Source organism: Choloepus didactylus, chromosome 15 (genome assembly GCF_015220235.1).
Source record: "Choloepus didactylus isolate mChoDid1 chromosome 15, mChoDid1.pri, whole genome shotgun sequence".
Classification (NCBI taxonomy): Eukaryota; Metazoa; Chordata; class Mammalia; order Pilosa; family Megalonychidae; genus Choloepus; species Choloepus didactylus.
The window spans coordinates 15,934,288-16,006,376 of NC_051321.1; the positions used below are offsets into that span (position 1 = coordinate 15,934,288).

At 45.8% G+C, this 72,089-nt stretch overlaps 1 long non-coding RNA gene across 3 annotated transcripts; it reads right to left on the minus strand.

The window, feature by feature from the left end:
* Positions 1-23,672: 23,672 nt before the first annotated feature.
* LOC119510352 lies at positions 23,673-48,460 on the minus strand. 3 transcript variants are annotated; one of them, XR_005211887.1, is made up of 4 exons: positions 48,214-48,460; positions 40,992-41,066; positions 40,289-40,437; positions 23,673-24,429 (listed from the first exon to the last, which is right to left on the minus strand). It is a non-coding gene; the product is annotated as an uncharacterized LOC119510352 (long non-coding RNA). The 3 variants fall into 3 exon arrangements; XR_005211888.1 differs by lacking the exon at positions 23,673-24,429 and adding an exon at positions 30,407-33,084; XR_005211886.1 differs by lacking the exon at positions 23,673-24,429 and having other exon boundaries at positions 38,652-40,437; positions 48,214-48,453.
* Between the last annotated feature and the right edge of the window lie 23,629 nt (positions 48,461-72,089).

The following is a 72,089-nucleotide window of genomic DNA, read 5'->3' on the forward strand; positions in this document are numbered from 1 at the left end:
TTATGGGATGCACTGGCCTAGAATCATGATTCCATTTCACTGATGAACAAACCAGCTTGGAGGTCAAGTGGCTTGACCAGGGACACCAGTGAACAAGCTGCAGAAGCCAGAGTTCAAATCCTAGAACCATCATGAGAGGCCAGCCGTCTCAGCCGGAGTGTCTAACACTTGATAAAACTCCAAAATAAGAGCATTATTGTCATTTTCACAAGATCTCATGCAGAAGTGTTTCTGCCAGCTTGGGCTGAAGCAAATTTGGAAGCTGGGGAAAGGCAAAATAAAAGCCAGTGACTCCTATATATATAAAGAACTCCTTTCATGAACTAGAACAAATGTACGACACTTACACAAAGAGTTAATAATAAAGCGGTAAATGGGGGGAAGTACTTTTTGCAAGCTACAAACTACAGTTAACAGTAATATCTTAAAATTCTTTCATCAGCAGTAACAAATGTACCACAGAAATACTAGGGGTCAACAGTAGGGGGGTGGGATAAGGGGTATGGGGTATTTTGGGTTTTCTTTTTTATGTCTATTGTTATTTTTCTTTTTGGAGTAACAAAAATGTTCTAAAATTGAGTGCAATGACGATTGCACAACTAGGTGATGATACCATGAGACACTGATTGTTTAATTTGGATGGATTATATGGTATGTGAATATATCTCAATAAAATTTGCAGAAAAAAGAGCGCCTGGGACTCAGGGATCAGCCAGGTACGTTAAGGGGCAGGACCATTCTTAGCACTTGGGTAGGCTGCTCGGTCTCCACGTGAACTTGGGCGGGTCCCTTTCCCCATCTGTGAACTGAAAGACCTGGACTGGATGTTCTCTGAGGTTCCATCAGGATCCATGAGGCGTCTCAGCAGACTCCTCCCTCCCAGCGGTAGCAGGTGGGCTCTGGAGGGCACCCAGAGGAGCGACCTTGGGCAAGGGACTCAGCCTGGCTTGTGTGGTCCATCAGATGGGGCGGAGAAGAGTGCAGACCTCAGGCAGGTGCTCTGAGGAGTCCATGACAATGCACCTACGTGGCTGGCCCACAGGGAGCCCTCAGGGATGCTCACCCTTGTAGTCTCCGTGGCAGTAGCAGGCTGGCCCCTGGCTTGCGTTGTTCTGGGCCAGTAGACTCAGATTCGCAAGCAGAGTCTCCCTCTACCCTGACACACTCAAATACCAAATTTGATCTAAGGTGGGTTCCTCTTGGACTTGACTTGAGAGGGCTCCATTACCACTGCAACTCAATTTGCTGATTGAAGGGCGATGGCAGCTCCCGGGGAAGAGGGCAGCTCCTTGGGGAGCTCAGTGGACAGTATTTTGAAGCGAGACTCAAGCTCACGTAATAGAGCACGTTCACGGGAAGGTGGGAAACTTCCACACCCTAGGCATGTGTGTTAGGGGCTTACTTCTTGCCCTGGGGAGAGGTGATCAAATGTTGTTTTACCATCTTTGGAGGAGCCAGGCAGATCCATGGCCACAGGCCTTCATCCCCCTTTTCCCACCATGGGAAGACTCTGACCTCATTTCTTCTCAACAGCTGTTTTCATTTTTTTTTTAACCCCTGAATTGTGGGTAAACCGCCTCCTTTTTTAGATAAAAGCTTCATCAGCTCATCAGCTCACCTCCTACATACAACCTTTTTGTCACAGAGTAAGCAAGCGTGCCTTGGAAGTGCGCTTGGCATGATTTTGTCCCCCAGCTTGTTACTTGCACGTCCTCGGGAGCAGCCTTGGGTTGGAGGGGCCGGCTCTCTGCAGTCTGGCGCTCACCGGCTGCCATCTTCTGGGCAATCCCGGGATGACACGGTCTCCCCGGCTGGCCGGCTAATCCACCAGGGCTGAAGAGGTTTATTTGGCCAAAAGTACTTACTGAGCATGAACTAGATGCCAGGCGCAGTTCTAAGCACTTGAGATTCATCAGTGAACAAAACCGATGGATATCCCTGCCCTTCGGGAGCTTGCGTTCTTTCAGAGGGCAACAGACAATAGACAATAAACGTAAGAAGTGAAGATGAGCATATGTTAGAAGGTGATAAGTGCAAGGGAAAAAGGTGAATGGAGAGAGGTGGGTCGGAATTGCTGGGGGGTGGGTGGGGAGTGGGCAAGTGTGGCTGTAGCTTTCGAGTTTTCAGGGTCGGCCTCACCGGATCTCACAGAGAAGTGACTTTGAACAAAGATTTGAAGGAAATGAGGGGACTCGCTGTGGAGGAGTGTGCAAGGCAGAGGGGTGGGAGGCGCTGGGTGGGCCCGGCTCTGTGCATTCCAGGAATTCCTTGGAGGCCAGCTGGACCCAGGGCGGGGGGCTGGCGGAGGGGCCTGGGAGGGAGCGGGAGGGCAGGAGGGGCCCGTGGCCCAGCGGCCTGTGGGTCAGTGTTAAAGGACCTTGGCTTTTACTTCAGAGAAGCCGTTCCAGAGACGGGGAGAGAGAGGCCAAGGCTGCAGCCCCACCGCGCCAAGACATCTGGAAAATGCTGTCAAAAACACAGGACGCTCTGTTGATTCACACCATTCATTTAGTGAATACATCAATAAAATGCAAAAAATAAAGTCAAACCATATGTGTAGAAGGTGGTGTGAGAGTGTTTGTGTGTGGGGATGGGTGTGTGCGAGAGGGTTTGTGAGTACGTGTGTGTAGATGTGTGAACCTTGTGAGGGTGTGGTGAGTGTATGTATGTGTGTGATGTATGAAGGTGCATTTGTATGTGTGAGTGTGTGTGAATGTGAGTACAGATGTGAGTGTGTGAGGGTGTGTTTGTGTGTGTGAGACGTGAAAGGTGTGCATATGTGCAAGATTGTGTATGTATGAACGTGTGAGACAATGTGTGTATGAGTGTATTTGTGAGAAAGTGTGTGTGTGTGTGTGATACTGTACTAACACTTATTGAATGACTGGATATTTCATGCTTCAACTAATTTTGGTGCCCCCCAAAACAATCTGCACCACAAGCACGCTTCTAAGTGCCTGTTTTCCAGGAGGGTGGGCCTTCTGCTAGAGCATCTCACCTTTCCTTCTTCACCCCAATTCTGCTCCAGGCCCTCCTCGCATAATATTTACACACAGCAAGCTGCACCCCTCTTCCCTCAGCCCTGGAAATTTACCTGTGTTTCCTTCCTTCTGTAATTTCTGCTTCACACACTCTGGTTCTGCAGAGTGGAGCTGCTCCTTGGGTCCTTCCCCCAGCTTCCCGTGGTGGGTGCGAGCTGCCCTGGAGGATGTTGTCCACCTCCTGCAACACCAAGGATGGGACTAGACATGAATATCCGGTGCTGAGCGGCAAGGAGCACATGAGCTTTGGAAGCTGATTGTGTGGCTTTAATCCTGTCTCCACCCCTTCCCCACTGGGGGATCGTGGGCGAGTTCTGTCAAGTCTCTCAGCTTCTGCTCTAGTGGGAAGTCAATGCCCATCCCATGAAGTACAGACCAGAGGAATCTGCCACTCATTCCCCTGATATTTACTGAGCACCTACTATGTGCCAGGTGCTGCTCTTGGTGCTGCGTACAGTAATGAACCCTCACTGGGTATGTATTCTGAGAGGGTGTACTGTTCGCTGTCGTAAGATGTCATATTTCCAAAGCAGGTTTTCAGGTTTCTGAAAGCACATATCCAGTATGCTTCCAGTTGTTAGGTTTAAAGAATGGAAGGAAAGTTGTTGAGAGTAGATACTAGAGATACTGTATAAATACCATGCATATTCACTTAAAAAATAAAAAATCATGCTATGTAAATGATTTTGGACCTTTATCTGAATAGTGATACTATAAAAATATTGACCAGAAAAATACACGCTAACAACTTCAGAAGAATGTTCCCTTTGGGGAGAGAGGGAAGAGAATTGGATATGAAAGTAGACTTTCAGCTATATCCTTGACATTTTTCCATAGGAAAAACCTGAAGCAAATTTCCTTGAATTCTTTTAGACATATTATTTCATTCACTAAACACAAGCACTAACCCTAACATGTGAATTATTCATGTCTTATAGGAGTAATCATGTCACACAGAAAGCTAATTGAGACTATCTGAATCTGAAATCTTAGCTCATTTCATTAAATCACTCCCATCTACCTAATGTATGTTTATACATTTTTGGATTTGATCTGCTAATTTTTTAATTGGAGGAGTTGTGGGTTTACCTAAAAATCATGTATAAAATACAAAGTTCCCACACACCACCCTATTATTTGTGTGGTACATTTGTCACAATTGACAAAAGCACACTTTTGTAATTGTACTCTTAGCTGTAGTCCATGGTTTACCCTACGATTCACTGTGTTGTACAGTCCCATGGATTTTAAAAAATTTTTATTCTAGTAAAATGTATACAACCTGAAATCCTCCATTTTAACCACTTTCAAATACATAAGTCAGTGCACATTGAGTTACATTCACCCTGTTGTGCTACCATCACCCAAACTCTTCCATGGTCCCAAACAGAAACTCCATTACCTGCTCTCACCGCATCCCCTGGTAACTCATATTCTAGATTCTGAGTTTATGAGTTTGCTTATTCTAATTATTTCTATTCAGTGAGATCATACAATATTTGTCCTTTTGTGTCTGGTTTATTTCACTAAACTTGATGTCATCAGGGTTCATCCATGTTGGTGCATGTATCAGAGCCTCATTCCTTTTTACTACTGAATAATACTCCACTGTGTGTATATACCACATTTTGTTTATCCATTCATCGGTTGATGGACACTTGGGTTCCTTACATCTCTTGGAAATTGTGAATAATGCACTTATTCCTGCCTTCAATTCTTCTGAGTAAATACCTAGAAGTATTACCAGGTCATTTGGTAGGTGTTCTAGTTTGCTAATGCTGCGGAATGCAAAACACCAGAGACGGATTGGCTTTTATAAAAAGGGGGTTTATTTGGCTACACAGTTACAGTCTTAAGTCCATAAAGTGTCCAAGGTAACACATCAGTAATCGAGTACCTTCACTGGAGGATGGCCAATGGCATCCGGAAAACCTCTGTTAGCTGGGAAGGCACGTGGCTGGTGTCTGCTCCGAAGTTCTGGTTTCAAAATGGCTTTCTCCCAGGACGTTCCTCTCTAGCAAGCTTGCTCCTCTTCAAAATGTCACTCACAGCTGCACTGAGTTCCTTCTGTTATGTCAGCTCATTTATATGGCTCCACTGATCAACTTAAACCCACCCTGGATGGGTGGAGCAACACCTCCATGGAAATTATCCAATCAGAGTCATCACCCACAGCTGGGTGGGGTGCATTCCATAGAAGCACTCAAAGAATTACAGTCTGATCAATCCTGATAACATCTGCCCATACAAGATTACATCAAAGATAATGGTGTTTGGGGGACATGATACATTCAAACTGGCACAGTAGGTCTATACTTAACTTTATGAGGAACTATCAAACTGTTTTCCACAATGGCTGCACCATTTTACATTCCCACCAACAGTGAATGAATCTTCCTTTTTCTCCATATCTTTTCCAACACTTGTAATTCTCCATTTTTAATAGTGGCCATTCTAGTGGGTGTGAAATGGTATCTCATTACAGTTTTGATCTGCATTTCTCTAATGACTAATGATGTTGAATGCATTTTCATGTGCTTTCCAACTATTTGTATATCTTCGTCAGAAAAATGTCTATTCAAGACTTTTGTCCATTTTTTAATTGGGTTGTAGGATTTCTTTATATATTCTGGATATTAAATCCTTATCAGATATGTGGTTTCCAAATATTTTCTCCTATTGTGTAGACTGCTGTTTTACTTTCATGATAAAGTACTTTGAGGCACAAAAGTTTTTTGTTTTGATGAGGTCTTATTTATTTTTTCTTTTGCTTCTTGTGCTTTGGGTGTAAAGGCTAAGAAACCATTGTCTAACATAAGTTCCTGAAGATGCTTCCCTGTATTTTCTTTGAGGAGCTTTATAGTTCTGGTTCTTATATTTAGGTCTTTGATTCATTTTGAGTTGACTTTTGTATATGGTGTGAGGTGGGGGCCCACTTCCCAGTTTCCCCGGTACCATTTGTTGAAGAGACTATTCTTTCCCACTTGAGTGGTCTTCAATTCCTTTGTCAAAAATCAGATGGCCATAAATGTGAGGGTGGATTTCTGAACTCTCAATTTGATTCCATTAGTCTATATTTCTGCCCTTGTGCCAATACCATGCTTCTTTGATTACTGTGGCTTTGTAATAAGTTTTAAGATCAGGAAGTCTGAGTCCTCCAACTTCATTCTTCTTTTTCAAAATGACTTTAGCTGTTTGGGGCCCCTTACCTTTTCATATAAATTTGAGGATTGGCTTTCGATTTCTGTAAAGAAGGTTGATAGAATTTTGATTGGAGTTGCATTGAATCTGTAAATCATTTTGGTGAGAACTGACAACTTAACATTTAGTCTTCCAATCCATGAACATGAAACGTCCTTCCATTTGTTTAGGTCTTCTTTGATTTCTTTCAGCATTGTTTTGTAGTTTTCCGTGTACATGTACTTTATCTCCTTGGTTAGATTTATTCCTAGAAATTTTATTCTTTTGGTTGCTAATGTAAATGAAATTTTTTTCTTGATTTCTTCTTTCAATTTTTCATTACCAGTGTATATAAGCAGTTCTGATTTCTGGGTGATGAGATTATGCCCCGCCATTTTGCTGAGTTCATTTATTAGTTCTAGTAGCTTTGTTGTGGATTTTTCAGGATTTCCTGTATATAGGATCATGTCATCTTCAGATAGGGAAAGTTTTATTTGTTCTTTCCAATTTGGATCTCTTTTATATCTTTATCTTGCCTAATTGCCTTGGCTAGAACTTCCAGTAAAATGTTGAATAACAGTGATGACAGTGGGCATCCTTGTCTTATTCCTGATCTTAGAAAACAGTCGTATGATATTAGTTGTGGGATTTTCATATATGCCCTTTATCATCTCAAGGAGTTCCCTTCTATTGCTAGTTTTCTAAGTGCTTTTTTTTTTTATCAAGAAAGGGTGTTGAACTTTGTCAATTGCCTTTTATGTCTCTATTGACATGACTATGTAATATTTTTCCCTTCATTTTGTAAGTATGGTATATTACACTAATTGATTTTCTTATGTTGAATCACACTTGCATACCTGGGATAAATCCCACTTGATCATTGTGTAATGTGCTGTTGGATTTGGTTTTGTAGTAGTTGGTAGAGGATTTTTGTATCTATATTTATAAAAGGTATTGGTCTATGGTATTCTTTTCTTGTGCTGTCTGTATCTGGCTTTGGTATGAGGGTGATAGTGGCTTTGGAGAATGAATTAGGGACTGTTCTCTTCACTTCAATTTTTTGGAAGAGTTTGAGCAGGATTGGTGTTAATTCTTCTTAGAATGTTTGGTAAAATGCCCCTGTGAAGCCATCTGGTCCTGGGCTTTTCTTTGTTGGGAGGTTTGTTTTTTTTTAATTACTAGCTCAACCTCTTTGCAAGTTATTAGTTTGCTGAGATCTATTTCTTCTTGAGTAGTGAAGGTAGTTTGTGTGTTTCTAGGAATTTGTTCATTTCATCTAAGATATCTAATTTATAGGTGCACAGTTATTCACAGTATCCTCTTATAGTCCTTTTTATTTCTGTGGGATCAATAGTAATGTCCCTCTTTTCATTTCTGATTTTAGTTATTTGTATTCCTCTCTTTTATTCTTTTTCAGACTAGTTAAAGATTTGTCAATTTATTGATCTTTTCAAAGAAACAACTTTTGGTTTTGTTGATTCTCTCTATTGTATTTTATTCTCCATTTCATTTATCTCTGCTCTAATCTTTGTTGTTTCCTTCCTTTTGCTCACTTTGGGTTTAGTTTGCTCTCTAGTTCCTCTGATTTGAAATATTTCTTCTTTTTTTAAATGTAAGCATTTAGAGCTTTCAATTTCCCTCTCAGCACTGCCTTTGCTGCATCCCGTAAGTTTTAGTATGTTGCATTTTCATTTTCATTTGCCCCAAGATATTTCCTAATTTCCCTTGTGAATTCCTCTTTGATCCATTTGTTGCTTAAGAATATGTTGTTTAATTTCCACATATTGGTGAATTTCCCATTTCCCCCTCTGTTATTGATTTCTAGTTTCATTCCATCATGATTGGAGAAGATACATTGAATGATTTCAATATTTTTGAATTTATTGATACTTGTTTTGTGACCTAACTTATGGTCCATCCCGAAGAATGATCCATGTGCACTAGAGAAGAATGTGTATCTGTTGCTGTGGGGTAAAGTGTTCTAGATATGTCTGTTAGGTCTAGTTGATTTACAGCATCATTTGAGTCTTCTATTTATTTTTGGTCTAGGTGTTCTATCCATTGTTGAGAGTGGTGTATTAGATTCTCCTACCATTAATGTAGAACTATCTATTTCTCCCTTTCAATCTGTCAATATTTGCTTCATATATTTTGGGGCTCTGCTGACAGGTACATATATAATTATAATTTTTACATCTTCCTGTTGAATCGACCTCTTTATCAGTACATAATGACTGTTTTAGTCCCTCATAACAGTTTCTTATTTAAAATCTATTTTATCTGATATTGGTATCATCCCAGCTCTCTTTTGGTTACTACTTGCATGGTATATTTTTCCCATCCTTTTACTTTCAAACTATTTATGTCTTTGAGCTTCAGGTGAGTCTCTTGTAAAGAGCATATAGTTGGGCCATGCTTTTTCACCCATTCTGCCAATCTCTGCCTTTTGACTGGAAAGTTTAATCCATTTACATTTAAAGTAACTACTGATAATGCAGGACTTTCTTCTGCCATTTTGCTATTTAGTCTTTGTAATTATCATATCTTTTTTTGTCACTAAATTCTTCTATTAATGCTTACTTTCACATTTATTTGAATTTTTATATTGTACCATTATGAGTTCCTTTTCATTTCTTTCTGGATATATTTTTCTTATATTTTCTTTGTGGTTACCATGGAGTTAAAACTTAACATCCTAAATATGTAACAATCATATTGGACTTGATTCTAACTTGACTTCAATAGGATACACATATCCTGTTCCTATACCCTTCATTCTTCCTACTTTTTTGTACTTGTTACAAACTACATCTTTGTACATTGTGCATGTCCCAATGTATTTATCATTACCTTTTATGCATTTGCATTGTAACATCTGTAAAAAAATAGGAAGTGTTTTTATATAAGTTTAATTCAGGAAAATAGTGAATAAACAATATGAGAATCTCAATAAAGAGATATAAATTTTTAAAAGGAACCAAACAGAACTAATGGAGTTAAATGGCACAATAACTAAAATGAAAAATTCCCAGGAGGGTTTCAATAACAGATTAGAGCTGGTGGAAGAAATAATCAATGAACTTGAAGACAAGACAATTGCAATAGGCTGAGGAGCAGAAAGAAAAAATAATAATAAAAAGCAAAACTAGCCTAAGAGACCTGTGGGAAACCATCAAGACTACCAATGCACATATTACAGGAGTTCCAGGAAGAGAAGAAAGAGAAAAGAGCAATGGAATATTCAAAGAAATAACAACAGGAAACTTCCCAATCTTAGCCAAAGCTGTGAATATGCAATTCCAAAAGCCCAGAGAACATCAAAGAAGATAAACATGAAGATAAATACATCCCCACACATTTTGTTCATATTGTTGAATGAAGAGGACAAGAATAGAGTTCAGAAAGCTGCAAGAGAAAAGCCAAGTGTTATGTATGAGGGAGTACCAATTAGATTAAGTGCTGATTTCTCATCAGAAACCATGGTGGCAAGAATGCAGTTGGTTGAAATACTTACATTGCTGAGAGAAAGCAATTGCTAACCAAGAATTTTATATCCAGTAGCATTTTCTTTCAAAAATGAGGAAGAATTTAAGACATTCCCTAATAAGCAAAAGCTGAGGGAGCTCATTACCACTAGACCTGCCCTACAAGTAGTGCTAAAGGGAATTCTTCAGACTGAATGGAAAGGACATTAGACAGTGGTTCAAAGCAATTAGGACCTGCAGTAAAGGCAACCATATGAATAATTATAAATATCAGTGCCATTATACTGCCCTGGAGATGGGATGAGGGACAGGCCAGGAAGAGCACCCAGATTTTCTCCCGTGACTACCCAAAGCTGAACTTTCTTAGCACCCACTCAGTAAATGCTGCCCTTCAGCTGTCCTCTGCAACTCTGAGAAAGCATATCATCTTTAAGTCTCCTCCACTGCCTGTGTCCGAGGTGGGTTGAAACGGCCACACTTAGAACAGGGCCCCCAGTGATCTGAAGCTAATCAAAAACAGTGATCAAAGATGGGACCATACATGCCTGGATCTTGGAGAACTAGGTCTTAATGCCCCACCTTGGCACCGACACGATGCATCGAGGGCCTGGTTCGAGTACCTCACTGCTGCCAGCTGCTGCGAGACTGAAGAATGGTGATGGTAGCTGCCATGGACAATGCAGTTCACTGGTGTTTACTGCAATTTACCAGCATCTTCTTCCCGATCTTCCCTGGATGCTGCACAGTCTTTCACTGGACTCTAGAGTTTTGAAATAGTTGATTCGAACAGTTCCTGCCTGTTAAAAGTTGTTCTAGTGGAGGGACTGATTCTTGGGGCTTCCTACTCTGCCACTCTGCCATCTTCTACAATCCTCTCCTATTTGTCAATAGTTTGTTGAGGATGTTTTTGCATCTAAGTTCATGAGAGATAGTGGTATTAGTTTTCTTTTTCCTTTTTTTTTTTTTTTTTTGATGTCTTTGTCTGGTTTTGGTATCAGGGTAACACTATTTTGATAAATGAGTTGGAACTGTTCCCTCCTCTTCTATTTTCTCAAAAATAGGCTGTTAAATTATTTTATGTAAATTCCCCTTTAAATGTTTAGAAGAATTTTCCAGTGAAACTGGATGAGACTGGAGATTTCTTTTTCAGAAACTTTTTAATTTACAAACTCAATATCTTTAATGGCTATAGGGCTATTTGGATTCTCTATTTCATCTTGGTTGAGTTTTAGTAGTTTGTAGGATCTGAGGAATTGATCCATTTCTTTTAAGAAATGATGAATTTATAAGCATAGAGTTATTAAAAGTATCTGGTTATTATCTTTTAAAAAAATTTTTAATGTGGCAACATATATGCAACATAAAATTTCCCATTTTAACCACTTTCAACTGTATAGTTCAGTGGTATTAATTATATTCACAATGTTGTGCTACCATCATCACTTTCCATTACCAAAACTTCTTCAATACCCCAAACAGAAACTCTGAACCCATTAGGTAGCAACTCCCCATTCCCCCACCACACAGGATTTTATGTTGCCTGATTCATTTTTTATATTGGTCATATGACTTCTCTCTTTTTCTCTGTCAGTCTTGCTTGAGATTTATTAATTTTATTGATGTTTGTGAAGAACTAACTTTTTTCTCAATTTTTCTCTGTTGTTTTTGTGTTTTCAATTTCATTTATTTCTGCTCCTATCTTTATTATTTCTTTCCTTCTGCTTGTGTTGGGTTAATTTTGTTCTCCTTTTTCTAGTTTTTTTTCTAAGTGGAAACTTAAATAATTGATTTGAGACTTATCTGAGACTTTTCCTCTTCTCTAATGTGAGCTTTTAGTGTTATAAATTTCCCTCTCAACACTTCTTTAGCTGCTTCCCACATTTTTTGATATGCTATATTTTAATTCTCATTCAGTTTTATGTATTTTCTATTTCCTTTGAGTTTCTTCTTGGATCCGTGAACTATTTTGAAGAGTGCTATGCAATGTCCAAGTGTTTGGAGATTTTCCTGTTGTCTTTCTGCCAGTGAATTTTAATAACTCTCTTGATATTATTTTATCTCCAAAAGAGCAAGACTTTGCCCATTTATTCTTCTGCTTTATTGCTAATGCTGAGAACAAGATAACAGCACATGCCCAGTAAATAAGGATGCATGAATGACTGAAATATTTAACTTAACAATGAGTACAGAGAAAATTGAAGGTTAAAAAAAGCACAGGAATACATCAGAATGTGGACAGTGATTATTACTGGGTGGGTAAATGTGGTTGCCCTTTATTTTCTGCTTTTTATCTTCTGTATTTTCCAAATTCTCTGCAATGAGCAGGTACTACTTTTATAATCAGTAGAAGAGTTATGAAAGTGGGAGCTGCTACTTCTGATCGTTGTCACTACCTTCCTGACAGGTTTTCTGAGCATTTGAATTGCAGCAGAAGCTAAAGATGAGAGGGGGGGCCACAGAAAACTCATCTCCCAACACCACCACCTCTCCAAATGGCCCGGGCCCCCCAGGGAGACAGGTAAGGACCCTGCCAGCCTCCCAACACCCAACTTTTATATGCTTTTGAGAGTGCAGATACCACAACTTTCACTGAAGCTCATGTACACTTTGAGGCACAAGGGTCATTTTATTCTTCTTTTTTCACAGGCCTGAGGTCCCTAGAGATCTTGTCAATCATGTTTAGCTAAGGCAGTCTAATTTGGCATTGTAAATAAAATGTCTGTCTGCCTCTATCCAGCCATCAAAATAACTTTAACAATTTACCTTGAGGATAACTCACGGTTCGTGGTGTGCAAAAGATTGCTAAAAAATACAGGAGAATGGCAAGGAAATACTGTGGGGTTCTGTTTTTTTGTTTTTAATGTAACTATCTTTTATACCTTTAGTCACAATCTCTTCATATTTTTTCAAGGCAATTTCTTTGAGACACCAAGTGGATGAGATTATTTGATCATAACCCCAGTTGGCCAGGATTACTGCCCAAACAGTTCTAAGATGTGGACAATTTCTGAAAATAGATGTACAGGCTTTTCTACTTTTAAAAAAATAAGGCTGAATATGTGCCGAATGTTTAACTAAGGTGAACTTAAAGGTTTGGAAACGGACAGAGGGTACGGTAGCATGTTATTGTGAGAATAATTAACAGTGCTGAATAGTGTGTGAGTGTAGTAGAAAGGGGAAGTTTAGAGTCATGTATGCCACCAGAAGGAAAGTTGGAGGTTAAAATATAGGAATGTATAACACACTGAATCTTATGGTGGACAATGTCTGTGATTAATTGTACAAATATTTTTAAAAGTTCTTTCATGAACTAGAGCAGATGTACAACACTCTAATAAGGAATTAATACTAGAGGGGTGTATGGGAAAAAATGTACCTATCGCAAACTATGGACAATACTCTTTCACCAACAGTAACAAATGTACCACACCAATACTATGGCTCAATAATATGGGGAGATAAGGAGTATGGGAGGCTTAGGGTTTTCTATTTTATTGTTATTCCTTTTCTGGGGTAATGAAAATGTTCTAAATTTGATCATGGAGCTGAATGCACAACTCTGATGATACCGTGAACCAGTGATCGCATATTTTGGATGGTTTCTATGCTTTGTAAATATATCTCAATAAAATTGCATTAAAAAAATAAAGGTAAGAACTTAGTTGAAAATGTTTTCTTTTTTCATTTGACAAAGAGATTGCCCATATGTGGAAATTTTTTTCACCCTTTCCTACTTTTGAGATTAAGTGAGCACCTACTTTTGATTTCCTGTAAGATCCAGGATTTCCTGGGGACTTGGTGAGTATATGGCGTGATGCATAGGTACCATTCCTGGGGGTTGCCCCCAAAAGGCAGCGAAGGCAATGTGGCAGCAGCTACGTCCTCCTTGGAGCCAAGCCACGGAAGGCATCAACACCAACAAGCACATCCATATCGACCTGTTGGAGTCTTGGAGAAGAGCCAAGCTCAGGAGAGTCTGGAAAACCAAGACATACCTGATGGGGGAAGGTGAAGAACCAGCATCCCAGGAACAATTCATGGCAAACCACCAGGCTGTGCCAAAACCAGCCAGAAATAGAACACTGTAGTGCAAACCACATTGTATATTTTAAAAATCACTTGATTTTGGTAATTCCTGGGTACCCAGTTGCTGAACTTTTTGTTGCTGATGATGACTTGAACATCTGCTGATGTGAACAGAATACATAGACTTGAGCAGAAAGGGCATAGATTATTTTATCCGTTTAGCCTTTTCTGAGCACCCGTGGTTCAATTACATGCAAAAGCATCACTCGCTGCTCAACATCTCCCGGCTGGGGACATCACCCTTGCCCCACCGTGGGGACTCTGTGCTGCCCACCAAATGCTTCTGGCTCCTCTGCCTTGTGAGCATGAAAGGATTACACTTCCCGGCCCCTAAAAGTTCAGCGTGGCAACAACTTGCTTTGGCCAGTGGAATGTGTGCAGATGTGACACTTGGGCAGACTCTTTAAGGGCCAGTATGCAGTTGACTCCATCCTGTTCTCCCTGCTGTGCTGATCACAGATGCATGGGTCAAGACAAAGCCATCCTGCATCCCAGGGTAACTATGACACGCAGGGCACCCCATGCTGACCTGCACTGGACAAGAGAAAAAATTTATTACACAAAGCCACTAAGATTTGGAGGGCATTACTGCAGCCTAACCTGGCCTATTCTTACTGATGCGCACACACTTTACTGGGTATGAACCGTGTACAAGGGAGAGACCCAGGGCCATGGGGGAATCCAAGGTAAGATGCAGTTTGTGTCCCTAAAGAGCTTAGGATCTGGTTTGGCAGACAGAATCTTTGGGTAGTGTTTAATGATAACAACACAAGAGGGAATTGTTCAAAAGCAAATGACAGGTGTTTCTGGGCAGTGAGATGTGGTATCACGGGGGCATCCATCAGGTGGGGGCAAGGCCGAGTGTCAGAACCCTCCTGGGCCAAATCCACGCCATCCTTCTCTGCCTGTCCTCTGCCCCGTGAGACTTGTCTCTCTGGACAGCATTAATAGGGACCCTCCCCCTCTGGCTTCGGTTGGGTTTGGTCATGCGAGGGAGGGGGTCTTGGCCGGAGGTTGGAGGCCAGGAGGAGAGTGAGGTTGGAGTATGTGGTCCTCCGGCTCCTTCTTGCAGGGTCACCTTGGCTTGGCTGCACCCCTCGGCTGACAGTCACAGCTCCAGATTCCAGAAATGCTCTCTCCCCTTCCCCACTTCAGGCCCAGGAGTAACTGTCAGCCTCTGCACCCCACGATCCCTTTGGCTCCCCCTATGCCCTACACCCAACTTTTTAAAACTCTCCTTAAGTTGCCCTAATTGTGTGCCATCTTTCCTGATAGACCTTGACTAATATATCTTGCTTTAGGGTATCAGTAGTGGAAAGGAAATGATCATGCTTTGTCTAATTATAGGCCCAGTTGGTAAAAGAGGCAGGAGGCTCAAAAAATGATCAATTCTTCATCAAGAAATGAATTAATGAATGGCTTTGCATCCCCCTCAAACTGGAAGGTTCTGCTTTTAAGTAGAAAAGAGCTGGGGGCAAAGTATTAGCCTCGTTGCACTGGTGATGAATGAATGAGCAACACACCATAGCCACAGGACGTGGGGACCTTTGTGCCAGGAAGCCCTTTGCATGTGCTGAGGCACAGGAACCAACCGGAAGGTCACGCCACCTCCCAGGAGCTTCCCCAGTCCCAGAATTCACCAGAATTCCAACTACTATATTCAGTTCAAACCTGAAGGCAGAAGCCTAATTTCTAGGTGCCCAAGGAACATTCTAACTTTTCTTTTGAGTTCCCATACTTAGAGCTGCTTGGGAAAGAGGTCCCTTCAGGCTGCCACAACTCTATCAACTGGGAGTTCTCTTTTGTCCCACCTTGGGATTCCTGTGGCAAATTTATTGGATTGATTTGTTGGTCAATTTGTTGGTTTTCCATATGGAAAGCCAAAGGAGTCTTTGAGAGTTGGATTTGGAAGCGTTCTCGGTCCCATCCTTTATCCACTGCACCCTCCCCCAGCCCCCAACACACACACACACACACACACTCAGCCCCCACTCCTTAGCCACATCCCACGCTGGGAAGGTGCAGCCGGGAAGAGGTTAGTACCTGGAGCTCAAACCTTCCCCAAAGCAGTGGGAATGAGCAGCCACTTGATGGCAGCTGCTGGGGCTGGATCTGGAGGACAGGCCCGTTCAGACACGCCAGGATGTCAAGTTAGAGGAAGTACAGGTGGCAATTTGGAAGATTTAGGAGCTCTTGAGCTGTCGTCAGGTTTGACTGCGTTGTATTTTCTCTAGAGCAGGTAAGTGATGGGAGGAAGGAAGGCAGAGCATCCCTGGGCACCAGGTCTGCGCAGGGGGGCAGATGGGGAAAGATGCAGAGGAGGGGGGTGGGAATTGTTTGGAAATCTAAGGATGCTGTTGCCTCTTTGGCTGCCAGAAAGTGCATGCCAGGACCTGGGGTGTGGTTCCTACCAGGAAGCAACAGAGCGGTGATAAAACTCACAGCAGTAATAACTTGCATTAAACAACTCCCTTGAATTAATACCACTTTTTCTCAAGGAAACAAATACTGATTCAATCTGCAAACAGCAGAGAAGTTTCTCATTATAATCTTGAAGAAAGACAGAGTTGCAGACCAGTGTAAGAATTTCAGAAAAGGAGAGGGGAGAAAAGAAGGCAAAATGGAGTGAGAACAGATTAGATGCCTAGAGCAACCTCGTTCTAATGGGTTGGGCCCTGGGATACACATTCAGGAGTGGGAAAGAAGTAGCGACTCCTATACCCTAATTTTTTTTCTAGAGATGACCAAGCTGTAGGTTCTCAGTAGCATTTACATGGGGCCTCACTCTCACACTTTGATATGTACACAAATTCCCTGGGGCTCTTGTTGAAATGCAGATTCTGATTCCATAGGTCTGGCAGGAGCATGAGATTCTGCATTTCCAGCAGGCTCCCAGGTGAAGTCGATTTTACTGGTCCATGAACCACACTTAGCATAAGCAGCGAGGCACTTGCTTATTGAGCCTTCTGTCTTCCTCCAAATTAATGGAAAACAAAATCAGATTGTAAGTGACCCAATTCAGCAGACCGGGAATTTTGGTGATAATGACTCGAGCCTTGTTTTGGGGACCAACTGGCTATACCAGGAGGCCTGTTACGCCAGTTTACAAATTTTTGTCCCCCAGAAAAAGCTATATTCTTTAATGCATTCTTGTGGGGGCAGACGTATTGGTGTGGATTGGGTTGGAACCTATTGATTCAGGGTCCTTGGAGATGTGACCCACTCAACTGTAGGTGATAACTCTGATTGGATAATTTCCATGGAGGTGTGGCCCTGCCCATTCAGCGTGGGCCTTGTTTAGTTTACTGGAGCACTATATAAGCTCAGACAGAAGGAGCTCATGGTTAGCTGGAGCTGAGAGACATTTTGAAGATGGCCATTGGAAGCTGATGCAGACTTTTTGGAGAACGCCATTTTGAAATGCAACCTAGGATCAAGCAGACGCCAGTCACGTGCCTTCTCAGCTAACAGAGGATTTTTGGATGCCAATGGCCTTTCTCCAGTGAAGGTACCCTTTGTTGATGGACACTTTATGGCCTTAAGACTGTAACTGTGTAACGAAATAAACCCTCTCTTATAAAAGCCAATCTATTTCTGGTGTTTTGCATTCCGGCAGCATTAGCAAACTAGAACACCCATCTGCAAACTCATCCCAGCCACCCCCAGGAATGAGCAATGTGCCAGGGTTGATTGAGGTCAGGTCAGCGGTCCCAAGGGAAAGATCACCAGGCTCGAGGTATAGGGCAGCTCACCTTTGTGAATGTACCACAGTCGTGGACCTATGGGCCCAGAAACTTGACTTGCCACTCGCTCACTCACTCATTCATTCATTTCTCCAGCAAGCTTTTTTTGAGCATCTATTATATACGAGAAATTGTGCCGGGCCCTAAGGACCCAGCCATGAACAAGCAGATCACACTGTCATGAAGCTTATAGCACAGGCAGCAACCTGGAAATGGATCCCTCTGCCGGGGCATGTGGCTAGTGCATAAAAAAAGAATCTGAGGTTTTTGTTCATTAGAATGCTTCTAATTAGGATGATGATGGCTTCCACTTTTTAAAAGTCTGGTCTGTGCTAAGCACTTTACATGGATCATCATGTAAACAGCCCTATGCGGCAGGTCCTATAGTTAAACCCACTTCAAAGATGAGGAGCCTGAGGCTCAGAGAGGTCAAACTACCTTACCCTGTGACATCAGCTAGTGAGGCAGGGAACTGGGATTCAAGCCCAAGTAGGCTGACCCCAGGCTGGGCTCCGAGCTCTAGCAGCCAGAGCTGTGTCTGTCTGCTCAGGAGCACATGCCCTCTTTGGGGCGGAGCTCCTGGGAAGCCAAGTGACAGCCAGCAGCTAGTGAGTTTGGAATCTGATGGGGAGTCTGTTAGGTGATGTCAAGGACGGGAGCATCACATGACTAACCAGAGGCACCCAAGGACCCCCTGCTCTTTCTAAGGGAGAGCAAGGAACACACCACTGGGTTTTGTAAAGTCCTGCCAAGCAACACACTTACACACTCACACATGATCACACTCACACCCACACACATGTTCACGTGCACACTCATATGCACACAATCACATACAATCTCACACACATGCCCATTTTCACACCCACATACATGCTCACACTCAAACACAGTCATGCACAATCACATACACTCGCACACACCTTCATACACCCTCAACACCATTCTTCCTTGGTGTGTTAAGGCCGTGAATCAGTTTGAACAGTCTTTGCCGCTCTCGGCCCTCACCTCCTCTGTTTGAGAGTTGACCTCTCAGAGGACTGCCTATTTCCCTGGACGCAGGTCCCCAAGGGGCCCCTCGCTGTTGCCCAGAATTCCTTTCCACTTTTAAAGCCTCCAAATGGCTCTGTTTGGCCACTTCCCGTGACTCTCAAAACAGATAGGAAGAGTCTTAAATGGTTTGGAGAATCGATGTTCCTGTTTCTGTTTTTGTTTAATCTATCAGTGGAAGGTGGGTTAACTTTGCATCCAGTTTTCATTCAGTGTGGAGTTTGGGGGCTGCTGTTGGCTTTTTGTGTGGGAGACCCTCTCTTTACCAACCTCCATTTAAAATCAGCTCCTTGGGTTAACCTGTGCTCTCTATTCCAATGGAAATCCGATGCGCACTGCATGGCAGATCCACGCTGCTAGTAGGCCATCCTTGGGCATTTCTTTGGGATTTTCAATTTACCACCCAACCACCAGTCTTAAAAACATCAGATAAGAGGCCATCCACTGTGCTGAGCTTGTTCTCCAAAATTGTAACTCAGAGTTAAGTCCCATCTTAGGGAGACAATATAAATATCCAAAGCCAGGAATGCCCAGGGCTGATGAGTTCCTATGTACTGTAGGAGTTCCAGAAACAGGAGATTACATGACCTTGAGTAGGTAGGGAAGGCATCCTGGAGGAGGAGAGGTTTCTGATGAGCCTTGACGAACAGATAGCAATTTGTGATGCACAAAGGAACCCTCCCCCCAGTGTTGAAATTAATAGAATCTGAGCACCCACCACCACCACCATCTCCATCACTTGCAAAGCTGTTAAAAACGATACAGCTGGATGAGAAAGTCTAAGGGCTGAGCGGTGGGCCTCAGGTGGCTCCAGGTGGGCCTGGGCTGCCCGAAGACCCTGTTGCCCCTACTGCCTGGCCCCAGATGGGGCAACCGTGGCCAGCAGGAGGCACCGAGGAAGAGCCACTGGCCATGTCCCTGCCTGCCTCCCAGGCAAACAATATATGTTTGTAGGGCTCTGCACTGAAGGGCATCAGGTCCATGTAAAGGCTAATAAATTAGAGATGTGCAGGATCTGTGGATCTGTTGGTAGTTAGAGCTGTCCACTCTGGGCCCTTGCCATGTCCTGGGCTGGCAGTTCAGGTGTGAGCTGCAATGAGGAAAAGCATCCTTGGCTGCCTTCTGGGATGGGGTGCCAGGAGCAGCCTCCGGGGGCACCTTGCCAGCCCAGAAGGGGCCCTGCAAAGGGCTCAGACCTGCCTCCCTCCTGCAGGATCTGCCTCGGAGGGGCTTCTCCTCTTAACCACCTCTCCCCACAAACCCCACGGGGGGTGAAATGATTCCCTTTTGCAGACAAGAAAACAGGGCCTGCTGCTTGCAGGCAGCGTGATCTTGGAGCTGTCACAACTTCTCTGAGAAGCAGGGATATGGCTAAGCCTCCCAGCTCTCTCTACTTCTCGGGCTCCTTGTGAAGATCACATGAGGCAACGAGGTGACAGAGCTTCGAGACCTGCAAAGGGCTGTGCACACGGAGACAATTCGATAGCTGGTGTCAGGGCGGGCAGAAGTCCCCAACACCCACAGAGGGCCAGGGGCCGGGGGGAGGGACGAACCTCAGGCCTGGAGGCCCTGGGTTCTGCTCCTAGGCATGTAGCCTTCAATGGATCAGCCCTGGGCCTGGTAACTTCTCGTTCCAGTCACTGCATTGAGTCCCCATGGGGTCTTCCAGCCACCACGTGTGCTCCCCTCTCCAGCCTGGCTTGCAGCACTCAGCCTGCTCGGGCAAAAGTTCCAAGGACAAATCTGCCCATCAGCACAAAGCAGAGGCCTGGGAGATAGGCAGGGAGGGGCCTCCATGCTCACCCTCAACCAGGAAACACTGGGGGGCCTTGCGCCAGGCCTCACCATTTCAGGCCACCCCTCCCTCTCCATCTTGCAGCTGGGAATGGAAAAAATGGGGGAAGGATTGAATACATCTGTACACTGAACAAGGTAAAAGTCATTTGAGAAAATCAAAAGGACGTACTGTGAAAAGTAAGTCTTTCTCCCTCCCCGTTCCTCCCTGCCACCCCACTACCCCACCCCCGCCTCCCACTGACTGACCTCAGAGGCAACCATTGTCCCCGAAGTCAGCTGGTTATGCATACTATTCTGTACCTTGTTGTCCCCGTTGTTGTTAACTGGTTTGCATGTATATCAGAGACCCGCCCGCATCAGCCCACGCATCCCTCTGACTGGCTCATATGGCCTTGGTGTTCTATTGTACAGTTGAGGCCTCAATCTATAGTATCTAGTCCCCTAAGGAGGGGGATTTAGACAATTTTTCATCTTTTGCTACTGCAAACAATGCCTTAAATATACCTCTTTGCACACACGCAGGAGTGTGTCAGTTAAGTCTCTAGATGTGGACTTGCCGGGTCAAGGAGTCTGAGCCTTTTAACTTTTGTTAGATGGAGCCAAAGAGTCCTTCAGGAAGGCTCTGCTGGGTTGTGCTCTCCCCGAGGATGTGTGAGGCAGGGAGCCCCTTCCCAGCCTGCCAGCACAGCGTGCCACCTGACTCAGGGATTCTGACCCCAGGGAAATCGGATTTGAGCTGGCGGCTGCTCCTCCCCAGCCTCCCTCCCTGGGATCCTCCCTGCCTGGAGCTTTCAGGCAGGGCTGCTTTGTCCCAGGGTGGCCCCCCTCCAAGGCTGACCCACAGGGAGGCCCAAGAATGACCGCAGGGCCGTTACAGGAGGAACCGGGAGATCTCACATGAGTCTCTCACTGAAGAAATGCCCTTGTCTGAAAAAATAAATATGTCCGTGCAGTTCTGGAAAACTGCCCCCTGCCCAGCGTGAGTGTGTTTAAGAGAAGCCATTGGACAAAATGGGAGGAATTTCACAAGGCCCTCGCTCTGCTTTCCCTCCCACCAAGTCACTGGAAGGCTTTGACCTTCAGCCCCCTACTCTGGGTGGGACCAGAGCCTTCTTTAAGCATCATCGTCATCTTCTTCATGTGTGCTCAGAGGCAAGAGGGAGAACACCGTGCAGGAGGCAGGACTCCTGGGTCTGACCCAGCTCTGGCTTCACCGGCCCAAGTGACCCTTGCCTACCATGGGAGGGTTTGGCCTAGAGATGGGCCCCGGGGTCCCAGCCCTGACAGGGATCTTTCCAGCTAATGCCAAGTTACTTCTTCACAGGGCCACAGGGAATGTGGGAGCAGGGCTGGCTGCTCGGCCATCCTCCACCTACCCATCACTGGGAGTCACAGGCGGGGGTCCCTGCCAACCTAAAAAAGTAACTGCCTCTGTGCCCTTCCTGGTCCCTTTACTCCTTGCAAAGATACCCAGGGAGCTCCCTTGGCAATTTATAACAATCTCACCTTCCCCTTTTATCCCAACAGTCCCACCTCCAGTCTCTCTCACACACATATTTTTATAAAAATTTTCAAGGAAGTAAACTTGGCCCATCCCCAAAACCTCCAAGCAGAGGCCACACCTAAAGCTCCCACCCAGCCATGAGCACCCCAAGGGGTGCCCCACTCCCCACCCCATTTTAAAGACACATCTGGGGGCAGCCATTCTGACAACGGTGTCTGGGGCCCAATTGCAGCACCTGCTCAGTCAGGGCTCAGTTCAGGCCCCACCACTGGGCAGCGCTCCCCACAGCAACCCCTGCTATCCCCATTTTACAGAAGAGGAACCTGAAGGTCAGAAAGATGAATGCACTGAGGGTCTGAACCATTGCCACTTGGTTTCCCAAGCACTGTAACAAGAGCCTGCACACTGTGCTGTGGGAGATCAGGACTGACTTTTAGAGAAGTACAGATCATGGTGCAGGCAGAACAGTATTTGAGCTGCATCTTGAAGGACTCAGAGAATCCCAAGCAGGCAAGGCAGAAGGGGTGGGAACACCACGTGCAAAGCACCTGAGTATATGCAAAGGAGAGGCTAAACCTGCATATAATTGTGCCTACAAGTCTCCCCCTGAATATCTCTTTGTTGCTCAGATGTGGCCTCTCTCTCTAACTGAGCCACCTCGACAGGTGAACTCACTGCCTTCCCCCCTTCGTGGGACCTGACTCCCAGGGGTGGAAATCTCGGCAATGCAGGGTATGATTCCTGGGCATGAATCTGGACCCGGCATCGTGGGATTGAGAACATCTTCTTGACCAAAAGGGGGATGTGAGATGAAATGAAGTGAAACTTCAGTGGCTGAGAGATTTCAAATGGAGTCGAGAGGTCACTCTGGTGGACATTCTTACACACTATATAGATAACTCTCTTTAGGTTTTAATGTATTGGAATAGCTAGAAGTAAATACCTGAAACTATCAAACTCCAACCCAGTAGCCTTGACTCTTGAAGACAATTGTATAACAATGTAGCTTTACAAGGGGTGACAGTGGGTTTGTAAAAACCTTGTGGATCCCACTCCCTTTATCCAGTATGTGGATGGATGAGTAGAAGAATGGGGACAAAAATGAAATGAAAAATACGGTGGGATGGGGGGGATGATTTGGGTGTTCTTTTTTACTTTTATTTTTTATTCTTATTCTCATACTTTCTGGTGTAATGAAAATGTTAAAAAATAGATTGGGGTGATGAATGCAAAACTATATGATGGTACTGTGAACAGTTGATTGTACATCATGGATGATTATATGGTATGTGAATATATTTCAATAAAACTGAGTTTAATTTAAAAAAAAAAAAGCATCTGAGTATAAAAGAGCACAATCAGGGAGCACAAGTCTTGTTTCAGTTCTAGAATCTAAGAAGTTTCAGGTTGGTAGTGGGAATTGCAGCTATGAATGGAGGCAGGGGCAAGAGTATAAAGAGCTTTGAATGACAGCCTAAAAAGTGGAACTTCTCCTGGAGGCAATGGGGAGCCATTGAAGGTTGTTAAGCAGGGGAGAGAGCATCTAAATATCATGGCTTGTCCAAGTGAGCCATGTTTTCAGTGCCCTGGGGATAGAGGAGATGAGCATGGGCTGGGCCAAGAAGGTTCCTGGAGGCAGTGCATTCAGACAGAAAGGAAGATCCAGCAAGGCCAACACCCCAATGAAGGTAGAGTGTTGACGGGGGTAGACAGTTGTCAGATTAAGCCATGGACGGCGGACATGAAACTGGAACATTTTTAACTTGGCCCAGGTTGTGCCTGCACCCACCTCAGCTCAGGGAACATAAAAAGAAACAACTAAGAAAGTGTCACTTTTATTAAACAATCAATTCTGGTCTCTCTCAGGCTCACTAGCTCTGACTTCCCCACTATATTCAGATGGTCCAGAATTTCCTTCTGCTCAGGCATTCCCCCTCCCCGCTCAGAAAAGTGAGCATGTTTCCTGGGCATCCTTGGACTTGGCCAACCCCACTCAACTTCCTGTCTGACCCCAGGGCTCATTTTCTAGTTGGTGTTGGGGACTCCAAGTGGCACAGCCCCCTCTTCTCCTGGATCCGATCCCACAAAGAACCCAACCCTGAACTTGCTGTTATTCTCCTATTGATAAAAAGAAACCCTAAATTCTTCTCTTTGGCTGGGTTTTTCACCACGACTGGTTTCCATTAACTTTTCAAGTAGAAAATAAATTCTTCCCAGTGGAAAGTTGCCACTTATTTTGCAGAGAGTCATTGTTCATTTAATATTTTTTATGCTGGTTCTGCTGGGGCTCTGGCCAGGGCCTGGAGGGAGTGTGATTTAGAAACTTTTCTGGCAGACATTGTTGGAGGAGATGGTGTCCAGTTGCCTCTTGTTAAACCTTCAGATTTGAGGAGACCTGGGAAACTTCAGCGATCTTCTCTCCTCTGCCCAGCCCAGTCTGCAGCTTGGGCCCTGCTCTCAGCCTTTTCCTACCAGTCTAAATCCTAGTTCCCATGGTGGGGAAGCTTCTCAGAGCCTCCTCTTCCTCCTAGCCTGTCCTCATCCTGGGGTGGAAAAGGGAAAAAAAAGAGAAAATTAAACCAAGAAAAAGAGTCCAGCTGATAAAACACCAAGCCATGTTGCCCTGTGGTGCCAATGTGGGACCCCAGTGGGAACGATTCTCCCTCAAAGGGGCCAACTCTGGAGGGGCTGAGACCATGAGGGGCTGGGCTTGCAGGTCAGCTCCAGGGGACTGAGCATTACATAAAGATACAGGCCACTGATTGGCTATCGCAGGCCTTGGTCACAGTGATTGGCTCAAGGCATATGACCTAAGTTGATCAAATCAGAGCAAAATTCAGGACTTTTGTTTAATAATTAGGGGAAAGGAAACCCAATGTTTCTTTCTCTTCCCTTACCCCGTTACATCATGAACATCTGGATCAAACTGCACCTGAAGGCCGCCTTATCGTTGGCCTTTCATGTATGTGAGCCAGTAAATTCTCTTCCTCGTTTAAGCCAGTTGGAGTGGTGTTTCCTCTTATGTGCGATAAGAATTATCCTGCATGATACACAGAACTTTTCTTTGTCCCGTTGTACAACCTGCTTCAGCTTTAGGGTCTCTGCACTTGTGTTCCCTTTTCAATAGCACCTCCTCAGAGAGGCCTATTGAAAACCCACTCCCCACTTCCCAGGCACTGTCTATTCTGTCACTCTGTTTTATCTCTTCCTAGCATTTCTCACCATCTGAAATGATCCTTACCTCTGTGTTTACTTGTTTATTATACATCTCTCTCCTCTAAAATATAAGTTCCAGGAGATCAAGGATCTCGCCTGTCCTTTTCACAGCTGTATCTTTAGCCCTTCTATAGAGCGTGACACATAGTCAGCTATTAATATTTGCTTAATGGCTGTATGAGAGGGTGAATAAATAATCAGTAATTGTAGGCAGGAGGTACACAGAAACAGGAGAGACTAGACAAGACAATCCCTGAATTCCATAAGCCTCTACTGTCACCATCGTCTGACATACCCACTTCTCAGGGATTCCAGGGAGGGGCGCCTGGGGCTTGGCTTTCATCAGCTCTCCAGGCAGACGTTTCTCCCACTTCACATCCCACTGGCGGACGGCGCTCTGGGGTCTTGCCCCTTTCCTGGGCACACATCCATGTCTCCCCTTGGATCCCCAAACCTATCTTGAGGTTCTGTTATGTCGCCTTTAGGAAAACAAGGCTATCGCTCTCCAGCTAACCACTTGGTTTTACTTACATTGAGGGGAGTGTGAGAGCTGAACGTAAAAGCAGAATTGCTCAGGATAATCAAGACAGTTTTAAAGACTGTAGATTAAAAGGGGAGGAAAGGTGAAAGGAGAGGACCTTTGAGGAAAGAACAAAGACGTTTTCAGGGGATGTCCATGGCATTTTCCTGTACCGTGCCACCTTTCACCTGGGCTACGACAGCAGCGTCCTGCCTGGCCTGTCCACTTCACCAGTGGGTTCCCCACACAGAGTGACCATTTTGAAATACAAACCTGATCATCTCCTTTCTGCCTAAAACCTTCAGGGGCTCCCATTGCTCTCAAAATAAAGTTCAAACTTTCCAAATAGCCTGGAGACCCTTTATGATGTGGCTTCTTGGCCTCTTTTCTCACGCTCCCCACCTTCCACTCTACTCTCAGCAAGTGGAGCCTCTGCCATTTCTCAGCTCCCAGCTCCTCCCTGAGCCAGACTCTCCCTGGCCGCTGGGCCTTTGCACAACCATGGACCACCCACTCAACTGGCTACTTTCCCCTCTGTAGCTTTCATCATCCTCACCACTCCCCAGAGAGGAAGTAATCTACACCCTAATTTTAGAGATGAGGAAACCGAGGCTTGGAGCAGGGAAGTCCTGCAGAGCCACCTAGCTTTGTAAGCAGAAGAGCCGGGTTTTGAAAGCAGGCCTGTCTGAAGCCTGTGCCTTTCTAACAGGCCGCTCCTGCCGGAGCTGGCAGTCACCATGCAAATGCTGTGGAGGAGGAGTCCTGATGAACCTTTCTAGGACAGCGAGTGTCTTAGTGGGAGTTAATGTGTCACCTAGCAGGACCCTGAGGGAATGGCCTATGGCCAGGGTAGTTATGCTGGTGTGAAGGAATCAAGAAAGATCTAGAACAGAGGTCCTCAAACCTTTTGGTCTCCAGACCCCTTTACACTCTTCGAACATTATCAAGGATCCCAAAGAGCTTCTGTCAATGTAGGTGTGCTGGTTTGGATATATTATGTCCCCCAAAAGCCATGTTCTTTAATGCAATCTTGTGAAAGCAGACATTAAATTTTTGATTGTTTCCATGGAGATGTGACTTGCCCAACTGTGGGTGATACTTTTGATTAGATTATTTCCATGGAGACATGGACCTCGCCCATTCACGATGGGTCTTATTTAAGTCACTGGAGTCCTATAAGAGCAGCTGACAGGGACATTTTGAAGAGAAGCTAAGAGCTGACACTGACGCTGACACTGGGAGATTCTTGGAGACGTTTGAAAATGCTAGCCCAGAGTTCACTCGGCAGAAGCTAAGAGAGACAAGCCCAGAGACATTTTGGAGAAAACCATTTCGAAACCAGAACCCAGGAGCAAAGGCCAGCGGATGCCAGCCACATGCCTTCCCAGCTAACAGAGGTTTTCCAGATGCCATCGGTCATTCTTCAGTAAAGATTTCCTCTTATTGATGCCTTAGTTTGGACACTTTCATGGCCTTAGAACTGTAAATTTGTAACTTAATAAATCCCCTTTATAAAAGCCAATCTATTTCTGGTATTTTGCGTAATGGCAGCACTGACAAACCGGAACAGAAGGTTACACCAGTCAACATTTTCTACATTCAAAATTAAAACTGGAGAATGCTGAAAACCTAAGAACACATAGAACTTATCCCATCAGCCATTAAGAGTGGTGACATCATCACACATAACAAAGCCTTGGGAAAATTTCACCATTCACACCGAGAGAATGAAAGGCGAAAAGGCAAGTAACCTCCTAATATGGTTATGAAAATTGTTTTGAACTTGTGGACTGCCTGAAAGGGTCCAGCAGACCCCCAAACATTCCCAGATTGCACTCTGAGAACTGCTGCTTTATTCTGGAATTAAGGCAGGATTTCTAGTGGGGCGGGTAGAGAGGATGGGAAAAGGGGAAGCAAGGTCCTCCCAGTGGGGTGGAGCTGCAGAAAGGCTGATGGGGTGCAGGGAGGAGATGGGCCCGAGAGACCAAGCATGCCACCTGCCCTGTGTCCCCTACAACCTAGCAGTCAGGACCACAGCTGCCCAACTCTCAGCAGCTCCCGGGGACTGTGCATCCTGGGTCAGCAGAAGACTCCACGTTACTCCTGAATTTGAAGCATGAAGGAGCAGTGGTTTGAAAGCAACTTTGCTGCCTGCCACGCCAGGGGAGACAGCACCTTGCCCAGTGAAACTCCTGCAGACTCGACCTAAATGCAGCCAGCTTTTAATAAGGCTTATTTGAAAACAAAAACAAATCAACTTATTTCCAGCGTGAGATGAATTGTTCGGACTTAATCCCCAGTGGTCAGTCGGCGCTTGGCAATTATGCCAGCTGTCCCAGTCCCCAGGGACGGCCTTAGTGAAGGTTACGTCCCCTTTTTTAATGCTGAGAGGCAGAAATCCCGTAATGCATTCAGAGCAGTGAAAACTTAATCCCAAATACCATTTTTACTTATATGTGAAAAGTTAACCCCAGCGGAGATTCAATTCAACAAACAGTGTCTCCGAATTGAGGTCATCCATTTACTTAATTGTAACATTGCTGCATCTCGCTTGAACAGCTGCCCGATGCCCAGATCAGGACTCTGGGATGGGTTTTATTCATCAGATCTTCCAGTCCCCCTCCCAGTAAGTGGGGCCAGGATGGAGGGGCAACTGGCAATGTGCTCCCACTGATGCTGAGCAGAAATTCCAGAACACCTGAGGCCTTCAGGCATTTAGGGGCCAGCGGGGGTCACAGGCACAGGGGCATCGGCTCAACATGCCCCTTTGGGAACCCCAGGGCTTGAGAGGAGCTTTGGTGCAGAGGGGATCTTGAGGCGGGGGGGCTGTCGAGCCTGAAGGGAGGCCTCTGGACCATAGAGCACCTGTATTAGTTAGGGTTCTCTAGAGAAACAGAATCAACAAGAGATATCTATAAATATAAGATTTATAAAAGTGTCTCACGCAACTGTGGGGGTGCACAAGTCCAAATTCCATAGGGCAGGCTGCAGACTGGCAACTCCAATGAATGTGTTCAATGAACTCCTCAGGAAACGCTTCGCTGGTCAGCTGAAGAAGAAGTGAAGGTCCTCTACCTGTCTCGGCTTAAAAGTCTTCAACTGATTGGATTAAATCCAGCTGATTGCATTCTCTCATTGTGGAAGACACAACCTTCATTGATGTAATTAGTCACAGCTGCAGCCAATTGACTGATGATTTAATAAACCAGCCTTCTGGTTTATTAACCAGCCATAAATATCCTTGCAGTAATGGTTAGGCCAGTGCTTGCTTGACCAGACACCTAGGTACCATCACCTGGCCAAGTTGACACATGAACCTAACTATCACAGCATCCAAAGAAAAAGGGTAGACAAAAATGATCTCCCTTACCCTCTGTGGTAAGGGAGAGCTGGAAGTTGGGTGCCTCATCTCAGGCTGGCAGTGGTGTGCGGGGCTGGAGACCCTCCTCTGAGCATTCTTCTTGGGTCCTTCAGCAGCGGGGACCATGCCATGAAGACAGGCTAACTTGGAAGGGCCTACAGGGCCGTGGCCTTTGAAAGGTTGGATGCTAGGGCAACAACCTCCTGTCCCGACCCTGAGCCCAGGCAGGGCCTGTCCCCAGCTGCCTGGCCCTTTGATACAATGCCACCTGTTAGACCTAGGTGTCTCCACTCCTGATGACATTTCTATGGCTTTATCAATTCATGCTGAGTCTCTAAACCACCACCAACGACAGGTGAGGACACTTCCCAAGGAGAAAAGAAAGATATGAGACAAGAATTCAGAGAACCTGCCCAGCAGCACCTTCAAAGTCTCATCTCATTTGAAGATGGGAAACCAAGAAAGCCATGGTGGCCCTCCTACGATTGATTAATAATGAATGATACCAGAATCAGCATAACCGAGTGCCTATGATAAGCCTGACCCTGTGCCTTATGGCCTTATCTCATTTAATCCTTGGAACAACCCCATTTTATAGAGGAAGAAAGTGGGGTGCATGGCAGTGACCTTCGTTGCCTGGGTCACACAGCTACTGAGGGGTAGAGCTGGGCTTTGAATCCAAATGGTCCTTCTGGAATGAACTATGCCACTCTGCCACCTCCTCCCATGAGTGGGGTCTCATGAGGGGTTACCCAGGTTTGGGACATACCCTGGGCACCCAGGGAGCTGGACTGAGAACCATGGCCAGCAGTAGCCCAAGAGCACGAGAGTGGCGTGAAAAGCAGGCTTCCTGGGGGCTAAAAAATAGGCCAGGCTTCCAACAGTTTCTCTCTGGCTCCTGCATTCCTCTTGCTATAGCCACAGCAAACTCTGGAAGGGGATTACCAGGAAATACAGGAAGAAAGGGGCAGCCATCAAAAGTAAGGCTAAGGGGGAGGTGGCAGCTACAAGGCCAGGAGGTGGGTACCCTGGCCCGCAGGGAGAGCTGATGTGACAGAACAGAATGGGTAGGAAACCGCTTCCTGCCTGAGGGTTCTTTAGCCTCCTGTCATGTCACTGCTCCCATCCCGCACCCCATTACATTGTGAACCCCTTGGTGACAAGCACCCTGTCTCCTCTCAACATGCGGCTGATGGTCCATCAATCCAGTGGCCTCTCTAATCCAAACTGCAGCAGCCACACATCGCCAGCCAGCCGTGGGCTTTTCGGTTTCCCCAAGGGAAAGAGCTCACTCTGCCCTTCGAGTCCAGGACAAGCTCTGCATTTTAATTCTGGATTTAATTCCATGTGGGTTGAGCCAGGAGCCTTCCAGAGACAGATTAGCAGCCCTGACATTCAGCTGCTAATCTTTGGAAAAAGCCACCTAATCCTGCACTCACCAAACCCAGCCCTCATGGGGGTCTCCTGTGGCCCAGGTAGGGCTTGCAGAGAGTGAGCCTTCTGGGCCGGGCTGCCACCTTCTCAGGGAGACTCCACCCACCCAGGAGCAGGGCTCAGCCACGCAAAGGGAGGGAGCCAGAAAGGAAGAGCTCTGCGAGGACACGGGGTCTAATGCCAATGGCCGGGGCTGCCTGGGACGGGAGGTGTTTCCTCCTCCGGGCCTGGCTCTGCACCAGCCAAAGCCAGGGGAGCAAAAGGGATTCGGAGGGATCTGGGCTCAAGATGGGAAAAGACATCTTAGCATGAGAACCCACTTAGCAAGAGAAGGCCCCATTTGGCATGAACGCCTGACTGTCAATGGGTGTCTCCGACTGAACCCAGAGCAGGGGCAAAACCAGGTGGGACCGAGTGCCTGGTCCCTGGGTAAGGCTGGAGGCAGGGGGTCAGCTGATGTACAAGATCTGTCATCTGGACTGTTTACATTAATACATAAACATTTTTTAAAAGAATGTGACCTTTATTCTCTAAATGTAGCACAAATCATTCAGCAAACCCTTCTAACAATTAGTAAATAATTTGTGGGGTGACTTTTTCCTTGGATCGGGCTGCCACTGGCTGGGAGGCCCCTGTCTGGGCCTTGGTGTGCTTCCAGTGCCCTCCATTAGAGTGACAGTCACTGGGTCGCTGGCCCCTGGGGCTCTGTTGCAGCCGGGGGTGGCCTGTCCCCCAAGCGAGGCTGGGAACACACACAATTACATGCCAGCACTTCCTCAGGGTCTGGCTGCGGACTGTCTCTGCTACAGTGGCCGCCTGTCCTGCCACCTGCTGGGTCCCAAGCAAGCGGAAGGACTGCAGACCTCGGCCAAGGCTGGAGAGCTTCTGGAGTGGGTCTGGTTTTAACGGAACCCAAGTGGAGGGAGAGCAGGGGCAGGAATAGGAACCTATTGGGTTAAGATTCCAGCTTCCATCATAGGCTGTTACCCCAAAGCAAGGAGGGCATTTACAGCGGGTGCTTCACCTGCCAGAGGATGCACCAACCCTCCCCTTTCACCCTTCGGGGCTCAGCTCTCAAGGAAGGGCTGGGGGCCGGGGGCTCAGACACTCTTGGCGTGTGTTGGGCTGTTGCAGCTGGCAGCAGGCTCCTGCTTCCTAAGCCTAGAAACTGGGTAGTGGAGACTGGAGGAAAACAAAGGGCAAGTGTGCGGGTCACCGAAATGCAACATGCCCACAGGCCCGCTGCCTCCTCGCCGCCCCGGACTTGGCCTGGGAGGCGCGTTCTGCCGAGGGTGGGGCGTGCCTTTCCCAGCTTAAGCATCTGGGTCACGGCTTTGCTATGTGTTTGTTTCAGGGCAGGCTGACTTAAGCAGTGACTAAGCTTGGAAGTCATAAATCGGGTAATAAACCTGTCAGCAAGGCTGTCAGCCCTGGCTGGGATGCAGACCCGGGGTGTCTTCTGCAGCCCACTTAGGGCTCTCTGAGCTCCTCTGAGTGCCCCAGGCAGCACCCCAAACCCCTGGCTGAAATGCACTGACATCCACATGGCTCCCCAGGTACTTCCTGATGCCAGTGGCATCTGGCTTCACCTTGGATTGAAGAACAGGGCCGAGCCCAGCCAGGAAGAGGGGCCAAGCCCTTTTGAGTCTATGGGCAAGAAATGCTGGGATTTGATGGCGGAGATGGGGGTGGGGGTGGGGCTGTCTTCCTAACTCGGTTCATTGCAGCACCTTCTGCTTCCTGTAGCTCGTTTTCACACAGTGGCGGTGGCTCCTGGAGACTGGAGAGCCTGGTCCCAGCTCAGCTCAGCCTTGTGACTTGGGCAGGAGGCATCACCTCTCTAAGCCTCAACTTCTTCCAGCTATAAAATGGGGGTGATCATGTATACCACCCGCCTTGCCTGCCCCACAGGCATTTGGCAAGGCTCAGGTAGAATACATATCCAGAGGATCTGAAAAAGTGCAAAGGGCCACACGCAAATGAGGAATAACAAGTTTCTGAGTTTAATCCAGCAGCCTTTCATCAAGCGCCAGCTTTGTGCCAGGCAAGGTGCTGGGCATCAGGGGTGCAGAGAGAAATGAGAAAGACACAGTTCCTGCCCACTGTGGGCTCAGCACTCTGCTTGGAGGAGACACAAATATATACTGATAGTAACACCAACAACGTGAATAATAGCTTCACTCATTGAGGGCTCACTATGGCCCAGGCCTGGAATAGGGACTTCACATACGTAATCCTTGATACAATACGGACATGGCTATTTCCATTTTTGCAGAGGAGGAAACTGAGGCTCAGTGGTACGAAGTCATCTGCCCAAGGTCACTATCTAAGAAGTGGCAGGTCATCTGATTTCCAAATCTCTCCTCTCCAGGCATTCACCATCTTCTCCACCGTCCAGTGCACATGATATATACCCTGTCCCCTTTTACATCTCCAGCAGCAGAACTGAATGGCTTCATGCTTTATTGTAGCAAAGCATGATATGAAACATGATGTAAATGAGGTGTGTGTGTAAAAGTGTCTTCTTTGCTGTTGCTTGGTTGTGGTCACATCACGCCATCAGCCCTGGGAGGTAAGCCCTCTGAGATCGTTCTCCCCAGCTCTGCCCCCAGCCAGCTCTATGAACCTGGACAAGTCACCAGTCTCTCTGCTCGCCAGTTCACTCACCTATAAAATGAAGGATTTGGATGAGGTGGTTACCTGAAGGGTTTTGCCAGCTCTAAATGCCTGCGATACTGGCCATCTCTAGATGTGCATCTCTCACTTGAACAAGGGGGGAGAAACCCACAGTGTTAGTCCCAGCTCAGCTTCAAACTGGCTGGGTGACTTTGGAAAAGTCCATCAACCTATTCCGACTTCAATTTCTCCATCTGTGAACAGGAAACAGTATGTATTACTCTCCCCACTTCACAGGCTTCTAAGAAGGATCCAATAAGACAGAGGCCATGAAAAGCATTTGGAAATCGCTATAACAATTACAACTACTGCTAACTCTTCTTGAGCGGGGTATGGGAGGTGGGGGTGGGTGGGTAAGGGAGGCTGCAGATGTGGCTGGAGGAAGGGGTGAGCTGGCCGGCAGAGCTCTGTGTCCCTCTATAAAGCTTGGCTGCGAGGAGGCTCAACTTCCCCTCTGTCAAACCTCAGGACACTGATTGAAAGCTGTTACTATTATATGATTAGTTGTTTCAATTATCCTAATATCTGATAATCATTGCATGCTTACTCTGCCCTGGGCTCTCAGCCAAACCTTATGTGTTGCTGCACAATCCAAGGCCAAATAAACCCTGGTAATTGAAACATTCTTTTTTAGTCAAAATAGGTTTATGGGAGGTGTCAAGGCTAAGAATGTGAGTTTTATGGTCAGAGGAAGAGAGCTTACATCCACTCTAAGCTATTATTAGCCAACATGGCCTTGAGCATCCTAACTTTTTAAGCCTCAGCTTACCCATCTGATAAATGAGGGTAACACTACTGATCTCAAAGGGATGCTGTGAGCATTTGATCGGGATGTGCTCAGGTCAGGCCTCCATAAGTGGGAGCTCCGAACTGTGTGCAGACACAGGCTGACTGCCCACAGGTGGGGCGAGCAGAGACAGGCGAGGGGCCGAGGGGGCAGCCGGGAGCAGCCCACACCCTGAACCGCACTGCCCTGGCTTGGGAAACACAGGGTGATGGGCAGGAGGGACCAGTCTCCAAACCCCCAGGGAGCCCTGCAGAGGACCTAGTCTTTCTCCTAGGTCCTTCCCCCTCTCTTCTTTCCTAACTCTTGGATCCCAAGGATGGACTTATGACTCCACTACAGCCTGCCTCAGCTATGGTCAATCAGGCTGCCCTGCCCTGGGGAGGGAAGGGGGCGCAGCTGCTGATGATAAAACAAGCAAACAAAACACAGAGCCTGTCTGAGGGAAGAACCTGCATTGGGAAGGTTCTGTGAGCATAAATTTCCCTCTCTGAGGCCATGGCTGCTGCAGGTTAAAATACTCCAAACACCCTGTGAGACTGTCACGGGCAAAGGGAGGGAGAAAAAGGGTCATAAAGGAAAAAAAAAAAACAATCCCAGACCAAGAGGAGTCAAGGGAGATGGGATCAGCCTTCTGTGCTTGGCCAGCAGGGGCCAGTGGCTTCCTCCAGGAGGGCACCCCAGTCTGGGCTCCACAGCAAAATGCCTGCAGGGCCTGTTAAAACCCAGATTCCTGCCCCCCACCCCCAGCCCCTCAGATGCTGATTCAGTACTTCTGATGTTGGGCCTGGGGATATGCATTTAACAAGTTTGCAGGGTTGTTCCGAGAAGGAAGTTGGGACAGAAAAGTAGAGTTACTGAAACACACTAATCCTTGGTTTTGAAAAATGAGCTCACTTTGTGCTTTTCTTGCCCCTAATTACTTTGTTCTTCTCTCTTCTGCCCAGTAGAGTGGAAGCCATAGAGATCAGAGAGGGAACTGAGTGTCCCCAAGGACACCTCCCCCACCCATAGCTCCTGGCAGGACTTGAAGTTCAAGGAGGAAGCATCTGTTACAGCTCATCTACATACAATGAGCCTATAAATCAGTCAGGACAGATCTCCTTTCTTCCCACACTGCCCTCCCTCTGTGCTCTGGGACACTGTCTCCTGGCCCCAGGATGGCCTGAGCTCACCTCTTGGGCAACCTTTGGCCTGTCCTGCCAGGAGTTTACCTGGTTCTGGAAGCTCCTTGTCTGTCCTCCTGCTCAAGCTGGACCCCTCTCCTTTCTGTTGGTGCCAAGAGATGGTACCCAGGGGTGCTACCCAGAGGTGGGGGCCCCAGCAGGTCCCTGTCCAACCTCCCATTTATTTAAAAACAAACGAGCCCAAGCCAGGCCTCCTTCACCTGTTGTGGAACCTTGGACGCCTTCCCTCACCGAGCTGATCTTCTCTGCGAAACGGGAAGAGTATACCTACTTTGAAGTGTTTCCATGGAGAGAAAATGAGAAGTTGCTGCATTCTGAAGCACATGGCTTCTGGAAAGCCTTCGCCAAGACTTCCCCCTTCCTCTTGCCCTGGGTCCTGCATTATCTCCTCCTTGATGGCTTCCAGTGCTCCAAGGGGAGGCTACCCTCAGCCTTCCCGATGGGCCAACCTCCTGTCTCACGGGAAGCTTCTCTCACTTCTTAGAGGACTCAGGGCCCAGCAGAAGATGGCTATTTTAAACCTGTTATAATTAGAGGATTGTGGTGATTAGGAGAAAACTCACTTCCTCTAGATTTTGGTTTCCAGGAATGTGGAGAGATCTCCCAGAATGCCTTAAATTTGATTTTTAACAGATGTCTGGGTCAGACAGCATTTAGTCAATCAACAAACACTTGGTGGGCCCCTACTGAGCACTAGACTTGGGGAATACAGAAATAAGTCCTTTCCTCAAGGGGCTCTCCAGGATGAGAGAGACACATCTTCACAGCCATGCAACTAAGTGCTGCAGGTGATTCCATGAATGTCTTCATTGGGTGCCATCGGGGCCTAAAGGTGGGTGGGTGGGGGATCAGGACCAGCTTCCTGGATGAGAGGCCCTCATTTTAAGAACCGGAGAATGAGTTTGAAGTTTGCCAAGCAGAGGAAGCAGTGAAAGTAATGGCAAGATTGAGACCTGTGTATCGTTATGCTTTTTAAGCTTCCGGACAATTCTAATGTGCAGCCAGGATTAAGAACCATGAGGTATTGCTGGGACAGAGCAGAGATAAGCCCTTGTCCTAAGGGGCTCTCCAAGCCCAGCGGGACCTACTCATATCCACTCAATAATCTACCTGGGTCTGCCAGTTATTGGGGTGTGAACCAGAGAGGTGGGGAGGAAGGCCGCTAGCTGGAGAGGTGGAAGGGGGCAGATCCGGAAGGACTTGTGGAAGTCCTGCCATGGGGAGGTGGGGACACAGGGACACGCATGATCAGATTCATCACTCACACAGCATGGACTAGAGGGCAGGGGAGACTGGGAGCCTTGAGGCTTAAGTGCTGCAGCAGGGACAGCCCTGATCTGGAAAGTCATTTTGTTCAGCCTCATGGTTCCATTTCACCTGTTCCAGAATAAGCATCCATGTAAGGAGTATGGTTCAGTTAATATTTTTTGAAAGCTGTTACTTTCTAGTATTTCATGAGAACCTTAAAGAACCTCCCCTCATCCATACACACACACACACACACATCTACAAGCACCTGCACACACCTGCACACACAAAGCCACTACCAAGGCTGCTGTGGAGCCCCAGAAGCCAGCCCATCCTTCCTTTGGTGGTTGTTCCATGTTGCACCACCCCCCCCAGGACCTTTCTAGGCAGCTCAACAGGTACCGTCACATTCATTTCCAGAGTCATTTCTCTTTGGTGCCATGAGCCACCTTGAAAGCAAGCATTTTCCATCTTCCCAAATCACTGGAAATTATAGGAAAACTAATATTCAAGCTTCCTTTTCCTAAAGAAATTGAAATCTTTGACCACTTTCTTCTTTGTTTTGACAGCATCTAACTCAATTGTCCTTAACCTTGAAAGTGTATAAGAATCACTATGGTGTTTGTTAAAATGCCAATTCCCAGGTCTGGCCTTCAGTTATCCTAGTTCCAAAAGTATGGGGTGAAGCCCAGGAATCTGCATTTTTAAGGTGGTCTGAGGTCACACTTTGAGAAAACTGAAGTGTGGCATCACCATTATTCACTGGACTGAGCCAATGGAGTCATTTCCCCTGTTTGTTTTCTCCTTTTCTTATTTGACCTCAGCTGGTGATTGCATCATTGAAGGCGTCAGATGAGCTGGAGAGGATGTTTCCTAACTGCATCGTATTATAACTGCCAGAATCTTGGCCTCCATGTATAGGGAGCAGGAAGGGGTGTGGGGGATGACGTTGGCTGCCTACCCAACAGCCATCCCTTTCCCTGATAGACTCCTCCACTTTCTTTCTTGTAAAATAGAACCCCAATTCTGTTCAGGGCAGGCTGAGCCCCAGCCCTAGGAGCTCCAGGAAGGAATCTTTATCAGTCTAAACAAGGGGTTTCCAACCTTGGCTTAGCATATAGGAATTGTCTGGAAAGATTTGAAAGACACCTACCTGAGATCAATTGAATGATACTACTGAGATTCTAACTGAGATCAATTAAATCAGTGCTCTAGGGCTGAGACCTGTGTATGTTATGCTTTTTAAGCTTCTGGGCAATTCTAATCTAGACAGGATTAAGAAGCCAACCAATCATAGTAATAATTCCATTCCCCTTGCCAGAGATCGTTTTAAGAACAATCATATGGCATGATTATGGCCAATGAGACATAAAAGGAAGTTTGCTCCATATTCTTCAAATGGGGCACAAGAAAAAGATGTGTCTTCTGACCTTTGGATATTGTTGAATGAGATTGATGGTTGCAGCTATGGCAGTCGTCTCGTGACCATGAGGGACAAGTTTGCAAAAGCTAATGTGAGTTCAGGGGCTGGCACTGAACTCTATCAACTTGAGTTCAAATATATACTCCATCACTGACTAAGCCTCAGTTTGCATATCTGTGCTTTGGGGATTATTTTGTCTATTTCCTAGGAATGCTGGATTTAATGAGATAATCCATATAAGGCATCTAACAGCATGTTGGTGCCTATAGGTGTTAATATTCTGTATTAATTCAGACTTTAGCATCATATGTTTGGATTTACTAGAACTTATTAATTTTTCAATAGAGTCAATTCAGTATGTAAAACTTAAGGCCTGTCTGTGTATTATGGTAAGTCAGGAAAAGGGCTTTGTCAGGCTCCATCTCAAATCCTGTTTCAAGCCTCGTGGTCTGCATGGCTCCTACAGGGAATGGAGTGTGGCTTTTTATATTCTCTAACAAAGCAGCAATGAGCTGAAATGTCTCTGTTGTACAGTTACTCATGCACAGCACAGACATGCAAGTTATCACAAGCTGCTCTTGGGACTGCAACCTCGACAACAGCTCAGAGGTGCAGGGTGCCAGTTTCCTAACACATTAGTCATCAGGCTAAAGACATACCACAAAGAATACTGTCTCTCCATGTGTCCCTAGGGTGTCTATCACCCTGGAACTCGGGAGTGCGTGGAGCAGCAGACTGTCAAATTTCAAAAAAGACTCACAAAGGTGGGAGGAAAAGTGGCCTCCTGTGCTCTGGGGCTCTTCCTGGTGAGATGTGGCTGATTGAGGACAAGTCAAGAGGTAAGTCTGCCTCTTCTGGAATGTCCTAGTCCCAGGGGTGAGCCAGAGTCACAAGTTCAAGAGGTTCCTGGGCCTAACCCCTCAACAGCAGAAGCAGTTTCTTTCCCCAGCCTGTGCAGCTCGCTGTATCCGCAGGCTGTATCCAAGCAGGGAAAGATGTCTGCCTGGTCTCCCTGAGATTCCAGCCTTTAATGTGGCCTTGCCAACAGCCATATGCTTGCCATACTGTTAAACATGTTAGCTCTGTGGTGTAGGATTCTAGGAGGCAAATCCTCCCGTGTCTCACTTTAATCACACCTAACTGAATTTGTTGCAATGACAATGTGTTCTTCAAACTAATTTATTTTTTCCTTAAAATGAAGGTGAGGATTGGTGGCGAACAAGAGAATAGGGTGGGTGAGCAGGGTCAAGCTGACCCCACACAGGCAGGGATCTTGGCAGGGTGGAGAGGGAGTAAGACTCAGCCCTTGTGCTCTTCCCCATCCCTTCTTGCTTCCAAACACTGGATTAGGTGCCCACAGGCTATACCTACTCTCGAGCCCTCTGATCTTGTTTGCTCCACCCTTGAGACTTTTTCAGAGGCTTTTGTCAGATCCTAACACCAAAGCTAATCCGGGAGAGAGTGAGCCTGGGTGAAACCAAAAGTTGCCACCATTTGATTCTCTTTTCTATATCTCCCATGGTCTTGCTTTCACACAATTTCTGCTGGTGCCTTTTTAAAAGAATTAATATATGATACTTAAATGTACAAAAAAGCATAAAGCATAATGCAATTAACATCTGCATGTCCACCACCCGGCTTAAGAAACAAAGCATTTACAAATAGAGTTGAAGCCGATCAGCCGCCCTCTCCCTTCTCTCCAAAATAACCTGAATTGGGTGTCCATCATATGTATCTATTGGGAGTAAATTTGACTACAAATAACCATTGCTTAAGTGAGATGGAAGTTTACTGACTCTTGTAAAAAGAGGTCTGGGGGAAAGTTGCTCAGGGCTGCTGCAGGAGCTCCGTGGTACTCATTGCCCAGCCGTCCCGTGTGCCACGGTGTTCGGCACCACTTCTGCCTCGGGTACGTGATGCCGGTCAAGCTCCAGCCACCCCCGCTACTGTCAAGCCAGCAGGGAGGGAAGAGGGAAAGGGCATGTAACACTCCCCTTTCCTCCAACTGGCCAGAACTCACTCATGAGGCCCCACCCAGCTGCAAGAAAATCTGGGAGATGTAGTTCTTGATTCCAGCCGGCTGTGCGCACAGATAAAACCCAGGAGGAAAGGGAGAGTGAAATCGGGAGACACCTAGTGGTCTCCGCCACATCATCGTCTTAACCAGAATGCAGCCCTAGGACCTTAAATTGTTGAAGATGCCACCTTTGCAAAAATGAACTTTTCTCTATATTATGCTTCCATTAAAAGTGTGCAAATAATAAAACAACGGATTTTCACAAGTGGATCAAGATATAAGAAAGTTACCAAACACCCCAGCAAGCCCCCCCCCCACCTCATGCCAAAAAAGAATTTAATTATAAAATAAAACCCCAGACAGTTTAGTGGCTGCCTGGTTCCAGCTTGGTTTATGAGAATTTAGTTTGCATCACTCTTTAGTCTTACAGGAACATATTCCCAATTTCTCTTTGGTGAGTTTTTCTCCTGATGAATGAACGGAAACCAAAGCTGAAGTTCCTATAAGAAAAATCCTGACGGATAGGAAGCATTTACTGTGCTCCGATCACGTGTCAGCTACTGTCCGGCATGAAGATGCGCTGCGCCCCCTGCCATCCTCGGTCCCGGATCCGCCACCAACTGGTGGTGCCTGAAGTGCCCTGAGCCTGAAGTCACGGGAACCGGCTCTGCCTCAGGTTTCTCATCTGCAAAATAAGGGCAAAAAGTGTTGCCAACGTGCTTTGTAAATCTAAAGCTCATGCTGAAGACGTTGCTTCATTCTCCTTGGGAGACCAGGATCCTGACGAGGTTCTACTGGCTCAATTATCCCCCGCTGGTTCCACTTCTGATTTGCTCTTGGATCCTAGGAGCTGCGAAGACGGGAGTCCCGGCCGCCTCCTCGTCCGCACCCACCCCCACCCCCACCCCCTTATCACGGAGCTGTTGCCGAGCGAGCACTGAAGAAGGATTTGATTGACAGAGTCGACGGCTTGCTTTTCTCCTTTGTCCACTGGGTCTGAATCGTGACCCTCTTTGCCTCCCGTTGCTGCAGCCCTCCTCTGGATTTCTGGAACATTCTGGTCTGTCTGCATGCTTTACTTTTTTGCTGCCTTCCTCCTTTCCTTTCTTACTCTTTTCATACTGTGCCAGTCCATATATATTTAGCTCTTTTAATCTTGCTTCATAAATCATTCCTGTAAGTCAAGTCCCAGAAAATGTTTCCCCTGAACTCCCTCCAAACTGTATCTAAACTACTTACCTTTTGGTAAATGCATCATGTCCAGTTCAGTCTGTCAGCTCAGCTTTCATTACCAGGCAAAAGAAGATAAATAAACTGCCAGGGAGAGAAAAAGGCAGGACACTGTCACTCTCAGTGTGCAGCACTTTGTGCCCTTTTTCTCTAAAGAGGCTGAAACAGCATTGAAAGTCCCCGGACGTCATTTACTTCGGAGCATTGTCACCTGGTGGGTCAGGGTTTGGGCTTTGGCATCTGAGTGCCAGGGTTCAATTCCCAGCTTTATCACTTATTTGCTGTGGGATCTTGGCCAAGTTACTTAACTTCTCTGTGCCTCAACACCCTTAGCTGCAAATGGGAGTGATAAGCATGTACGTCACAAGGCAGTTATGAGAATTAAATGAGATAACGCATGTAAAGTTCTAGGCATAGTGCCTAGTACTCGGTGAGTGCTCAGCAAATGTTAGTTGTGGTGGTTTCTCCTGCAGCTTCTCCAGTATCCATCCTCTCTTTCATCATTATTAACAGACCCCTGTTTTATTCCGGGCACCAATATGTCCCAATTTAAAAAATGATAATAATAATGGGCACATTTTCTGGCTTCCCTGCAGCCAGGAGTTCTTGCTGATGAGACATCAGCTGGTGTCATGAGTAGTGCTCCCAGGAAAGTTTTTAAGGGAGCTGACTGAATTGGTATGTGTCTGCTGTCCTTTCCTTCCTCTTTTTCTTGTTTAGAATGTGAATGTGATGTCTGGAGCTACAGCAGCCATTTTTTGACCATGAGCCAAATTTGAGGATGGAATGGAAAGATAAAAGGAGACTAGGTCTCTTCTCCCAGATGATGCTGTGGAGCTACCATACTAGCTCTGAACCACCTGCCTTTGTGCTTCTTGTTACAAAATAAGTAGTCTTTGTAATCTGCTTAAGGCCCTGTGTGTTGGGTCCCTATTACTAACAGCCATACACAATTTCTAACTATTACAAGCATTAGGCACCTTCTGATAAGGAGCATCTCCCCCAATGAGAGCTCGATGACAGCCTGATGTGGTTTTCAAACCATCCCACTGAGGCCAAGGGGTTCCATGGAGCCCCTTCTATTTCTGGAGAGCAGAGGTGGGGTGTGTGAGGCCATGCTGCCTCTCCCTATCCCATCTTTCTCCCAACTTTGATTTAACATATTGCAGAGGGAGAGGTGGCAAGGTTAGTTTATGTCTAAAGAACAGATTCCAGGACAAAAAGTAAAAGGTTTGGAAACCACTGCTCTTGTCCAACCCCCTCATTTTACACATGAGTGATCTAAGTCTCCAAAAAGTGAGGTTGCTTGCCCAGCAAGCTCAGCCAGGCAGAGCCAACAGGAGAACCCAAGTTTCCAGGGGCCCTGCCAAGTCTTGGAACTGCCGCACACACACAAAAAGGAGATCCAAAGAGTTTACAATTGCTGACTGAGCCCCAACCCATAACCACGGAGCCCTGATCAGCTGCCCGCTCTAGGGGGAGCTGGACAGGCCCCCTCCAGTTAAAACTAATGAGGGCTGGGAATGCCCTTTCAGGGCCCTGGGCAACCAACTTGCCCTCCTGCTGAGAGAAAATTGGAAGGGTTTCCTCTTCTCTCTACAGTAATTCATTAATTGTTTGTTTATTTTTTTCAAAGCTTGTGCACACCCATGCACACACACGAGATGTGTAGAGGAAAGGGGTGAATGGGTGGTGTGAAATCCTCAATACATGGGGTTCTTTGTCCCTGTTCTTCTGGTTCTCCTTTGCAAAATGCTAACCCAATCAATTGGTGATCAATGGCTGCTAAACTGCTGCTGTAAACACCCCCTCATTCAAGGTCATTTACAGAGAAGCCCAGTGTTCTATAGCAGGAAGTTTAACCTGGGAAGGGCAGCAGGGAAGGCATTTATCACAGAGACTTTAATAAGTGTGTAGAGGTCCTGTCCTTGGGGATTTGCCCTGTTTGGACACAGTCAACTCAGTAGAAAATAAACTGCCACTAGAGGGGAATAACCAGATGTAATGCCCAATTCAAAATACCTCATCCCAGGACTTTAACTGGCAACTCTTTTCCTCATCCCTCCATTCCATTCATTTATCCACCCACCCACCCATCTATCCACCCATCCATCACCCATCCATCCATCCAGCAAATATTTTGAGCCCCTCCTCAAGGTAGTTGGCACTGGTACAGGAGACAAGGATGTAGCAGAGAAGACAGGCAAGGTCCACGCTGGGAGTTTATTTGGGGTAAGTGGGGAGAAATCGAAAACAAACACATAACCGAGGAGACAAACAATGAGCCAGTGGCAGGGATGTCCGGGAAGCGGCCCAGAGGGGGCTGTGCAGCACCTCATCCAGGTGGTGGGAGGGACGCTGCAGGCCCCGCCCCAGGCCCCAGCCCTCAGCCTCTGATTTAGAGCTGTGATTGAGGGGGATTATCATGGAGTTTTCTTACAATCAGGTGCCAGGCCCAGTGTTAAGTGCTTTGCAGGGATTCTTCTGCTTAACTCTGCTTGGAAACATGGCTTTCTTCTCCACCCTCCACCCCCAGGTGTCCAGTGGGAAAGGGGGGACCCACAGGCTTACACAGGCCAGATATCGGGGTGAGCTTAGCAGACCTTCCATTTATAAGGACGGGCAAGGCCCAGGGCTGCTTGAGGACTCTTATATGTAAAGTGCAAAGGCTTCAGAATACATTGTAATCCAAAGAAAGAAATTGTCAGGATGCAACCTTTCAAAAATTCATTCAGGAACTATTTTAAGGCAGTGGAGGGGAACCAGAGCAGGCATTAGCATTGGAATTAGCAGACTGGAGTTCAAATCCTCCTTCTACTTCCACCGTCCCTGTGTCCTTTTGCAAGCCCTCGATGTTCTGAGGCTCAGCTTCCTAACATGTAGACTGAGGATAGTGTTATCCCTGCCGTGGGATTGTTGTGAGGATTTTTAAAAGTGAGGCTCAGCAGATGTCTGACACAGTGAAGGCTCCATAGATGATGGTTGAACCTGCCTTGGAGGCAGGAGGACACACCAAGAGATTGGGAAGGAGAGAGCAGCTTAGGCCAGAGACTGAGGGTCTACCTGGACTGGGTCAGTGGGATGAGAACATGGCTAGGAAAGGTGTTGGAGTGTGAAGATCAGTGGGACTATGCAACACCCAGATGGGAGTCAGGGGCAGCCATTCTTGAGGGCAAGGAGCTAGATGCAACTTGGGAGACTTGGTGGGTGGTGTGTCATTGATGAAGACTGGGACACCGAGGATGCTCAGCCTCAGGGGGGGCCAGTGGGCCAACCAGGTAGACAGCAGTGAGCATCTGAAAACAAGGACCACGGAAGCCATCCACTCAGTGTAGTCGTGGAAGCCATGGGTGGGAGGGCGATGAGCTCTTGTAGAAGACAGTGGCCATTTTTGACTGTCTAGTACAACTCACACACATGAGCACACGCATGCCTTCCAGGAACTGCCCCTCCTCTCTCCCATCACAGGCATGTGGCACAGTCACTGCACCCTGCCGCATCTACAAGGATAGACATCAGGCCTGGGCCAGCTAACCCCAGCACACAACACCCTTGGCTGCATGATTGTTCCACTGCTAAGTACATGAACCAACACAGGGTTCGCAGAGGCCTCCTTTGGGATTTTTTTTTTAATTTGGAGTAGGAGGAAAAGGGGCTTTGTCTTTTGAGTCCTGGAGTGAGAAAGTATTGGTAGCTGCCAGGTGCCATCTTCTGTGATACGCAGAGAAAGCTAATTTGTAGTAGGAGGGAATAAAGCCAAGCAGAGACAAGCAGAACTGAGGGAAAGAGAGGAAGGAGAATCTTGACACAATGCACACTGATTCCAGCCCCAGAAACCCCAAAGCTGCTCTGATTCCTACAGCACTTCCTTCGGTTCTTTGAGCTACTCCAGGTATGGGAGTCATCAGATTTCTTCATTGTTCAACTTGAATTGGTTTTGTGTCATTTGCAACCCAAAGAGTCTTGGTTAACTCAGTTCTCAAAGACAGAAAGATAACATAACTGTGACTTTTAGCCCTTTACTGTTCATAGATCCAATAAAGAAGCTGATGAACGCTATGGATATATGCATAAAATGTTGTCTGTAATCTCCGGGGGATCACGGGCCCACCAAGAAACCAAATACAAAAGTCCCAGAATAGGCAAACCCATAGAGACAGAAAGTAGCTTAATGCCTGTCCATGGCTGGGAGGGGGAAATGAGAGTGACTGCTAATGGACATGGGGCTTCTTTTGGGGGTGATGAAATGATCTGGAATTCAGTAGTGGTGATGCTTACACAGCATTGTGAATTGTACACTTTACAGGGGTGTATATGATGGTACGTGAATTCTATCTCAACAGAAATAAAAAGAGCGAGTGGGTGATGAGGGAATGGAAGCAGCAAGAATAAACCCTCTTTTGAGGAACTTAGCAGTAAGCTCAAAAGGAGAGATAGGCTCGCACCTGGAGGCAAGTAGCAGGAGGAAGGAAAGGTTCTTTTAGGATGAGAAACCCGAGAGAAGGTGGGTAGTGGGAGGCACTGTTAGTGAGAACATGGTCAAGCTTACGTCACAGGAAAAGCTTGATTGAGACGTCACCGTTGGCGATGTCACCTCTGGACATTCCGCACTGTGGCCAGTGGATCCCAGCTCAGCTGCTGCTGCCTGAATGACCCCCACCTGAGCCCACCTCAATGGTCACCTTCTCAAGGTTCAAAGTCTGGCAGGAAAGTCAGTTGGCTGCTTATGGGGGGTGGTGGTGGTGCCACCCCCGGTGGCCAGGGAGCAGAGAGAAGGCCTTCTGCCCCACCATGACTCCCCCAATAAGCTGGGGGCCCTGCCTTCCACCGTAACCAGCACCGTGGGAGAGTCTCACTCCCTGTCCCAAGTAGGAAGTAGGTTCACCTGCTAGATCTTCTTAAAGGATCCACTGCACCCAGGTAATTTACCAGGCGTGTTCCTTTGGAGATCTATTAGTTCAACACTCTTATTTCAGAAGCTCCAAAAAGCTGGTTAACTTTGGAGCTGGGACTAGAACTCAGTCCTCCCAGCTGCCCTACCAGTGATCTTTCTGCCCCACTGCCCTGTCCTCCAGCCTGAAACCGGCTTGCTCCAGCAAAGGGCTAAGATGAAGAGATGGGCATTGCCAAGGCAACTGACAGTCGCAGCTGCTCCAAGAAGACTGGTTGAAGGTACTGGGCTTTTATATTTTTCTCTGAATGGATGCATAGTAGCTCTATGTGATTTAATTTTTAGAGCTTTGTAAACATTACCTTCAGATCAATACATTTACAATTCAGAAAACTAACCCTTTGCCAGGTCTTGTATTCCCATATGTTATTTCTAAGAATATGATTGCCCCAGGGATAGGCCCCTGGGAGTTCTGTGTGAACACACAGGGGCTAGAAGGGTAGAATGGGGGGATGCATAGTGCCTGGAGTGAGGAGGGGAGAGGAAGCAGGAGAGAACCTGGGCAGACAAGGAGGGAGCTGGACCTTCCAGTGACTTCATTATTTTTCAGCAGGCTGGCGAGGCAGCACTGGTTCTTGGCTGGACAGGGCAATTAGCAGCTCCCCAAGCTCCTAATGAGTAGTTTTCTTATGGTTGAAGCTGCCTGTGGAGTTTCCCAAGGGAATTTATTCCTAGAAGCAAACTCCTCAGAAGTGGTTTCCCCTGGGTGTCCCCCCAAAAAATACGCCAGTCCTCACCCCAGTCCCTCCAACTGTGACCTTATTTGGAAAGAGGGGTCTTGCAGATGTAGTTATTAAGATGAAGTCCTTCTGGAGTAGGGTGAGCCCTTAATGCAATATGATTGGTGTCCTTAAAAGAAAAAGAGAAGAGACAGAGACACACCGAGGGAAGGTGGCCATGTGAAGAAGGGGACAGAGTTTGGAGGTATGCTGTCACAATCCAAGGAGCACTAAGGTTTGCTGATAACCACCAGAGACAAGGAAGAGGCAAGGAAGTCTCCCCTCCTAGGGCCTTCAGAGAGAGCATGGCCCCGCTGACACCTTGATTTTTTTTTTTTTATTAAATTCAGTTTTATTGAAATACATTCACACACCATACAATCATCCATGATATACAATCCACTGTCCACAGTATGATAACATAGTTATGCGTTCATCACCACAATCTATCTCTGAACATTTTCCTTACATCAGAAAGAACCAGAACAAGAATAAAAAATAAAAGTGAAAAAAGAACACCCAAATCATCCCCCTGTCCCACCCCATTTGTCCTTTAGTTTTTATCCCCATTTCTCCACTCATCCATGCACTAGATAAAGGGGGTGTGATCCACAAGGTCTTCACAATCACACTGTCACCCCTTGTAATCTACATTATTATATAATTGTCTTCAGGAGTCCAGACTGCTGGGTTGGAGTTTGGTAGTTTCAGGTATTTACTTCTAGCTATTCCAATACATTAAAGCCTAAGAGGTGTTATCTATATAGTGCATAAGAATGTCCACCAGAGTGACCTCTTGACTCCATTTGAAATCTCTCAGCCACTGAAACTATTTCGTCTCATTTTGCATCCCCCTTTTGGTCAAGAAGATACTCTCAGTCCCACGATGCCGGGTCCACATTCATCCCCGGGAGTCATACTCTGTGTTGCCAGGGAGATTTACACCCCTGGGAGTCGGGTCCCATGAAGGGAGGAGGGAAGTGAGTTCACCTGTCGAGATGGCTTAGTTAGAGAGAGAGAGGGCCACATCTGAGCAACAAAGAGGTACTCAGGGGGAGACTCTTAGGCACCATTACATACAACTTTAGACTCTCCTTTGTGGTAATGAGCTTCATAAGGGCAAGTCCCATGCTCGAGGGCTCAGCACATCAAACCGCCAGTCCCAATGTTTGTGACAACATCAACACCAGTCCAGGTGAGGATGTCCAACACATCCGCACCTTACCCCAGATCCTCAGGGCTGGGGAGTGGCACCTTGATTTTGGATCTCCAGAACTGTGAGGGAATACATCTGCTATCTTTAAGCCATCCAGTTTGTAGTACTTTGTTATGATAGCCCTAGGAAGTGAATGCACGGAGAATTCTGGGCAAGGAGCTCCAGCCTATGATTTGTGAGAGAAGACCAGTAGCTAGGGCAGCTCCGTCCTAACTCCAGCACTCATAATTCCCCCCGCCAGGGACACTTTGCCTTCTGGGGCAGCTCAGAGGTCCTGCTTTTCTAGCAAGCCTCTTCTGCGACCCTTTTCTGCAAAAGGTCCGCCATGCTTTGGACCTGACTTACCCGAGGATGGATGCCTCCCCAAAAGGCAGGGGTTTCTAGTTGTCCAGGGCAAAAGCTCTGCCGTACAGCCGAGCCCAAAGCAACCAGATTCTCTCCTGGAGAACTCCAATGCGAGATTTGCTGAAGGTCTGTTAGCAGGTAGGAGTAAGGGTAGTGCGAATAGAAGTGACAAGGAGCTGAGTCTCCGAGGCAAAGGAGCCCCAGAGCAGGACGCCTCTTCCTCGTAAGGGGGGGGGGCTGCTGGAATGGAGGGGAGCATTTCACAACGGTCCCTGTTCCTTGAAATAATCTGAGTTTTGTCTCTGTTTTCTGTGACCTAAAGAACCCTCATTCACATGCACAAACACAAGCACCCATTGCCAAGTGGACAATGGGACTTTTATCCGACTGACTCAAGCCTAAGGGAATCCACTTCTTCCTCACACTGAGAAGAAATTTGGGATCCAGCATAATTCAAAACATGTCTTGGGTTTCTCACTTTACTTTGCCTGTGAAACATGGACAGGGTTAAAATCTAGGAGGAACTGATTCTTCAATAAGGGGAAATATTCTCCGTGGAATACCTCTAAAGCCCCAAACTCCAGCCTTTAGTAGACATTAAAGAACCTTCTTTCCAACCTGGGAAAAATGGAAGATGGTGGGAGGCCCCATGGGCCAGTGGAAAGTGCTCACCTGAGGTACGTTACGGAGGTTCTTGGTCAGTATCCTGGTCCATGAACTTGAGTGTGGCTTGTAAAGGACAGTCTGGTTCTTGTGTCCTCTCTATCCCACCACCCACCTTCCATAAGCAGCTCTGGACATAGCCAATGGCTTCTACAGCACTGTCTTATGTCTCCAAACAAACAGCCTCTGCTGCCCAAAGTGCCCTCCCAAGCCTTGTCTGTGTGATAATCTCTATTCCAACCTTCAGTACTGTCTCAGCCAGGATTCTTTTAGTTGCAAGATATGGAAACTGACCATAGAAGGCTCTGGGATGATTCGCAGTTTCAAAAGAAGAGTTTATCTAGCATGTCTCAGTAAAAGTAGGGATAAGGGAAGATCATGAGTTTGGGGACTGTCATTCTAGAAGATGGTTCTCAATTTGCACCCTGCAGGGGACATGTGGTAATGTCTGGAGACGTTTTTGACTTTCACAACTTGGGGCAGGGGACTGCTACAGGTATCTAGTGGGGAGAGGCCAGGGATGCTGCTCACTACCCTACAATGCACAGGCAGCCCTGGCCACCGCAAAGAAGTAACAGCCCAGAATGTCAACGGGGCCAAGGTTGAGAGACCCTGCTTTAGAGGGCTGCCATCACCATGTCCAACCTCTGGGACTCTCCATTCCAAAGTCCAGCTTCTTGAGAAAGAGAACTTGATTGGTGCAGCTTAAGTACTTGTCTACCCCTTGTCTATCAGCTATGGCCAAAGAAACAGTCACCTAATAGAGACTTGGACATTGGGGATCCTTCTCTCTGTATTGGGGTATTCTCAGGGAAATCCCTATACAGCATCCCTATAGGATTCCCTAGGGTCATGCACGACCAGAGCCCTACACAGTCAGTGCCTCCTTCAGAGAGACCCACCTGCCCTCTGGGCTACCCCGCTCTATCTTGTAAGTGATTAGTTTCACCAGATTGTGATTTGTTTGTTCCTGCATCCATCTTTCCCAAGAGACTCAGGGCTTTCTACAGATTGAAACTGGGTCTTACTCATCTCTGGTTATCTATTGTTGCATTATGAACTGACCCCAAACTTAGTCACTTAAAATAATAAGCCTTTCACCTCATGAGTTCGTGAGTCAGGCATTTAGGCAGGACTCAGCTTGGGGATTTTTCTGTTCTGCGCGGCCTCAACTGGGGTGACTCTGGTATTCTGCTGGCAATCGGGCTGGTCTGGAGGGTCCAAGATGGCTTCCTTCACATGGCTGATGCCTTGGTGGGGTGGCTGGAAGGCTGGGCTCAGCTGGCCCCTCTTCCTCTCCATGTGGTCTTTCTGGACGGGTAGTCAGATTTCTTCCGTGGCGGTTCACAGCTCTAAGAGCAAGTGTTCCAAGAAGACTTGGGATGAGATCAAAAGCTTCTTAAGACCTGACCTCAAAAGTCCCTGAACATCATTTCAGCTGCATTCCGTTGGCCAAGCAATTCACTACGAACAACCCAGGGTCAAGGGGAAGAGAATTCAACTCCATTGTTTGAAGTGAGCGGCAGCTTAGCACTCTGTTGTGTATAGTAACTATTCTGTAACATTTAATGGATAAATTAATTTAATATGAAGATATATTAGCCCTACTGAGCTCACATGGTTGATATGTAGTTAAATGACAATAAAGCACATGAAAACACTTTTAAAACTACCAGGTGCTATAAGGATGTAAGGGTGCCTGTTGGGAGAAAACTTACCAGTTTTCTTTAGCTTATAGATGAACGTTTGCAGAGTTCCTGCTCCCCTCCATCCCTCACACTCAGAGACTCATGACAGACATCACTAATGGATCACAGCTCTTTTCTACTGATACTAGACATGGACTCAGAATCCTTCTCAACACAACTCTCCAGGCATCCACTACTGATTGACCAGAATTGACATGGGAATTGACATCTACTTGCTATCCTTACTCCAGCCAAATTCCTCTTCCTAAGCCATCCTCCAAAACCCAGGCTTTTCGTTTCCTAGAACATACACACAAACTGTTCCTTTTTTTTTTTTAGGAGAAAAAAATAAAGTTTAAGCCTTGAGGAAGATGAGATGGCAGACACCATCACCCTCCAAAATCGGATTTATAATGGAAACAGAAACTGATTATGGCGGTGAGCCCTGCCATTATGAAAATGACTGCCTGCAAGAAGAGTCACATGACATCTCGTTAGGGAGAGAATCTGTCTACCTTGACATATTTTCCTCCACGAAAACTCCATTTCAAGGTGAGGCGAGCTGTGACTAGTCTAACTGAATGAGTGGAAGCCGCACTGGCTGACCACCGTCTGCCCCCACTCCCATCATGCACCCACGAATTCCTGTAACAGCCCTCCTCCTTGCCTTCCAGCCCTTTGGGGAATTAGGACAATGTGTTTTAATCTGTCAACAAAAGTCCTCGAGGAAAGACAGGAAAAAATCCAAAACAGCTTCTAGTCCTAAAAAGGCTTTCTTGATCTGATTGTTGAGGACACAAGGCCAGCAGCAAGACTTACCTTCGCCTGGGTGGGTGGCCCTGAAAATGGCTTCTCTGTCCTTCTGAGCCTCTGGTGTTCCCACCGCTGCCCTCAAGCAAGAAAACAACAGGCTGAAAATGAGAGAGAGGCTGGGGAAACCGGATGGTGAAAAGGCCACAGGATTTGTAATAAGGAGAACCCGGTTTAAGTCTCAGAGATGTCAGCTACTGCTGGCATCTCTGAGGCCATTTCCTCATCTGTGAGATGGGAACAACACTAATAATGGCCTTGGGCAGATCCAAGGCAGTGACGGAATGGAAACCGGGAGCCCTCTCCTCACAGCTTCTCCAGGAGAATACAGAGCAGAACTGTCAGTCAGCATTCCCAACATCAGCCTCCCAGTTTTCACAGAGAGGTTAGGAATCTTACCCAAGTTTGCCCAGCCAGCAAGTTGCAGACCTGGGATTCAAACCCACAGAGTCCAGCTCCAGAGACTTTTGTCACTAAAATATACTGCCTCTCCAGAAGGTGAGGATAGCTGAAAAGAAGCTGGAACCAAGCAATTCAATCAGAAAGAGCCTCTCTGTCTATTCTTCTCACACTTGGGATGCAAAAATTTCAGCCTTTGTTCAAAGTGAAAATAAATGAACCAGAGCTGCAAGCAAAAACATGGGCGAATCTCACAAACACTGTGTTGGGTGAAAAAAGGCAGAAAGAAGATACATCAGGGTGCTATTTATATAAAGTTTTCAAACATGCAAAAGATGATATATTACCTAGAGATTTATGCATATGTAGAAACAGCACCAAGATCTTCCTGAGAATGATAAACATCACATTCAGGATTCATCCTGGGGTGGGTGCATATCGGGAAGAGGGACTGCCACCGGGAAGGGGTCCACAGAAGGCTTCAGCTGTATCAGCAATTTCTAAAATCAAGTTGGACAGTGGGAATGTGGATGTTCAGTAAATCCATCTTTATACCTTTCTGTGTCTGAAATATTTCCTAATTAAAAACATAATTTTCCAGTTTAGAATGCTAACAAATTGACATTGACATCTGGTTTACTTATTTTTCCTTAGTTTAACGTCAGCTCCTGCCCCTTTAAATCTATCCGTTAATAGGTCATCTTTAAGCACTTGCTAATCATAACATTAATAATAACAACAGCTAACTTGTATGGACGGTTTAGCAAGTGCCACACACTGTTAAACGCTTTACCTGCATCAACTCAGTCCACACAACAACTCTTTAAGGTAGGGACTATTATTATGGCCATTTTACAGGCAAGAAAACTAAGGCTTAAAAGGATCTGGTAACTTTCTACGATTCCTTAGATAATATGTGACAGAGCGGGGATTTGAAACCATGTCCCTCTGATCCCAAAGCCTAAACTCAAGCAAATTCCAGGTGCTGGAGGAGGGGGAGGCGAGCAGAAAGGATGACAAGGCATATAAGAACTGGCTCCTGACCTCAAGGGGCTTCCAGTCTTATTCCCCCAGCTGCTGGGAGTGTTGCCTGCTGACAGCTCTTAGTGACTCCCTCTCTTGGACTTGCCCTGGCTGAAGATAACCTCTCCCCCAAGGCCAAGCCCTCTTCCCAGAGTTGCTGCATCCAATGACTGGTTAATGTGGAGTATAAAGGCCCAGCCCTCCTCCAATTTTGAGGGTCATCCCAGCTCCAGAACTCCTGGAGTTAGCTGAGACCTTTGTCGCAACTGCATCGCAGCTCAACTTTTCCCTCTGCCCACTCCTGCATCCATCACTCACCCTTGAGGTTGGCCCTGAGAACGTTCCACAATGAGCTTCTTGCTCACAAATCTCTTGAGTCTGCTTTCCAGGGAGCTGGACCTGTGACACGGTGCAATGGGGAAGAAAGGCTCTCACACGGGATGCAGGAACGATCCCTTGCTATAAATCTACCTGGGAGTGGTCAGGAGGGCCCCAGTAGTTAAAGGGGCTTCCTGGAGGAGGTGAGGATTAAGCTGAATCACGAAAGGCAGGGAGAAGGTAGACAGGAAGGTGAGAGGATTCCAGGTGGGGCAACAGCATCATGAGAAGGGTAGAGACCTAGGTGAGTGTGGGTCCCTGTGGGGGGTGAGGACATGGGTGTAATGGGAAGTAGTGAACAGCAAAGCCTGGGAGGCTGTGGCCTAAAGAAGGCCAGAAATCCAAGTAAGGAGCTTGGAAATCTGGGCAAAAGGGAAGCATTTTCTGGTTTTGAATAATAGAGTACTGAGATGAAAATGGCATTTTAGGCCCATACGTCTGGGCAGTGGGAGGCTGAGGGAGTAGCTGGGGGCTCTTGAGACAATCCGCTATGCCCGTGCTGGGTTTCGGTTTATGAGAAAACGGCCCCTGACCATGGGTGTACCTGATTGAGAGGCCTGAAAGGCTGCCTTGAATTAAAAATAGCTCCCAGGGGAAAGGAGGGGAGGTGGGGTGTGACAAGGATCATCTGCTGGTTTGGGAGTATCAGAAAAAGTCAGGGGTACAGGCTGCATAAGGAAAGGGAGGGAGGGTCCCAGGAAGTGTGATTTATCTGTTGGGCTGGGCCTGAACTGAGCACGTGTGGCTGTTGAATCTGTTTTCCTTCTCTAGAATGGAGGCCAGTGACCATCTGCACCACTCCCCAGGACACAGTGTGGAACTGGGCCCTTGGCCTCCCTGTCACCTAATTCTGATAGAAACATTTGGACATGGCGCCTTGGGGCCATGGATAGAACACTAGCGACAGCCAGCAAGCCCCTGTGCTTAGCCTCTGCCCCAAACACTGCGATCTTGGAAAACTTACCTAGACCCCTCGGGTGGAGGTGAAAGGAGATGACATAGCAGAGCAGTCAGAAGCATGAATTCTGGAATCAGAGAGGCTTGGCTCTGAAGCCCAGCTCCACCACTTACTGGCTCCTTACAAGTTACGTAACCTCTCAAAACCCCAATTTCCTCATCTATTCGTTCCTGATGGGGTTACTGTAGGGCTAATGGAGACTAAATGAGTTAATGAGAGGAAGGCATTTTGTCCAGGGTCCCTAAAACTCCAGCTCCCAGCACCACTGTGTCCAGTCCATAAGCCCGTCTGTCCTGCCCCTCCCACCCCTTCCTTCCACCTTTACTGGCCTCTTGGTACCACTTGTTTGTTTCTGTGTTTATTTAAGCTATACATTCACATAGTTTAAAGAATCAAAGCACTCTGCAAGGCTCCCCTCTCCCAATTTTCCCATCTCAAAGGTAATCACTTACGCTCTTTGCTTTATAATATTTTCAATACAACTGGAATTGTGTTGTCCTCAGAAGGAAATCAGTCAGCCAACAGAGGTGCCCTAAGCCCTGTTTGGAAATCTAGCATTCTCATTCTCACTGGACTGGGTCCAGATCAACTAGATCAAGCAATTTAGAGGAGAATCAAAAAACAGCAGCAGAGAAATCAACTGTTTAATTAAAATATTAAATCATTGTACACCTTTCTTTCCATCAACGTAGCCTTCCCCTTCCACTTGAAACCCTGAGGCTGAGGTTCTGCCTTGCTCGGGAAGAGACTTGGTTATCAGGCATAGATCAGTACTGACATCCAGTGGTCACAAAGAATTATCTGCCTGAAGCTCTCCTCTCCCTTCCCAGAAGCCAGTGTATGCCCACTCACTTAAGGAGGAGTGGCAGAGGTGAGAGCTACCACTGGGTGCTGTTAACTTCAGAGAACTCTGTGAATTGCAGCCTAAGTTCAAGTGATCCAAGCCAAGGCCTTCCCATTTGCAGGACGCCCATGTGCTCTTCGAATACTCACCCCGGAGTCATAGGGATGAGCAGGGACCTTGACTGTCATTGTGATGAGACCAAAAGGAACCAACTATGGGTGACAATATGGCTTTCTAAAAAACACACTCAACTTGGAGTTAGAGACTTCGATTCAAGACCTGGTACTGCTTCTATGTCACTTGGGCCAATCCCTTAACTCTCTGTGCCTTAGTTTCCTCATCTTTGAAATGGGGCTGATATTACCTGCTCAGCCCTCCTCATAGGGTTGTGGTAAAGGTCAAATGGGAATGCATGCAAAGGCATTTTGTAAACTGTAAAGTGCCGTATTGCTGGGGCCACTAGGATGAAGGTGGTGATCGATAGGGTGGAGCTGGTGGGAAGGTTCAGTGACTCTAGGGGCTGGGCCAGATGACAAATAACGCTTCCAATGTGCAATTTCACTCAAGCCTCAGAGCCCTAGCCTTGGATTGCCACAGTTACCTTGTCAGAGAAAGGCATTCTTTAATTTCCTCTGGATTCAAGTCTGAGATAAATGGTGGTAAGTAACTTTGAGGGCTCCCTGACTTCAAAAATTATGTATCAAACATTTTTTAAAAAATAGAATCATAACTCAAAGGAAAAATATGAGTCACCGTTCATTCTTGTGTCAAAGGGAGCTATTGCTAATATTGCTTAACTGGTAAACTACATCCTTTCTTATTTCTTTATAATTTTTTCCCATTTTGTCATTTGCATTTGACCTAGGATTTTGCCTAGGGAGACTAGTCTTGTAAAGTAGTTCTAAATGAAATTATAGGATGACCAGAGATAACCAGTGTGTGGATAAGAGAGAAAATGCAGAGAGGTAATTTTGAGGCTCCAAGTCTACATTCCTGACTCTTTCTTTTGTTTGTGCCATCAGATTTCATAAATTACCGGAATAGAATTTTAAGGAGTTTAGTCTAATCTCCCTAGTAGAGTTTCATTTAAAATAAACAAAGAAACAAAAACAAATTCTGTCATGTCTCCTAAAGCTACCAAAGAAATATTATGCTCCCTTTTCCAAATCTCCATGGCAGTGCACCTGTCAAAAAAAAAAAAAAAAAAATCCACTCTAGCTAGTTTAAACAGAAAGGGATGTACTACAAATAGTTTATAGAATCATACAGAGGACTGAAAAAAAAGCACAATTTCCACCACATTGCAGAATCAGGCTACAAGGGGGCTACTACTGACTCTTCCACTGCAGGCAGAACTGAAGAGGAAAGCTTCCATTCCTGCAGCTGCCCTACGCCAAATGAGCAACTGGGTGCTCTGCACCCTGCCATGCACAAACTTAGCAATCAGATACCAACACCTCTTCAAACCCCACCCCAATAACCCAGCACGAGCTGCAGAAGAGCAGCCTCTACTCCACTTCTGCCTTCCAAATCTCACATAAGAGTGTCCCACTGGCTAAACCTAAATCACAACCAGAGCCCTAGCTGCAAGGAAGTCTGGGAAATGTCGTTTTCCAGTTTCTAGCCTCTGCAGTACAGAAGGATGCCACAAAGAGAGTGTAATGAATGGTGAGCACCAACACACCACATCCATCACAATTGCTTTTTTTTTTAAGAGTTATTTTTCACGACAAAAGTAATACATGCTCACTGTCAAAGATAACAAACAATATGGAGGTGAAGTGAAAATGAAAGTCCTCTTCTCCAGAGGGAATCACTGTTAATAGTTTGGAGGGTAGCCCATCTGTGATTTGTACATTTTGTATCAAATCTTGTGGGGGAGGCAGATTGTGCTTCTGTATTGTCATATAATTTGCTTTTGTCACTTGAGCATGTATCCTAGACATCTTTCCATGACAGGAGATGTGATTCCAATGCATTTTTAAAAACATAGCTGCCTGGTGCTCCATCAGAGAAGCACCCTACAGATGGATATTTAGGTTCTCTCACTATTTCCTATTAAACGTAATGCAACAGGAACACTGTTCAGACATTTGGGAAGGTCAGATTCCTAGAAGTGAAAAAGATGTACCATATTGTGAAGACGCATCTTTGCATTCATGGTGCAGAGTCATATAGCACAGTCAGTGCAGGAGGTTGCACACCACCATCCCCCCACCCCACCCCCATCGATGTCCACCCTGAACCACAGAGTGTAACCTTATTTGGAAGCAGAGTATTTGCAAGTGTAACCAAGGTATGAGTAAGGTAAGTACTGAAATGAGATCATACTGGATTGGGGGATCCTAATGAGCGTGTCCTTATAAGAGACAGAAAACGACACACAGGGACACAGAGAAGAAGGCCTTATGCAGACAGAAGCCAAGAGCAGACTGGTGCCACCACCAGCCAAGGAGCCACCAGAAACTGGAAGAGCAGGAAGGGTCTTTGGAGGGAGCCAAGCCCTCTGACACCTCAATTTCAGACTTCTGGCCTCCCAAACTATGAGAGAATAAACTTCTGTTCTTTTAAGCCACCAAGTTTGTGGTTATTTGTTATGGTAGCCCCAAGCTGGCCTGAATTTAAAACAAACAAATTAGCCTAAGCCCTAAAGACTTTGATCCAGCAAATATTGATGGAGCCTCACTGGCCACACTGAGGGGTTTACAACTGTGGCCCCCCCATTTCTATCTCTAAGGGGCCTGCACTCTGCTGGGGACAGACAGGCTTGTGCATGGCTAGTTAGTGCCTGGCCCAGGGCGGTGAAGCCAAGGGGCTAAGAGTGAAGAAGGGTAGACGTGGCTTTGCCGCCAATGGGCAATAGAGTCTGGGGAAGTAAGCTAGGGTTAAGAATCCTGCTCTGCCACGTGGGTGGAGCAGAGGGAAGACTGCATCATGCATCATTGCTAGGTCCCCGGGTGGCCACCTAGGAGGTGTGGGCACCAGCTGCTGCAGATCACCTCAATGTGTGTTTCCTCTGCAGCAGTTTTTAAAACTTTCACCTCGGCTTGTCTCTATGTGAGCTGGGCCTGGATACATTGTGACCTTAGCAATAAGGGCTGCAGTGGACATGTGTCAGTTATGTCCAGGGCATCCGTTGCCTGCTTCTCTCACCAATAGTATTCTGATTTTCCATTAGAGAATTCCCCTTCCCCCGTCTTCTCCATGCAGTTTGGATGGGACTGACACCCACTCCCCCACTCACATGGAACACATCCCCTCTCCTGGCCAGTGGCTGATGGCAGGAAGGGCTTTGTGAGTCATCAAGGAAGAGCAAATCCCAGCATTTGTGCAAAGTCTTTGGGGAAAAATATATTGTCTCTTTCCCCGGAGGTCTGAAACTGAGTCATGTTGCTCCCATGAGGGGCAGCTGAAGTTTCTAGGGGTCATACTGTGGAGGCTGAGGAAGGCAGGTTAAAGAGAAGTAATGCCTTCGGGGACATCTTTTGAGCCTGGATGAAGCATCACCTGAAGGTAATCCAACTCTAGAATTTTAAATTACATTGGCTATTAAATAACCACTTTATTGTCTAAACTGGTACAAATTGGGGTTTTCTGTCATTTTCATCATAAAGAAGTCTGAGGATGCAGAGATAGGCCCTTTTTTCTTGCACATCATCTCCATGGGCATTTCCCATATATAGCTTCTAAAAACAATCTTATCTGCAACCACCATCACTGCCCCTTCTAGCTGCCCTGGTTAGGTGGGCCTCTCTGTATGTGAGAGTGCTTTGGATGCACATCCTACAAAGTGAATGCAAACTGGCTCAGATAAAAAAGGAAGAGCAGGAGGAATCCAAACAAGAGGCTTCAGGACTCTTGGGGCTTCCACTTTCTCCTCAGCTCCTTCATCAAGCTGGCTTCGTTCTCCCAAACTCTGCCAGCCAAAGCACAACCGCCCTCAGCTCGTGACTCACAAGCAGTTACCACCCAAAAACAAAAGGAAAAGGCTCATTCCCCCAGCTCCAAGTAGAATAATCCCCAAGAACAACTCTGATTGGCCCAGCTTGGGTCACATGTACATCCTTGGGCCAATCACTGTAGCCAGAGGAGTGAGGTACATGACTGGCCCTGATTTTTTTTTTGGGGGGGGTGGGATTGGGGGTGGGGAGTGAGGATGTGGAGGAAGGGCAGGAATTTGGCACCATGGCCCTAGAACGAATTTGTTGCAATTAGGAAGGCACAGTTCCTTGAAAGAAGGGAAGCAAAGCTGAGAAAGAGGATAAGGAGGGCTGACAATCATAATAATAAATGTCGATGACACCTCAAAGAGTCATTATAAGGAGCCCTTGACAACAGGTGCAAAAGAGCTAGTGTAAAACAGCTCTGTTTAAAACAAGCTACTCAATGCTTACTGTTATTTGTAGACAGCGAATGCTGATTGTAGACAGCGAATGCTGAGGTCATGTGACAGGGTGAACTGACCCTGGGACTTAGAAGCAGATGTGACTGATTTGTAACTAGCTTTGTGTCCTAGGGTGAGCCCACAACCCCTCCAAGCTCAGTCCTTTAAGGATTAAATGATGTAATGTGCCCAGCACAATGTCTAAGACTTTGGTATTGTTCTGGTTTGCTAATGCTGCCGGAATGCAAAACACCAGAAATGGACTGGCTTTTATAAAAGGGGGTTTATTTGGTTACACAGTGTGCCGGTTTGAATGTATTATGTCCCCCAGAAAAAGCCATATTCTTTGATGCAATCTTGTGGGGCAGACAGAATAGTGGGGATTAAGTTGGAACGTTTGAATTAGGTTGTTTGCATGGAGATGCGCCCCACCCAACTGTAGATGATAACTGATGGGATATTTCCATGGAGGCATGGCCCCACCCATTCGGGGTGGGCCTTGATCAGTGGAGCCATATAAATGAGCTGGCTCAAGGAGAGAAAACTAAGTGCAGCTGTGAGTGACGTTTTGAAGAGGAGCAAGCTTGCTAGAGAGGAACGTCCTGGGAGAAAGCCATTTTGAAACCAGAACTTTGGAGCAGACGCCAGGCACGTGCCTTCCCAGCTAACAGAGGTTTTCCGGACGCCATTGGCCATCCTCCAGTGAAGGTACTCAATTACTGATGTGTTACCTTGGATACTTTATGGCCTTAAGACTGTAACTGTGTAGCGAAATAAACCCCCGTTTTATAAAAGCCTATCCATCTCTGGTGTTTTGCATTCTGCAGCATTAGCAAACTAAAACACACAGTTACAGTCTTAAGGCCATAAAGTGTCCATCAACAAAGGGTACCTTCACTGGAGAAAGGCCATTGGCATCCGGGAAACCTCTGTTAGCTGGGAAGGCACGTGGCTGGCGTCTGCATGCTCCCAGGTTGCGTTTCAAAATGGCGTTCTCCAAAATGTCTGCATCAGCTTCCAATGACCAGCTTCAAAAGGTCTGTCTCAGCTCCAGCTAGCTGTGAGCTCCTTCTGTCTTGAGCTTATGTAGTGCTCCAGTAAACTAAACAAGGCCCACGCTGAATGGACGGGGCCATGCTTCCATGGAAATTATCCAATCACAGTTATCACCTACAGTTTGGTGGAGCACATCTCCATTGACACTGAACCGAGAGGTTCCATCCCAATCCACACTAATACATCTGCCCCCACAAGAATGCATCAAAGAATATGGCTTTTTCTAGGGGACATAATATATACAAACCAGCACAGGTATCTTCCTCCCGACATTTAGAATTGTCATGGAAGAAAGAAAAAAAAAAACAGCCTAGTGGTGAAAGTCTTTTCTGAAAATGTCAGAAGCAAGAAACTCCAAACTATTGGACCCCTCTTTGAGCTGGTCCCGACTATCCAAGTAAAGCCTGCTGTCAAAGCAGCCTTGACCTGGAAAGTTTTATAGACATTATCCATAGCAAAGAAATGCCAAGGGAAGGAAATACCAAGGGATAAGCATTTTTTCTGTACTCAAGCTATTGTTCAGTAAGGCTTCTTTTTATTTTTTCAGGTTTAACCAACAGTTGGTCTTTAGGTTGCAGAATCCAAAACGGTGTTGGCCAGGCAGTGTGCATGGAAAGCTCTTCAGCCATTCACACACATCCTTCACTTGTCATGGGCCCATCACCTATGTGAGGGTATATGGTGGCTTATATTCATAGACTGTCCCAATTTCAAACAGCTTGCCCTGCTCTCTTCTCAGATGCCCATCCCATTCACTCTACAATCCATTTTGTTTTCGTCATAGGGCTCCTCAACATTCCATTTTTTTTTTTCATTACCCCTTCCTTGGCTTACCTGTTTATTTTCTGCCACCCCCATTAGAACCTCATCTGTCTTGCTCATTAGTTTCCCCAGCTCTCCAAACAGAACTGGTGCATCGTGGCCACTCAGCAAAATTTATAGAATGGAATTGAATTGAATTGAATCGAGTAATTGAAGAGTTGTCAGACCATGTGGTCTGATAGTCACAGTACTTGAATTTGGAACTTCACTCCCATTTGGTCCTTGCACTAAACTCACAAGTTCGGTCCTATTATTATCCCCATTTTATAGATGAGGAAACAAACAAGCAGAGACGTTAAGTGAATTGCCTGAGTTCCCGTGACTGGAAAGGGACAGTCAGGGCTGCCGGCCTGCTGTTCTTGCCACCCCAGCACACACACCTCAGGTTAGATAAAGGAAAACAGCAGCAGCAGCAGTGAGGAGGCTTTGAGAACAGAAAGGGTAAGGGACACGCAAAGCTTGAGCTTTTACATTTGTTTAGTTCCAAAAGCTCTTCCTTGGAGCCCAATATAACTTTGACCCAGACGCTTTGAAGTTCCTGAACTCTCTCATAACATCATCCCCCACTGATGCAACGGTCTTGCCTAAGGCACCGGTGGGGCTTTAAGGACAAAGGGATCCCAGTACATCAAATGCTTGATGCAGTTTTGTTTCTGTGAGTTGGGACATTTTAGATTGCATGTGACAGAAATGCAACTCAAATGTGCTCAGATAAAAAGAAAGTGTCTTACTCAATGCTGGAGCTGGGCCAGAGGCACACCTGGAACGAGGGACTCAAACACCACTTATCCTCTGTCTACTGATTTTTCATTCTTTCTCTCCCTGCACTATTTCCTCCACATGGTCAGGAACATGCCAACTCACAGCCTAATGCCTCCCACCACCAAGTGGTTCTAATTGGGAAAAATCCCAAGGAAAAGCTCTGATTGGCCCAGCCTTGGGTGAGATGCCCCCCACTGGACCAATCAATTGGCATGAGAGGAGCATGAGTGTAGGGTCACATAGCAAGAGCTGTTTTAACTCCTGTGTACCTGAACCTTCTCCAGAGAAGGGAGAATTGATCTAGGCCTCCACCCCATTAGTGTCTACTACCATTTGGTGCCTAATAATTTTGATTGCCATGTTGCCTCTTCACTTATTTTCATGGTGCTAAGCATTCATACTCTTCATAAATTAAAACAATACAAAACCCTCCAAACTCTCAGCATTATTAAGTGGTAAAACAGAAACGGGCTGATTAATCTTTTCAGTTCCAAACCTGACATCCCTCCCCCATCTCCTCTTCATACCACCAGAGAATCAGGTATCCAGAGAGCCTAATGGGGCTGGTGGAGAAGAAGAAATTTGGCTTGGGAGGATGCAGTCCTGTTACACTATGACCAGCAGAAGGAAACTGCTGGCTTGCAAGTGCAGCACTGGGCAGAGTCCCAATCATCCACCTATCCATCCCGCCAGAACTGCCACCCCCCTGAGCCCAAAGCTCTGTGGTCTCACTGCCCTGGAAGGAGACGTTCGGAAGTCCTTCCCAGGGGAACTCAGATCCTCCTCCAAGCACAGATAGTCCCATAAATGTGGGAGGCAAATATGTAAAATATGATAATGCCCTACACTTTGCTCTGTGGGAAAGAAACAGTGAAAAATAAGGAAGCGATTGGTGCTTCCTGTCAACAGGGGTCAATATTCCCAGCAGTTTCTGCTGGATCATAAAATGAAAATAAACGGATAAAACCCATTGTTTCTAATGATGATCTTGAGGCTCAGGAAGATCTTTTGACTCACTAAAGAAAATTAAAACGGAATCTGGTGCCTCTGTAGCAGGATTTCAGAGGTTAGAAATGGACCCAGTGTTTCCCACCTCTAAAATTTGCTTGTATTCCCCAAAGTGATGCCTGAAGCACCTCTATCAGGCCTTTCTCCCTTTGGTGTATGACCTTCAGCTGGGTTTAAAATAGGTAGGTATTGCAAGTTGCATTGTGTCTCCCAGAAAGACAGGTTGAAGTCTCAACCCCTAGTCCCAAGAATATGACCTTATTTGAAAATAGGGTCATTGCAGATTGAATTAGTTAGGTTAAAATGAGGTCATACTGGAGTAGGGTGGGCCCTTAATCCATTATGACTGGTGTACTTACAAGAGGGGGAGAAGACACACAGACAGACAAGAGAAAAGACAGCCACGAGACGATGGAGGCTCAGAGGCAGAGACTGAAGTGCTGCAACTGCAAGTCAACGATGGCCAGCAAACCACCAGAAACTGGGAAGAGGCAGGAAGGATTCTCCCCAACAGGTTTCAGAGGCAGCATGGCCTTGACTTTGGACTTCCAGCCTTCAGAACTGGGAGACAGTAAGTTTCTACTGGTTTACGCCACCCAATTTGTCATACTTTGTTATGGTAGCCACAGGAAACTAAGACAGCACTTGGTATTTATCTGCCACTTACAGGCAGAAGGATGTGGGAATTACATCAGGAAAGGCCTCTCCAGAGCCACGGAAGAAGTGACCCTGGAGTTGGGACTTGAGGGAGGGTAATAATTACCCAAATAAAAAGAAAGGGGGTATGAACATGGGATATTGTAGAAAATACATGATCTGAATGAAAGAGTGGAAAGTCAAGGGTCAACTCATGAAAGCTCCTGAAAGTCCTCTAAGGAGTTAAGACTACACCCCTAAGAACTGGGTGACCTCAGGTCACTTTCCAGGGGAGGTAAGAGCACCTGGAAAGAGGAAGGGGCCTGTGAGGTGCAGGGGCACCAGGTGAGAGCCAGGCCTGGGCCTCTGTGCCTTCCCTCAGCGCGGCTGCCACGCCCCATCCTCCACCCCCACCTCAACTCCGGGGAAACTCCGGCTTGCTGCTCTCCAGTGCCCTTACAGCAGAGGTGAGGGATAAGAAGATCTGCCAGATAAGCCCAGCAGGGGGGGTGGCTGACGGAGGTTTGGAGGCTAGCTGAGTCCGTCAGCCCCAAGTTACAGCTGCCGGTGCCAGGCAATAATGAGAGAGGAGGGCCCCGTTTCGTCCAGAATGCACAGTGCCTTCCCAACGAGGCCTGCAGGGCAGGGGACAGGACCCCAACTGTTTACCACGCCTGGAGCAGGTGGACCCCATGGGGGGAGGAGAGAGGTGGGTGCAGGGGAGCCTGGAGGCAGGCAGCCTAGAGCAGCGCTCAGCGGCCTCCTCTGCCCCAGGAGCGGTGAGGGCACCCGCCACACAGGCACCAGCCCGATAGGGGTTTGTTGTGATGGCTGCACACGGGCTGGCACAGGCTTTCTCCCTCCCCACTCCCTCCCTTTAATAAAAGGCAACTTTCCTGATTAATTTCAGGTTGCCTGTCATTGTTCCTGACTTGTAATCAATCTCAAGGTGTGCCAGGATGCTTTATTTTTACTTGGAATTGCTTGCCTAGACCTGCAGAGTTGGCAATCCTATTAGCAGGATTTTTTTTTTTCATTGTTTGTGAAATGAAATAAAGTCGAGAAGGCCCCGTCTCCAGAGAGTTCTTCCTGTCCCAGTTGTCTGAGCACCATCAGGCTCTGGGGTGACCACCAGGCCCTCCCAGGGGCCAAGGGTGCTTCTCTGCCTTCCGTGCTAAGGAGGCCTGGGAGGAGGCGCAGCAGCTCTGCTAGACAGGGGCATGCAGATAAAAGTCCGTCCTGCCTTTCCCCACCACAGAATTCTGGTAAATGTGGAGGGAAAGATCCCTGACTGGCCAAAGGGAAGAAATCAAGCTGCTGAACCATGGCTAAGAGGTTGGGATGTGGAGCAGGGGCTTCAAGGCAGGGAGAGGGGTTCTAGTCCCACTTCTGTCCCTGCTCTCTGGCAACCTCAAGCAAGTAATTCAAGCTCTCCCTGAGTCTGTCTTCCCTCACCGGTGAAGTAGGGAAAACCATGGCTACGAGGATTAAATGAGATCTCTCTCATATGTATGATTCCTTGGCACAATCCTTGGTGCAGAGATGGCATCCGACAAATATTTGGGTCATCTGTTTTTTTTTGTTTTTTTTTTGGTTTGTTTGTTTGTTTATTTTTATTTATTTATTTATTTATTTATTTTTATCTTCATTTTATTGAGATATATTCATATACCACACAGTCATGCAAAACAAATCATACTTTCGATTGTTCACAGTACCATTACATAGTTGTACATTCATCACCAAAATCAATCCCTGACACCTTCATTAGCACACACACAAAAATAACAAGAATAATAATTAGAGTGAAAAAGAGCAATTGAAGTAAAAAAGAACACTGGGTACCTTTGTCTGTTTGCTTGTTTCCTTCCCATATTTTTCTACTCATCCATCCATAAACTAGACAAAGTGGAGTGTGGTCCTTATGGCTTTCCCAATCCCATTGTCACCCCTCATAAGCTACATTTTTATACAACTGTCTTCGAGATTCATGGGTTCTGGGTTGTAGTTTGATAGTTTCAGGTATCCACCACCAGCTATCCCAATTCTTTAGAACCTGAAAAGGGTTGTCTAAAGTGTGCATAAGAGTGCCCACCAGAGTGACCTCTCGGCTCCTTTTGGAATCTCTCTGCCACTGAAGCTTATTTCATTTCCTTTCACATCCCCCTTTTGGTCAAGAAGATGTTCTCCGTCCCACGATGCCAGGTCTGCATTCCTCCCCAGGAGTCATATTCCACGTTGCCAGGGAGATTCACTCCCCTGGGTGTCTGATCCCACGTAGGGGGGAGGGCAGTGATTTCACCTTTCAAGTTGGCTTAGCCAGAGAGAGAGGGCCACATCTGAGCAACAAAGAGGCATTCGGGAGGAGGCTCTTAGGCACAACCATAGGGAGGCCTAGCCTCTCCTTTGCAGCAACCGTCTTCCCAAGGGTAAAACCTATGGTACAGGGCTCAACCCATCAAACCACTAGTCCCCTATGTCTGTGGTCATGTTAGCAACCATCGAGGTGGGGTAGGCCAATACCCCTGCATTCTCCACAGGCTCCTCAAGGGGGCACTACATCTTTTTTTCCTTGTTTTTCTTCTTTTTTTTTTTTTTTAACTTTCTCTTCTTTTTTTTTTAATCTTCATTTTATTGAGATATATTCACATACCACGCAGTCATACAAAACAAATCGTACTTTCGATTGTTTACAGTACCATTACATAGTACTACATTCATCACCCAAATCAATCCATGACACCTTCATTAGCACACACACAAAAATAACAAGAATAATAATTAGAGTGAAAAAGAGCAATTGAAGTAAAAAAGAACACTGGGTACCTTTGTCTGTTTGTTTCCTTCCCCTATTTTTCTACTCATCCATCCATAAACTAGACAAAGTGGAGTGTGGTCCTTATGGCTTTCCCAATCCCATTGTCACCCCTCATAAGCTACATTTTTATACAACTGTCTTCGAGATTCATGGGTTCTGGGTTGTAGTTTGATAGTTACAGGTATCCACCACCAGCTACCCCAATTCTTTAGAACCTAAAAAGGGTTGTCTAAAGTGTGCATAAGAGTGCCCACCAGAGTGACCTCTCGGCTCCTTTTGGATTCTCTCTGCCACTGAAGCTTATTTCATTTCCTTTCACATCCCCCTTTTGGTCAAGAAGATGTTCTCCGTCCCACGATGCCAGGTCTACATTCCTCCCCGGGAGTCATATTCCACGTTGCCAGGGAGATTCACTCCCCTGGGTGTCTGATCCCACGTAGGGGGGAGGGCAGTGATTTCACCTTTCAAGTTGGCTTAGCCAGAGAGAGAGGGCCACATCTGAGCAACAAAGAGGCATTCGGGAGGAGGCTCTTAGGCACAACCATAGGGAGGCCTAGCCTCTCCTTTGCAGCAACCGTCTTCCCAAGGGTAAAACCTGTGGTAGAGGGCTCAACCCATCAAACCACCAGTCCCCTATGTCTGTGGTCATGTTAGCAACCATGGAGGTGGGGTAGGCCAATACCCCTGCATTCTCCACAGGCTCCTCAAGGGGGCACTACATCTTTTTTTTTTCCTTGTTTTTCTTTCTTTTTTTTTTTTTAACTTTCCCTTCTTTTTTAAATCAACTGTATGAAAAAAAAGTTAAAAAGAAAACAAACATACAATAAAAGAACACTTCAAAGAGACCATAACAAGGGGGTAAGAAAAAGACAAATAACATAAGATAACTGCTTAACTTCCAACATGTTCCTACTTTACCCCAAGAAAGTTACATAATATAGCAACATTTCTGTGAACTTGTTCCTACTATATCCATCAGAAATTAACAGACCATAGTCCTTTCTGGGCATCCCCAGAACGTTAAATAGCTTATCTGTTCTTCTTGGATTATTGTTCCCCCTTCCTTAATTGCTCTCTACTGCTAGTTCCCCTACATTCTACATTATAAACCATTTGTTTTACATTTTTCAAAGTTCACATTAGTGGTAGCATATAATATTTCTCTTTTTGTGCCTGGCTTATTTCGCTCAGCATTATGTCTTCAAGGTTCATCCATGTTGTCATATGTTTCACCAGTTCGTTCCTTCTTACTGCCACGTAGTATTCCATCGTGTGTATATACCACATTTTATTTATCCACTCATCTGTTGAAGGACATTTGGGTTGTTTCCATCTCTTGGCAATTGTGAATAATGCTGCTATGAACATTGGCGTGCAGATATCTGTTCGTGTCACTGTTTCCGATCTTCCGGGTATATACCGAGAAGTGCAATCGCTGGATCGAATGGTAACTCTATATCTAGTTTTCTAAGGAACTGCCAGACTGACTTCCAGAGTGGCTGAACCATTATACAGTCCCACCAACAGTGAATAAGAGTTCCAATTTCTCCACATCCCCTCCAGCATTTGTAGTTTCCTGTTTGTTTAATGGCAGCCATTCTAACCGGTGTTAGATGGTATCTCATTGTGGTCTTAATTTGCATCTCTCTAATAGCTAGTGAAGCTGAACATTTTTTCATGTGTTTCTTGGCCATTTGTATGTCCTCTTCAGAGAACTGTCTTTTCATATCTTTTGCCCATTTTATAATTGGGCCGACTGTACTATTGTCATTGAGTTGTAGGATTTCTTTATATATGCAAGATATCAGTCTTTTGTCAGATACATGGTTTCCAAAAATTTTTTCCCATTGAGTTGGCTGCCTCTTTACCTTTTTGAGAAATTCCTTTGAGGTGCAGAAACTTCTAAGCTTGAGGAGTTCCCATTTATCTATTTTCTCTTTTGTTGCTTGTGCTTTGGGTGTAAAGTCTAGGAAGTGGCCGCCTAATACAAGGTCTTGAAGATGTTTTCCTACATTATCTTCTAGGAGTTTTATGGTACTTTCTTTTATATTGAGATCTTTCATCCATTTTGAGTTAATTTTTGTGTAGGGGGTGAGGTAGGGGTCCTCTTTCATTCTTTTGGATATGGATATCCAACTCTCCCAGCCCCATTTGTTGAAAAGACCATTATGACTCAGTTCAGTGACTTTGGGGGCCTTATCAAAGATCAGTCGGCCATAGATCTGAGGGTCTATCTCCGAATTCTCAATTCGATTCCATTGATCTATATGTCTATCTTTGTGCCAGTACCATGCTGTTTTGGCAACTGTGGCTTTATAATAAGCTTCAAAGTCAGGGAGTGTAAGTCCTCCCACTTCGTTTTTCTTTTTTAGAGTGTCTTTAGCAATTTGAGGCATCTTCCCTTTCCAAATAAATTTGATAACTAGCTTTTCCAAGTCTGCAAAGTAGGTTGTTGGAATTTTGATTGGGATTGCATTGAATCTGTAGATGAGTTTGGGTAGAATTGACATCTTAATGACATTTAGTCTTCCTATCCATGAACATGGAATATTTTTCCATCTTTTAAGGTCCCCTTCTATTTCTTTTAGTAGAGTTATGTAGTTTTCTTTGTACAGGTCTTTTACATCTTTGGTTAAGTTTATTCCTAGGTACTTGATTTTTTTAGTTGCTATTGAAAATGGTATCTTTTTCTTGAGTGTCTCTTCAGTTTGTTCATTTCTAGCATATAGAAACATTACTGACTTATGTGCATTAACCTTGTATCCCGCTACTTTGCTAAATTTGTTTATTAGCTCTAGTAGCTGTATCGTCGATTTCTCAGGGTTTTCTAGATATAAGATCATATCATCTGCAAACAATGACAGTTTTACTTCTTCTTTTCCAATTTGGATGCCTTTTATTTCTTTGTCTTGCCGGATTGCCCTGGCTAGCACTTCCAGCACAATGTTGAATAACAGTGGTGACAGTGGGCATCCTTGTCTTGTTCCTGATCTTAGAGGGAAGGCTTTCAGTCTCTCAACATTGAGTACTATGCTGGCTGTGGGTTTTTCATATATGCTCTTTATCATGTTGAGGAAGTTTCCTTCAATTCCTACCTTTTGAAGTGTTTTTATCAAAAAGAGATGTTGGATTTTGTCAAATGCTTTTTCAGCATCTATTGAGATGATCAACTGATTTTTCCCTTTTGACTTCTTAATGTGTTGTAATACATTGATTGATTTTCTTATGTTGAACCATCCTTGCATGCCTGGAATGAACCCCACTTGGTCATGGTGTATGATTTTTTTAATGTGTCTTTGGATTCGATTTGCAAGTATTTTGTTGAGGATTTTTGCATCTATATTCATTAGGGAGATTGGCCGGTAGTTTTCCTTTTTTGTAGCATCTTTGCCTGGTTTTGGTATTAGATTGATGTTAGCTTCATAAAATGAGTTAGGTAGTGTTCCCATTTTCTTCAATGTTTTGAAAGAGTTTGAGTAAGATTGGTGTCAGTTCTTTCTGGAAAGTTTGGTAGAATTCCCCTGTGAAGCCATCTGGCCCTGGGCATTTATTTGTGGGAAGATTTTTGATGTCTGATTGGATCTCTTTGCTTGTGATAGGTTGGTTGAGGTCTTCTATTTCTTCTCTGGTCAGTCTAGGTTGTTCATATGTTTCCAGGAAATTGTCCATTTCCTCTACATTATCCAGTTTGTTGCCATATAGTTGTTCATAGTATCCTCTTATAATTTTTTTAATTTCTTCAGGATCTGCAGTTATGTCACCTTTTTCATTCATTATTTTGTTTATATGGGTCTTCTCTCCTTTTGATTTTGTCAGTCTAGCTAGGGGCTTTCAATCTTGTTGATCTTCTCAAAGAACCAACTTTTGCTGATATTTATCCTCTCTATTGTTTTTTTGTTCTCTATGTCATTTATTTCTGCTTTAATCCTTGTTATTTCTTTTCTTGTACTTGGTTTAGGATTGGTTTGCTGTTCATTTTCTAGCTTCTTCAGTTGATCCATTAGTTCTTTGATTTTGGCTCTTTCTTCCTTTTTAATATATGCGTTTAGTGCTATAAATTTCCCCCTCAGCACTGCTTTTGCTGCATCCCATAGGTTTTGGTATGTTGTGTTCTCATTTTCATTCGTCTCTATATATTTAGCAATTTCTCTTGCTATTTCTTCTTTAACCCACTGATTGTTTAGGAGTGTGTTGTTTAACCTCCAGGTATTTGTGAATTTTCTAAGTCTCGATGGTTATTGACTTCTAATTGTATTCCATTGTGGTCAGAGAATGTGCTTTGAATAATTTCAATCTTTTTAAATTTATTGAGGCTTGTTTTATGTCCCAGCATATGATCTATTCTGGAGAAAGTTCCATGAGCACTAGAAAAGTATGTGTATCCTGGTGATTTGGGATGTAATGTCCTGTATATGTCTGTTAAATCTAATTCATTTATCAGATTGTTTAGGTTTTCAATTTCCTTATTGGTCTTCTGTCTGGTTGATCTATCTATAGGAGAGAGTGATGTGTTGAAGTCTCCCACAATTATTGTGGAAACATCAATTGCTTCCTTTAGTTTTGCCAGTGTTTCTCTCATGTATTTTGTGGCACCTTGATTGGGTGCATAGACATTTACGATTGTTATTTCTTCTTGCTGAATTGCCCCTTTTATTAGTACATAGTGGCCTTCTTTGTCTCTGAAAACATCCCTGCATTTGAAGTCTATTTTATCTGAGATTAATATTGCTACACCTGCTTTCTTTTGGCTGTAGCTTGCATGAAATATTTTTTTCCATCCTTTCACTTTCAGTTTCTTTGTGTCCCTGTGTCTAAGATGAGTCTCTTGTATGCAACATATTGATGGTTCATTTTTTTTGATCCATTCTGCGAATCTATATCTTTTAATTGGGGAGTTTAATCCATTTACATTCAACGTTATAACCGTGAAGGCATTTCTTGAATCAGCCATCTTATCCTTTGGTTTATGTTTGTCATATTTTTCCCCTCTGTCTATTAATATCCTTTATTGTACCCATACCGAATCTCTTTAGGACTGAACCTTTCTCCAAGTCTCTCTGTCCTTTCTTTGTTTCTCTGTCTGTAGGGCTCCCTTTAGTATCTCCAGTAGGGCAGGTCTCTTGTTAGCAAATTCTCTCAGCATTTGTTTGTCTGTGAAAAATTTAAGCTCTCCCTCAAATTTGAAGGAGAGCTTTGCTGGATAAAGTATTCTTGGCTGGAAATTTTTCTCACTCAGAATTTTAAATATATCGTGCCACTGCCTTCTCGCCTCCATGGTGGCTGCTGAGTAGTCACTACTTAGTCTTATGCTGTTTCCTTTGTATGTGGTGAATTGCTTTTCTCTTGCTGCTTTCAGAACTTGCTCCTTCTCTTCTGTGTTTGACAGTGTGATCAGTATATGTCTCGGAGTGGGTTTATTTGGATTTATTCTATTTGGAGTTCGCTGAGCATTTATGATTTGTGTATTTATGTTGTTTAGAAGATTTGGGAAGTTTTCCCCAACAATTTCTTTGAATACTCTTCCTAGACCTTTACCCTTTTCTTCCCCTTCTGGGACACCAATGAGTCTTATATTTGGACGTTTCATATTATCTATCATATCCCTGAGGTCCATTTCGATTTTTTCA